A 72,089-nucleotide genomic window follows, 5' to 3' on the forward strand; every position below is an offset into this window, starting at 1 on the left:
TGTGCATTTTCTTTGAGCTGGATTTTATAGGTGAATGGCAGTTCACCAAAGCCCTTGAACACATCTGAATAGCTCTGCACTATGGATTCAACAGAGTCACTAGATGTGCTCACAGTTGTGTTGATGCAGTACACTCTTTTCACCAGCTCTAAATCTTCGCATGCTTTATCACCTATCAGTGAGTCTAGTCCTTCAGCTACCACAGAGAAGAGTAAGTGGTGCACTTTCCTTTTCACTGTTACTTTCAGCTTGCATGTGCCTAAACAGTCAATTCTCTGTCCATTATAGTCCTTAAGCTCAAGCATTTTTCTTTGAATTTTTGGCTTTTCTTTCATTGCTTTGATGTCAGACATGCTGATTAGATTTGCTTTTGCACCAGTGTCTAGTTTCAGAGTGACTATAGTCCCATTTATTTGCAGTGGTGCTATCCATTTATCTTGCTTGACAGCATTTATCTGCTTCTGTGGCTCTACTTCACAGCCCACCATGCCAACACAATATGGGTCACTGTCTTCCCCCAATATATTTACAGATTTTCCCATCCTTTTCTCTTTCCCTTTAGAGAAGCACTGTTTGGCAAAGTGGTTATTTCCTTTACAATGAGAGCATTGCTTACCAAAAGCTGGACACTCCCTTGGCTTGTGCTGCGAGCCACAGCATTTGCAGTTGAACGTCTCACCGTCTGTCCGTTGCGTTTGTGCGCGTTGTTTTCCTTTGTAGAAGACCGCGCCAACTGTCACATCATCACTCACTTTCATGGAGCCCGCTGTCATCTCGCCGAACGTCCTCACGTGAATCCGGGACAGCTCACTCGCATGACAGATCTTGATTGCCCCCTCTAATGTCAACTCAGCTTCCCTCAGCAGCCTTTCCCTGACCTTTTTATCCTCCACACCAACTACGATCTGGTCCCTGATCATGGAGTCCAAAGTTACATGACTGTGCTTTTAGCTTTAGGTCAGTCAGAAAACTATCGAAAGGCTCGCCCTGCTGCTGGATTCTAGAACGGAACACATATCTCTCGTACGTCTCGTTCTTTTTGGGAGAGCAATGGGCATCAAATTTCTCGAGCATTTTATCCAGCATCTCGTTATCATCTCTTTCCTCAAACACGAACGTGTTATACACTTCTATGGCTTGTGGGCCTGCTATTGTTAGTAAGAGTGCTACTTTCCTGGTGTCCGGCTTCGTTTCCAATCCCAACGCTGTAATGTAGAGTAGAAACTGTTGTTTAAAAGTGCGCCAATTGCTGTTGACATTCCCCGTCAGCTGCAGACTCGTCGGTGGCTTTACTGAATCCATGTCGCATTTCACAGTTGTATCTTGCACTGTTTTACTCCTGGTACCATGTGTTGTTCGTGTAGTTCAATGAGAAACAGGATCTTTTTATAACTTTTATTAACGTGCTCCGTGTACATCCAACTCCATATACCTGGTATCTATCAGTTCCTGTGCCCTCGCTACCACTACATCATCTCCGGTCCTGTCCTATCACAAGGACCTCTACTGACACCTAGTGGTAGGAGTATCCAATCGTCACAACCCCTGCATTCCCAAAAAATGTGATAGAAATGAGCCATTTAATTGTTGCACTCTCTCCAGCAATTCCCAGTTCCCGGTGTACCATTCTGTAAGTATTTTCTTCTTGGGGTAATAATCAATAAACCTAATAATGTTCTTCCATGAAAATTCTCTCTATTGTCCAGAGCTAGAGGTGGTGGATTGTATTTTACATATGTTCAACCATTCTTCCTCAGTTAGGACTATGTTTGCTTCCTTCTCCCACTTATCCCTAACATATAAGGTGGAGTGATTCTTGGTGGACTGTATACTCTTCTGTATAATTCTTGACACCAGTTTATTGTGGGTGTTGCCCTTATACGCATCAATAAAAATGTTGACGAGACTCATTTCAGAAACCTCATTATTCTTTATATTCTTATAGAAGTAATGCCTCAGTTGTAAATACCTGTAGAAATCTTGTTTCTCTAGGTTGTGATTATCAATAAGATATTGAAAGGCCTGTATTGGATGAAAATTAGGTAGGGATGTCCCGATCCCATTTTTTCACTACCGATACCTGGGCTTCAGGTATCTGCGATACCGATATCAATCCGATATTTGTATTTATTGTTTTACTCCTGAATAATAACAAATACTTCCCCAGTATAGTCCACAACATTTGGCTATTAAAGACTGCCAGCCTTTATTCAAGCAACAAAAACAGTACTCACTGTTACTCACTACTCAGTGACCAACTGGTTTCAAGTTAAAACAATTTAAACAGCAGCACTCAGCATTGTAGAAAAAAATGAGTTACTGTCTGATTTCTAGTTGTAGTGCATTCAGTTCTCTTTCATATTCGTTTCGTATCTCACTATGGGAACGCCCCCTGCGTGACCTCATCAGAAACTGAATTACACTGCGCCAGCCCATTGGCTGGCCCAGGCGACGCTTGTGTCACGAGGGACGGGACCGTCCGCCTATATAAAACGTACACACGGCATCTGTCGTCATTCAAAATCCCGAGAGGGGAAGCCTGTACTGGAGCTGGCATTAACTGTGCGGGTGGCTAAACAGAGAGCTAAACAGTCCACAGATACGAGCGACCACAACACACACACACTGTATGAAAAGTTTGAGCGGCAGTGACGGCCGCGCGCTGCACTTAGTATTTATTCTTGATTATTTTGAACGTCTCGCTCAGCCCGTCAGTGACGGTGCAGTGTGTGTGTGTTAGCCCGTCAGTGACGGTGTAGTGTGTGTGTGTGTGTGTTAGCCCGTCAGTGACGGTGCTGAGCCGTGCTGTACGTTAACAAACACGTTTGTACAGCTGTTCCTTTGTGTCGACCTCCCTCTGTGCCTAGAGACTCTTACACTTACGTTACCACCAGGTGCTAGCCAGCTACGGTAGCTAATGTTACCACCAGGTGCTAGCCAGCTACGGTAGCTAACGTTACCACCAGGTGCTAGCTAACTAAGGTAGCTAACGTTACCACCAGGTGCTAGCTAACTAAGGTAGCTAACGTTACCACCAGGTGCTAGCTAGCTACGGTAGCTAACGTTACCACCAGGTGCTAGCTAGCTAAGGTAGCTAACGTTACCACCACGTGCTAGCTAGCTACGGTAGCTAACGTTACCACCAGGTGCTAGCTAACTAAGGTAGCTAACGTTACCACCAGGTGCTAGCTAACTAAGGTAGCTAACGTTACCACCAGGTGCTAGCTAACTAAGGTAGCTAACGTTACCACCAGGTGCTAGCTAGCTACGGTAGCTAATGTTACCACCAGGTGCTAGCTAACTAAGGTAGCTAACGTTACCACCAGGTGCTAGCTAGCTATGGTAGCTAACGTTACCACCAGGTGCTAGCTAACTAAGGTAGCTAACATTACCACCAGGTGCTAGCTAGCTACGGAAGCTAACGTTACCACCAGGTGCTAGCTAGCTAAGGTAGCTAACATTACCACCACGTGCTAGCTAGCTACGGTAGCTAACGTTACCACCAGGTGCTAGCTAACTAAGGTAGCTAACGTTACCACCAGGTGCTAGCTAGCTACGGTAGCTAATGTTACCACCAGGTGCTAGCTAACTAAGGTAGCTAACGTTACCACCAGGTGCTAGCTAACTAAGGTAGCTAATGGTACCACCAGGTGCTAGCTAACTAAGGTAGCTAACGTTACCACCAGGTGCTAGCTAACTAAGGTAGCTAACATTACCACCAGGTGCTAGCTAGCTACGGAAGCTAACGTTACCACCAGGTGCTAGCTAGCTAAGGTAGCTAACATTACCACCACGTGCTAGCTAGCTACGGTAGCTAACGTTACCACCAGGTGCTAGCTAACTAAGGTAGCTAACGTTACCACCAGGTGCTAGCTAGCTACGGTAGCTAATGTTACCACCAGGTGCTAGCTAACTAAGGTAGCTAACGTTACCACCAGGTGCTAGCTAACTAAGGTAGCTAACGTTACCACCACGTGCTAGCTAGCTACGGTAGCTAACGTTACCACCAGGTGCTAGCTAAGGTAGCTAACGTTACCACCAGGTGCTAGCTAAGGTAGCTAACGTTACCAATGCATCATCAGACAGAAATGAGCAACTGCGACTCCGCTGGCAGAAGGGTGAAAGAGGAGAAACGCTTTGAAATGGATACCATTTCCACAGACATAAGAAATATTGCCTCTCACGTAGGCTATTATGAAGGAGTGCACACAAAGGATATGTGCACACTGCACATATCGTATTCGTCCATGTCCTGTACGCATCACACTATATACATATATATTTACTGTTCATATCATATTGATATTCATGCAAATATATTTACTTTTTACATTCATATTCATTGCACGTATAGCGCGAGGTTGACCACCGTCCGCATTGACTTCACAGTAATGTACGTCTTCATAAGGGTAACATTCCCGATAAGTCCAATGATTGCAATATCCATACAGTGAAGAACATGAACAGGCCCACTGTAGACAATTGACTATCATCCCCAAGTAGGCCTGCATGTTATTTAATTATCTTGTATCCACCTAAGGTGACTAAGAGTAGCCTGAGAACATTGGAATGCTTAGAAGTTAGTGACATTACATTAAATCCATGATAGGAGCCGATCAAAATCCTAAACTGCTTTCCAAAATGTGCATTCATAGGGGCATTGATAATGTATATTTGAAATCTTAATCTCAAAGACCAACGTTTAAAATATTAACCTTTTTTCCATGATGCATTGCTGTATTTTACCACGACAAGCAACTAATCCTGCTGAGTCTGTTGGGTCAAGCTGCCATAGGAGCTCTCCCCCTCCTACACCCCAGAGCCTCAACCTTGATATGAGCTCATCAAAACAAAAAACGCTGCAATACCTTGCCATCACAAGGACAGAACGTCCCCGCTCTACAGTCATGTGTGAGGAATAGGGTTGGGTATCGTTTGGGTTTTATCCGGTACCGGTACCTAACCGATACTTTGAAAACGGTACCGGTACCGAAACGGTACTTAATTCGGTATATATATTTTTTTTTTTTTGAATACCTGTTTTAATGTTGCCAAAATAAAACCTCTTCACTAAACATGTGTATAAAGTGATTTTAAACAGTATACATTAATAAAGAAACAGAGTCTTCAACAGTCCTCAACATATTCAACAGAGTCAATTCAATTCAATTCAACAGGCTTTATTGGCATGACGTTTTACAAGTGTTGCCAAAGCACAATCACAGATATGACGAACAACAACATAACAACATAATATCAATGACGTGAAAAAATAAATAAAAATAATATAAATAAAATAAAGCAGGTGGTGCAGAGAATAAAACATGTTCTTCAGCTCAGAGTTCTCCTGTTCCAGCTCACTGATTCTCTTCTTCAGCTCAGAGTTCTCCTGTTCCAGCTCACTGATTCCTCCTCTTTAACTTCTTCTATCTTCCTCTTTTTACCGACGCTCTCCCTCTCCTCCTCAGTCTCACTCTCCATACTCTTCTCCTAGGCAGAAAACATGTCACACATACAGTCAGTTCAGTTATTCTTAATATTCTTAATGTAGTCAATCACTACTGTACAACTGAGTTTCATTCAAAATAGAGCATTGTTAATCACATCACCTCTTTGACACTCTCAGTCTTCACAGTGTTGCCATGGTAACCTTTGTGTCCCCCGTCTCCAGTGACCTGGGCCAGGGTGTGTCTCTGCAGCGCTGGGGCGGTGTAGTGCTGCCTGACGTGGCTCTCACAGTAGGAGGCAGCGCAGGTCAGACAGGACATAACCCCAAATTCAAAAGTAGTTTTACTTCATTGTATAAACACAATGTCTCTGTCAACAAAATTGCCCTTATTACAAAGTGATTGGACAAAATGGGACAAAAACCCAGTTGAGATCCTGCATGCAGAGTTCTGCAAAACTATTATCAGGGTACAAAGAAAATGCCCAAACTCTGCATGCAGGGCTGAATTAGGCCAATATCCTTTACTGCTAAATATACAGAAAAGATCTATTAAATTCTGGAGCCATATTAAAAAGAGTGTCAAAGGCGGGAGAATTACTTCATTGTTTAACAACAGCTAGCTGAGTTACACAACAAGAATAATAATACGGTAATAACCTTTATTTCATCTGCTCAAATTAGACAACTGTTATCTTTTAAAGCAAGTATTATATCGAGTTAATATATATAACAGATCGTATAAGAGTTAACCTAACTGTGGTAGGCCTAAGTAGCCTGTTACCATTATAAAGCCCTTGCCTGCCAAGAGTTGAACATCCAAAGGAGCCCCCTCAGTCAGCTGGTTCTGAAACTAGCTGACTTCTCACCTTCTGACATCACAAACCCCAGACAGCCTCAGTGCAGCTACACTATCACTCAGAAGATTAGACCTAACCAAATTATAACTAAAGAAAAAGATAAATACATCACATATTGGAACGAACTCACACAATCACAACACAAACTAGAAACATATTTGGCTCTAAACAGACAGTATACTGTGGCAGACTACCTAACCACAGTAACTGATAAAAACCTGAGAAAGACTTTGACAATGTACAGACTGAGCGATCATAGTCTGGCAATAGAGAAGGGCAGACACAGACAAACCTGGCTGCCCAGAGAGGAGAGGCTGTGCTGTCACTGTGATGACGGAGCTATAGAGACAGAGTTACACTTCTTAACACAATGTAAAAACTACACAAATATTAGAGAGGAGTTCTTCCCAAAATTTGAAACAAATTTCCCAGAATTCCGAAGTATGATAGAAAGGGAAAGATTACCAGCCCTTCTGGGGGAACAGAAAGAATGTGCAGTTTTGGCTGCAAAATATGTCAATTCCTGTCACAAGAAAAGGGACAACCAGTAGGACATACATACAGTATGCCATGTTTTATTCTGGTGGGTAGTGTATGTTAATTATATCACTCATGTTCTGCTCTGGACAGTGGTAGTCGCAGAGTGAATATAATTTAGATGAAAATCATGTGAAACAAAGAGCCTGCTTTCCAACTGCTACTGTTAGCACCCACTGTTAGCTGTCACTCTTATCTTAAAATTATTTCAGCTGCAACTATTAGCTTCCAAAGTCCACAGTTAGTTTCATATAGTTTCAACTGTTATTGTTAGCACTCCTTGTTAGCTTCCAATTGTCACACTTAGCTGCTTCTGGGTCCACTGTTAGCTGTTAGCATCCACTGTTATCTTCCAAAGTCCACTGTTAGCTGTTAGCATCCACTGTTATCTTCCAAAGTCCACAGTTAGCTGGTAGCATCCACTGTTATCTTCCAAAGTCCACAGTTAGCTGTTAGCATCCACTGTTAGCCCTCAAAGTCCACAGTTAGTTGTTAGCATACACTCTTAGCCTTCAATGTCCACAGTTAGCTGCTAGCATCCAATGTTAGCTTCAAGGTCCGTTTTTTGTTCAACTGCAGCTGCTAGCATCCACTTTTTTTCTTCTTTTTTCTCTCTCTCTCTCTCTTTCTGTTGAGCTTGTCTTTACATTGTTCTAACTTTTACTTAATTCTTCTCAATTCAAAATGACAAAATAAGTACAAATCTAGGAGCTCATGTAGAACATGTCTCCCCTCTCTGTCTCTGTCTCTCTCTCTCTGTCTCTGTCTCTCTCTGTCTGTCTCTGTCTCTGTCTCTCTCTCTGTCTCTCTCTCTCTCTCTCTCTCTCTCTCAAAATTCAATTTCAATTTCAAAGGGCTTTATTGGCATGGGAAACATACATTTACATTGCCAAAGCATGTGAAGTGTGAAGATAAAAAACAAAAACAAAAATAATGTAATGTACTAGAATAAATAAATAGATTACAAATAGATTACATACTAGAATAAATAAATGAAATAAAACTTATTTCAATTCTTATGGTGGTTTTAGCCCATTTGATTGCCTTTTTCTATCACAGCAGCTAACAAATCTTGCTGCTGTGTTACTTTGCACATTGCTGTACCTCACCAGCAGATATGTAGGATACATATATGATAATCATTTTCTGATCATTCATACATGTTAGGAACTAGCTTGGTGGTACAAACCAAGAAGAGCACTCTTGTCTAGTACATCCATGTGAAGTCTGGTTGTTTGAAGGCACATCTCTTTCAGGGTTGAGGTACATGTTTCTCTCAGCCACTTGCTGCTCAAGGCTGCTTTAATATACTCTTCATGCATGGTCTCAGTGTCTGGCATGTCAGGGACCCAGGTAGACATAGAAACATACACAGGCATGTCACGTCATGTTAGTGTCGTTAGCTAGTTAATAACCACGGCAGGTCAGGGTGTTGTAGTACAGTGTCGTTAGCTAGTTAATAACGGTAGGTCAGGTTGTTGTACAGTAACGTTAGCTAGTTAATAACGGTAGGTCAGGTTGTTGTACAGTAACGTTAGCTAGTTAATAACCACAGCAGGTCATACTTCTATATTACTCAGAAGTCGCTGCTTCTCCTGCAGGACAGGTTTGGACAGGGTGGACCGCTTCAGCCACACCACAACTGTGCGCAGTCTGGCACACCACCGTGTAACTGCACTGATGGAGTAAACCTTCTGGGCTGCAAGGTTTAGGGTATGGGCGAAGCACCCCACTTTTAATAAGGGCAGATTTTTCAATGCAACATCCATGTTGCTGGCATTGTCTACTGTGGCGGCTACAGCTTTTTTGTTTAACTTCAATTCATCCAGAATGCCATGTATTTCTTCTGCCACCACCAGGCCTGTCTGTGACTCATACACAGCTTTGGTGTTAAGCACCTTCTGCTTAATGTGGCCATGAATCGAGTAGTGCACAGTAACCGTTAAATAGTGGTCCTGTGCCACACTCGTCCACCCATCACAGGTAATAGCAACCACATGTATGTGTGCTAATTCCTTAATGAGGTTTTCTTTTTCTACAGAGTACCATGCAGGAATAAGGGTATTGGACAGAGCATCCCTGGATGGCGGTTTGTAGCGAGGATTGAGGGCGGTGGTCATCTCTCTGTAAACATATTTGAGGATATTTATTATTAGTCATTTTGACTTTGACTTTCTGTCAAGTCCAGAGACGCACCACCGGATTCACCGGTTTCCTTTGAATCGAATGAAGACGGCGACGTTATCGTGTTGCAACCAGGGTTTCCGTTAACCGGTAATTCCCGGTCTTTGTCCGGTAAAATTAGTGGAAGTCCGACAAGTTGAAAACTCGTCGGACATAAATGTCCGGTGAAAATAATTCCCTCTAACCATTTTCAGCTGAGCACCAAACACACACACAGAACACTGCCCGAGAGAGAAGGACCCGCCCCCTTTAGTTAGCCTATAGGCTATAGGCTAACTAAAGGGGGCGGGTCCTTCTCTCTCGGGCAGTGTTACACGAGTGTGTGTGTGTTTGGTGCTCAGCTGAAAATGGTGTCCCGAAGCGGAGCGCTTTAACTTTATCGCACAATAACAAGGATAACAAACAAAACGGACAACATTTACACTAAGATGGAGACAAACTTCAGCGATATGATCTAACAGCCGGTCTTCAGGACGACATACAGACCCGTATGAGCTTACAGGGCTATCCCCTATCTATCTGAGAAAAGGCATAGCCTAGCCCTAGGCTGTAACATCGAACGGAAATTAGCCTATACGCATTGCAAGTTAATTTAAAGCCTATTTATTTTCAAAGAGTTTTATTCTATTTTATTTTATCTGATAAAAGGCATATGAACGGAAATTAGGCTAGCCGTGTCACGCCAGAAGCCTACATGCTTGCACTGTTACTGTTCAATAAAATGTTATACATCTAGACATTGTGGTATTTCTTTATATACGTATCCCAGACTGCCTATCAATTGTTTCTCAATAAACAGTTATGTTCTCCCCATTGTCATACTCCCGAGCTAAACGAAATGCCTTCCCAACCAGCGAGACCTGGTTATAGAAATGACGTTGTTTTATTGATTTAAAAAAAAGGGTAAAACTGGAAAGAGAAAATAGAAAACTCACATTAATCCCAAACAATTTAACAAACTTCAGTTAACGTAATGTGGAGTCCGTTCATTGATCGATGCTGTCTGTTCAGTTCCCAGTGAGGCGCCCGTTCAGCGCTGGATTTGACGCATGGCATAGCGCGCATGCGTCAAATCATGTTATATTATTATATATTATATAGCTCGCATCTAATCGTATCGGATGAGAAATAGACATTAAATGGCATATATAGGCCGCTACACAACAGTAATCACCGCGACAAACAGCTATATTAGATTTGAAAAAAAGAAATATGATTTTGAAAAAAAATTTTTTTATTATATTTTAATATGATGACCGGAATATATCACGTTTGTCCGGTAAATCGAATTCGTCCCGGACACGATGTCCGACGGCAAATTTTTCTAACGGAAACCCTGGTTGCAACCGAAGGTGAATTCCATAACAATCCAGTCCCAAGTGAGTAAAGAGGGGCAGGGTGTCGGCCCACTCTGCAGCTCTGCACATGGACAATAAATGGACAATAAAGTCCATTCCATTCCATTCCACATGGTCCCAAGCGAGTGAGCACAGTGACAGGACTGGCTAGCCCGTTAAAAGTGAACTTGCCCAGCCCAGTGTCCCGGAGCATGTACGACATCCTGTTAGGAGAGGACCCCACAGAGCGAATGCCCGAGATCCACCAACAACTAGAGAACTACATTGCAGAGCCACTCTGTAGACGCAGTCTGTCTCCTCTCCACTGGTGGCGCTCCAAGGAGCGTTGCTTCCCTGCTGTGGCTAGGCTGGCCAGTAAGTACCTGGCCATCCCTGCTACTGCGGTGCCTGCAGACAGAGCCTTGGCTCCTAGAGAGAGTCCAGTTGCTCAACGCAGAGCCACGCTGGGGCCCCAGCACTTGGACCACATTATTTTCCTTCACCAGAACTGTGACTATGTGGAGCGACTGATGGGAAGGTCCCTGGGGGAGGGAGAGAGAGGCGATGACAGGAATGGAGGCAATCAAACAAGAGAGACTCTAGATCAGTCTTTAGTGTCATATGAGAGCCAGGCTTGGTTGGGAGGGGAGGAGCAGTGAACTGCATTATGACTATTGTTTTCAACAAAAAGTGCTGCATAGGCTGGTGGTGGCTTTTTGGTATCTAGTGAAAAAAATAAAGTCCACTACATGGTTAACTACTGGTATTTGTGCAGCTTTTTGGTATTATCAAAGCCATTTTGTGATGTGTATTTTCATGTACAATATTGATCTACATCCCAGGAATACAACGTGTTATAAAATGTACTTTGTTATTGTCCTTGTAGTGCTAAGAAATCAACATACAAAGTTGTACCCTACCAAAAGCTTGTTATTTCATTTCAAGTTATTTGTTCTATGGTCAATCCAGCTGAAGAATAACAACATGCATGTTGTCTTGTCTGGTTTACATACAGTTAAGACACTGGTTTAAAAGCCTTTATTTGTAGCATGTACATATGAAAATGTCTCAAAAACTAACTGTGTAGAAATGTTGTGAGAAATGTTTGATTAAAGAAACAGTGTTAATTAAATACATTAAGGAACCTTATCTTGTACTTGTATTCTTAAGCACTGTCAGTATGCTCATCAACACTCTCAAAAGAGAACACATGACTCAGGTCAAGGCTAACAGTCTTTTTGTAAAAAAAAATAACCCAAAAAAACAAATATAAAATCCAAATAATAAACTCAGGCCAAATCAGTTTTTGAGGGGTAACAGCTCAGTCAATAAATGATCTTTTCTCAGCTCCCCATGATCTGATTCGGAATTAAATTAATCTTTTTTATAAAGCAATATTCCCACTTAGGTTCTCAAATTAAATAGACATGCCAAATATATGTCTCTATTGTGGAGTTGGATCCCAAGTAAAGGTAACAGTGACACAATCACATATTCCACTCTTAAAATTAATTATAGAACTGAAACAATTTCAGGTCAGGTTGCTCTAAAAGAAACTGTCATGTTAAAACATCACAGACAACGTGAACTAAGATGAACTGAACAGCGCTCCAACAGAAGAGAATTGCAAATGGCTATTCAACTGAACATCACACCATGTTGTACGCATTATTGCAGCCTTCGGTCTTTTATCATTGTAACTTCTCTTTAGTTTCACACATCATTCTTACATTATTCACCTATATAATTACTGGACAATCCCATAAACCTCATTAGAAGTTAACCGTGGTGATGTGTAAATTGCTGGTTTTCACTTTCAAACATAGCTAAACTGAGACAGTCCTGATCTCAGTCCTGAACTATGTACTATAGCAGGTTCCTCTGGTGTGTAGATGAACTATGCACAGGGGACAGGGACCTGGTGTGTAGAGGACAGGGATAGCAGGTTCCTCTGGTGTGTAGAGGACAGGTATAGCAGGTTCCTCTGGTGTGTAGAGGACAGGTATAGCAGGTTCCTCTGGTGTGTAGAGGACAGGTATAGCAGGTTCCTCTGGTGTGTAGAGGACAGGTATAGCAGGTTCCTCTGGTGTGTAGAGGACAGGTATAGCAGGTTTCTCTGGTGTGTAGAGGACAGGGACCAGGTCAGACCCGGGCTGGGTCCTCTGCAGGACACGTCCTGGACCAGCCTCGCCTCGTCAACCACTCTCTCTCCTGCTGCCGGTGGGTCTTCATATGAGCACTACGACTCTTCACCCTGTCAAAGACTCTGGACAAAATGTGCCTTCAGTTCTCTTTCATAGTATTCGTTTCGTATCTCACTATGGGAACGCCCCCTGCGTGACCTCATCAGAAACTGAATTACACTGCGCCAGCCCATTGGCTGGCCCAGGCGACGCTTGTGTCACGAGGGACGGGACCCTCCGCCTATATAACGCGTACACACGGCGTCTGTCGTCATTCAAAATCCCGAGAGGGGAAGCCGGTGGGCGGAGCGGCAGTGACGTTAGCTAGCCATTATCAAATCCCTGCACACTCTTATAGAGATGATTGGACCAGAAGGGCTGAATTTCTCATGCAGCATTCCCTCAGTGGAGATCTCCTACATACAAGGAGGCCATCGATTGAATAGACGCACTAGGATTCATGTCTGCTGATTTCTGTGCAGCCTCCTCAGCCCACTGAGCCTCCAGCACAGTGACATGTAGCATGTTGTGGATGGATGAGATGGGACGTTCACCTGGAGGGAGGGAGAGTAAATATCAGTAACAGTAACTGTAACAGCTAATGGGGATCCATAGAAATAAACACACAGACTCACTTATTATCTGCTTCTGGTCCTCATGGGCAGCGACAGCCAGAATGGAGGCAGGGAGAGGCTCCTGGTCCTGGACATGGACAGCAGGCTGCTGGGCCTGTGGAATGGCAGCCATGAAGAATCCAGGTGGGGGAGCAACCTGGTAGAGGTTGATGTCTGGGTTGGGAACGGTGCAGACGCTGGCCATCCTCTGCATGTGCTGGTTGGTTCTGTGAGTCTGGACCTCCTTGTTGCGCTGGGCCAGGGCCACGTTCTGTACAGCCTCCTCAGCCCACTGGGCCTCCAGCACAGCGACATCTAGCATGTTGTGGATGGATGAGATGGGACTCTCACCTGGAGGGAGGGAGAGTAAATATCAGTAACAGTAACTAACAGCTAATGGGGATCCATAGAAACGAACAAATAGACTCACATATCATCTGCTTCTGGTCCTCATGGGCAGCGACAGCCAGAATGGAGGCAGGGAGAGGCTCTTGGTCCTGGACATGGACAGCAGGCTGCTGGGCCTGTGGAATGGCAGCCATGAAGAATCCAGGTGGGGGAGCAACCTGGTAGAGGTTGATGTCTGGGTTGGGAACGGTGCAGACGCTGGCCATCCTCTGCATGTGCTGGTTGGTTGTGTGAGCCTTGCGCTCCTCCTTGCTCTGGGCCAGGGCCACATACAGGGGCATGGTGGCCACGATGCAGCCGTTCATCTCAGTCACAGCCTTGGTGGCCGCCTCAGGGGAGGAGAAGCACACAAAGCCAAATCCCTTGCTGCGTCCACCCTCCATCATCACCTTTGCACTGGTGATCGTTCCAAAGTGGGAGAACTCTTTGTGAAGCTGCTCATCATCCAAGCGGTCATGCAAGTTCTTCACATACAGGTTGACACCCTGGTCGAGAGAAACCCTGTTTAGTGAGATGTTTTTCATCCCTCAAATACATCAACAATGTTTACCATGACTATCACCTTATTTTACTTATACAATATATGTATATTTCTTTCATAAACACACACCTTGTGTCTGGTCCTGCAGCCCAGCTTTATCTGCTCAAACTGGCGCTTCAGCACAGTCTGGCGCTCTCCTCTCTTCAGGGCACGGCCCACGTAGATCCATCTCCCATTTATCTCCTGGCCATTCATCTCATCAATGGCTCTCTTGGCATCCTCATGCCTTTCGAAGTTGACAAATCCAAAACCCATGGATTTACCAGCGCCATCAGTCATGACACGGACGCTCAGGGCTGGTCCAAATCTTTCAAACCTCTCCTTAAGGCGTTGGTCATCCATATCCTCTCAAGTTTTTGATGTAAATATTAGTGAACTCTCGAGCCCTGGATCCAAGTTCAGCCTCTCGTTCATCGCAAGATTTGAAGTGTCCAATAAACACTTTTCTGCCACTCAATAACATGCCATTGAGTCTCTTAATAGCTCTCTCAGCGGCCTCCTGAGTATTATACTGCACAAAGCCAAAGCCTTTAGAGCCATTCTCATCAGATGCTACCTTGCAGGAAAGGATGTCCCCAAACTCAGAGAACATGTCGTAGAGGTGCACTTTATTCTTTATTATTTTGAATGTCTCGCTCAGCCCGTCAGTGACGGTGCTGAGCCGTGCTGTACGTTAACAAACACGTTTGTACAGCTGTTCCTTTGTGTCGACCTCCCTCTGTGCCTAGAGACTCTTACACTAATGTTACCACCAGGTGCTAGCTAGCTACAGTAGCTAACGTTACCACCAGGTGCTAGCTAGCTTTGGTAGCTAACGTTACCACCAGGTGCTAGCTACGGTAGCTAACGTTACCCCCAGGTGCTGGCTAGCTAACGGCCAAGCTCCACCTGCTGCGTTGCGTCAACTCACCATCGGCGTTGCGTCAACTTCCTGTTGTCCAAGCTCCACCTACTGCGTTGCGTCAACGTCAACGTTCTACTCTAGCTCCACTGTAATTGGACCCGATCTCACCCCATGCTCGGTCCTTCACCTGGGTGATTTAACAGCTGATATTTTTAAAAATAATATATATCATAATATCAAGTGCACTACAAACAGAGCAAAACATAATAATAATAATATAATAAAACATAATAATAAAACATAATAATAATAATAATAATAAAATAATAATAATAATAATAATAATAAAACATAATAATAATAATAATTAATAACTTTGCTTTCCCGGTAGCTGCGGTGAAAATTCCAACGTGTCTGGAGAGTAGAGAAGATGGGAAATCCGACACATTTTGAACGACACTCCTATCGAGATCAGCACAACTAGGAGCGAATTCCGTGTCTCTCCCCGCTTTCATTGGGTGTCAACCACTGTCAGCGCCTGCAGGCTGCAGCGAGGGGGGGGGGGGGCTTTTAAAGACGAATATCTCAGCCTCCTTGTGGTTTAGAGTAGACATCTAAACTAAATTTCCCCGTGACCAGAATCGCATGCCGAACACACTGAACTTTGAATGGAGTCTTAGTCCGTTACCGTTAACGAGATATAATTTAAAAAGCAGATTGGTTACAATGATTACAATGTAAATTGTCACTTCCTGTCCTCCATCTGAGAAGCGCGTGGATTTGTGACGTCATTGAACCACGTGATTGCAAACAAGCTATACATGAGAAAAGGGAACCTAACAAAAAAGAGAAACAGGACTTCAGAACTTCAATACTGCAGCTTCCACCTAAACTTAATTTCTTTGATCTGCTGTTATCCGGTTGCGAACATAACACTTTACTGCTTTCCAGTCTCTGTTCATGAGAGCTCTTGGAGAAGCAGCGATGCAGTCGTGCTTTCCGGGTGTTTTCCCTATGCGGATGAAGGTCTTCAGGGAATTCTCCACTGCACACACCTCTTCTTTTGACCATTTCTTTCGTGTTCCTTGGGCACAGTGAAAAAGGTTGCATTAGACGCCATCAACCCACAAAAACAACCAGACATAGGCAGCAGGCCTTGCTTACCTTGTGACGCTTTCATGCGACCTGCTGACACCTCTTCTGGAAAATAGCAGTATAAAAACAATGATATCTCCCATTCCAACATCATGTTATATTACCAGATTTCCCAGGAATCAATAAAGCTCTATCGGTCCCCCTCCTTCCCTCCCTCCCACCCATCCATCCATCCATCCATCCACCCACACACCCACCCATCTGTCCATCAAGGCTGAGGTCAAGACATTAAATACATCTATCCATCCATCCATCCACCCATCAAGGCTGAGGTCAAGACATTAAAATACAAATGGGAGGTATATTTGAGGTATAGGCATACCTGTCTGATTTACTTCATGTGACTCCAGTCCTCCCTCTGAGTGACTTCCAGTTGTCCCAGACTCAGCAGTCTCCATTTCGTCAGGCATGACAGTTTCTAACAGACAGCAAAAACCTCCTAATACCACACCAACACCACGGCTTGGTGCACCGTGCAGCTATGTTAAAGGTTTAAGTCACACACCTGATAGTTCTGTGCATTTTATTTAATTACCATATGTAACATATAAATAAATATTAGTTGCAGTTAAATGTTACATAAACCGCAAGTGTGAAACAAACATGTTAAAGTGAAAATCAAACCAATTTCTAGATCATATCTTACATGGAATTTCCATCCAACAGTTGAATACCAGTGTGTGAAATGCGTTCTCCTCATTTGACCCATCCCCTGGGGAAGCGGTGCCACGCTCAGGAATCATTAAGTGATCTAGCCCCACAATTCCAACCCTTGATGCTGAGTGCCAAGCAGGGGGGAAATGGGTCCCATTTTTATAGTCTTTGGTATGACCTGGCCTTGAACCCACAATCTCACAGTCTCAGGGCAGACACTCTACCACTAGGCCACTGAGCTGGTATAAGTATGTGCTGTAAGAGATGAGTACACAGTACAATAATAGGGTAAAGGCTGAGTGTATGGGGCCTTTTCCACAGCCTGGTTAGTAACCCACTGCTGAGTGAATATACCTGACAGAAGGCAGCAGGCCTTTTTGCTTACCATGTGAGCCTCTCTTGTGATAATAAGATCCTTGTATTGCATTGCTGATATCTCTTCTGGAAAATAGCAGTACAAAAACAATATTATCTTTCATTCCAACATCATGTTATATTACAAGATTTCCCAGGAATCAATAAAGCTCTATCGGTCTGTCTCCCTCCCACCCACCCATCCATCCATCCATCCATCCATTAAGGCTTTTAATCATTTGTATTTTAATCAGACATTAAAATACAAATGTGAGGTATATTTGAGGTATAAGTATACCTGTCTGATTCACTTCATACCTTCAGAAAGTAGTTCTCTCTCTGACTGAGTTCCAGATGATCTATACTCCATTTCGCCAGCAGCCTCCATTTCGTCAGACCTGTCTGTACTGAGGTTATAGACCTGGCTGTACTGAGGTTATAGACCTGTCTGTACTGCGGTTATAGACCTGGCTGTACTGAGGTTATAGACCTGGCTGTACTGAGGTTATAGACCTGTCTGTACTGCGGTTATAAACCTGGCTGTACTGAGGTTATAGACCTGGCTGTACTGAGGTTATAGACCTGTCTGTACTGAGGTTATAGACCTGTCTGTACTGAGGTTATAGACCTGTCTGTACTGAGGTTATAGACCTGGCTGTACTGAGGTTATAGACCTGTCTGTACTGAGATTATAGACCTGGCTGTACTGAGGTTATAGACCTGGCTGTACTGAGCCAGGCGGTCCACCTCACTCCTATAGGCCGTCTCTTCGCCGTCGGTGATCAGGCCCAATCACTGTTGTGTCGTTGGCAAACGTGATCACTGTGTTTGGAGCTGTGAGTGGCCACGCAGTCGTTGTGGTGTTCATGACACTAAGTAATGTCCAGAGGATAGCACTTGAAAGCATTATTTAAAACACTTATTTCCAAAGTGGTATTTGATGGAAACATAAAATGAAATAAAACAAAACATCATACACTATAAAACAGCATATAAACAGCATAAGAACACAGCATAAAAAACACATTAAAACACACATCCCTAAACTACCAATCAAGTGTACTCCAACTCTACTCCATCTACCATTAACAAAAAGGGAAATCACAAAAAGAAACTTAAGTGTGTTAGTTATTCAACATCGACTGAAACATTTGCTGTTTAAAACATAGCGTGGGAGGATATCACGTATGTATTAGCATCTTCAGTTCAGTAATGGGCTTCTTCTGAGACATGACCGTTTCTAAAAGACAAAACAAAAATCAGTTAGTTAGATAACATTTTAAATCACCAACCATCAATTTCAATATTTTGGAATTATTCTTAACAAAGTCTTACCACTGGGGCTGATAGAGATTTGGTCTAGACTTTTCCCCTTGAATTGTGACAATTTGCCCTGTTCACAGGCCATCAGTATCTTGCTGATTTTCGCCAACTGTAGGGTTCCTTCAGGGGGACGGTAGAACTTGCGATGTACTCGAATGTCATGTCCCAAGAAGTCTGCAAACTGGTCCTGTTCTGTATCATTGAGATTCAACACTCTGGAGAGGGTGGCAACCTGTTTTCGTAGTTTAGTAGAAGACAATGCTTCTGGACACTTGGCTCCACATTGTTTGGCATAATGTGACGGGGTGTATCTTTGCATGAATCACTCTCAGCTGGATGGCTCACGTTCATTTATTCTGTAGAAAACAGTGCATCAAATTCTGGACACGGGACTTGCAGGGTCATCGAGCTACATTCTTGGATCACGGAACGGCAGCAGTCTGTGGTGGATGTTGGATGATGAACGATGCCACGGCCACACAGGACTTCTGTCTTCTGTCTGTTACTGGTAGAAGAATGATAACAGTAGTGAGGGTTCATGTAACTCAACTCGACAGCTCGTTGGCCGCGTTAACTAAAGGGGAGTAGAATCAAACGTCTTGGGTCTTCTTACACTAATATACTGTCGAATTAAAACATTAAAACATTATTACACGGTTATATAGAAACGTGAAGCTTGGTAACTCGGCGCTGCTGCTGCTGCGTCTCGTGGCTGATCAAGACGTCTCGTGAGTGAAGAAATGTCAATCAGGTATTTAAGAAGAATGTCAATCAGGTATTTAATGTGGCATATTATTCTCGGATGCAGTCGGACCCCCGAAGAGGCGTATCATATTCTGGCCTTGCAAATAAGTAGGGGTTGTTTTCGCCCACCTCACATGAGCTCCGGTCCTTGACGAGCAACTTTAAGGATGCCACCATGGCTGGAGTGAGGATTACAGGCACCTTCCTGCCACATTTCCCACGGATTTCAAGGCGCTCAAAGTGTGTGCAGAGCTTTTTCTCCACCTCTGTCAGGGCCTCTGCAACGTCTTCATTAAGAGGAGCATTGTCCCTGGAGACAAATGTTGCCACAGACATCTTTGAGACCTCGCCTTCTCTTCTCCGGTTAAAAAGAATGATCTGTGCAAGTGTAACTTTTGCCAGATTGCTCCAATCTTTTGACGTTTTCTTGGCAGACAGTCGGTTGTAGCACTGCTGCTGCTCTTCATCCATAAACATGTGGATTTTCTTGACATCATCTGCAAATGGAATGAGCTGAGGCACATTCCATTTCTTCTGCTCTCGTGTTCGGTATGCAGCAGCAGCAATCATTTTATTCCAGCGTAGGCGATAGATGCTTCTGAAGTCTCGGACAAGCTTCCATTTTTGTTCATTCTGGGCAATAAGAGCTTCACCCTCAAGGATGTCTGCAACTTTCTGGATGTCTTGTCCAAGCTTTGTGGCTAGATTGGGTTTTTCATACTTGTTTGTCTCGTCATCATAGCCAGCCACTTCTTTGACAGCGGTTATGACGTGGTGGAAGCTTTGTGGGTGGATATAATCCTCCATCTTTTTGAGAGGGGTCATCTCTCTACCTTTAATCAAAAGTCTCCCCAGCTCTCGCATAGTTTGACGAATGTTCTCGTGTTGTGAGCGGTTCTCTCCTTTCTTGTTATACATTTTTTCACCAACAGCCATGATATATTTGTCTTCTTTTACTGCATGGGCTACATCCTCTTGAGTCATCTTGTTCACAAGTTTCCATACCTTATCACTCACTCCTTTCGGCACTGGTTGAGCATTTGCACATAGTGCCTGTATTCTGTTTTTCCCAGGCATCAGTTTGCGAACTTTTTGTGCCAGTGTGCACCGTGCTGCATGCTTCCAAAGGGATTTGCGCTTGAAGAGCCCGTGGCATGCAAAGCAATGCTGATAGTCCTGGGGTTTGTCCTTGTCATTGCTTGCCTGTTTACAGGGTATCAGAACTCCCTTCCCTTCTTTAAGTGCTTGAATGTTGTGTGCGCCTTTCTTACGCAGGAGATCAAGCTGGAGTCTACGAGCTTTGGAATTCTTTGCAGATTTAAGTGCATTGGCCACTTCCGCTTCATCACTATGCTTTCGTTCTAAATGGCGTGCAATGTTGGCCTGAGGTGACTCACAGAACAGGCAGAAGTGCTTTTTTAGGTGATACCTTTTGGGACCATCATGTTCTGACAGATTCTTTATAACCAAGGAATCACTGCTTGTGTTCGACTCTGAATATTTTGGGGTACTTGTGCACCGCTTATTAGTTTTCATGTATTGTTTCTTTCTCTTAATATCAGGTGATTTATCAAAACTGTCTTCCATGCTTGTACTTTTGGATCTACTGTACGTCTTCATGCTTCGCTTCTTTTTGGATCCTGATAGTCCATCTGAACTGTCTTACGAGTAATTTGTGCAAGTAACCTTCAAGTGCCTCTTTTTCTTCAATCCTGATCCACCTGAACTGTTATCTTTCGAGGAACCTAGGCAAGTGTTCTTCAAGAGCTTCTTATTCTTGGGGCTTGACGGTATATCTGAACAGTCATCCTCTGATTCCTCTGATGATCCAGGGACATATTCATCCTCAGTGATTTCAATGCTGGTCATTGAGTCATCAGTCTTGTATCCCATCATTTCTTCAACTAGGGAGAGGGAACAGTTTGGTTAACTTGAGGGCACGATGGGCACGATGGTGTTCTGAGCCCACTCTGCCCCAAACTTCTCCACCAGCTTCATCAGGTTACAGTTTTAGAGTTAGAGTTTACACCAGGGCCAGAACTGTAGAGAAGGAAACACAGAAGGTTCACAATGACTCACATCAGCCCAGCATGTGTATTGTATTATATATATCGACTTAATGTTTACATTTAAGTTAATAATTGTATATCAGATCGATAGCCGTTGTGTCTCTCTTCACAGCGACATCACCTATCTCATATTATGCGTTTGTGATCTATCCCAACTCGTTCTCGCGGACAGTGGAGAACATTTTCCATACGTCTTTTCTGATCAGGGTGAGTGGCTTATGTTTGATAGGTATAGTTATCAATCGATGGGGGGGGCAACCACCACTGCAGCACTGCTACTCATTTTATGAGATGCAGATAGTACTGTATATACATAGGGAGATACAACTATTACATAGCCAATGGAAGAATTATTGTATTCCTATATGTTCACGTTCACCCAAACTTCTCATGACCCAGTTACCTCAGCTGGTCTGCTTAGACCCCTGCTGCCCCTACTACAGTAGGTTGTGTAGAAACATCCTCAGATGACCCCTCGTTGACCCCGTCTGTCTCAGTAACGATTCTGTTAGCCACTTCGAGATGTGGATGATCAATTCAAATAATCTGTCCTCTTCTGTGTAGCGAGCATCTGAATCAATAGCTCCAGTCAGCCCGTGTCGTTGGAATCAGAACGTTGTTTGTTGTAGCGGGAATATCACAATGTTACCCAGATACAGCAATGCTATTATTTTCTGATTGGCTGTTCGGTAGCTATATATTTTTTTTTTATTAGCTGGTGCGTGGCCTTCTGAACTCTAGGGGAACCAGAGGGAACTCACTTGATTCTCTACCTGTTCTATTTTTAAAAATTAGCGGCGCAACTTGGTGGGCGCCCCTGGTAATTTCTCTGCATGAGAAATACAAGGTGTGGCGTGTGTAACGATTCTCCTCGGGGAGGCTGTGATGTCACATGGTCACATGGTCAGCACCATCTTCCCAGAAGCCCCGGGGCTGTTGATGATGTCATGGTGGGCCTGGGCCGCCTGGTCCAATGGGTACTGCCGACCCACGACCGACTTCAGCCAATCAGCTTCCATCCCTGCAGACAACGCTGCCACACACTCCGCCTGATGACAGAGGGGGGGGGGAGATGACAGAGTTAGCTTGTGAACCCAGTTACGGGGACTGTTGTAGCTGTAGATCCATTCAGTAACTCTTACTTACTCCAAGATTCCTCATGAACATTTCATGTGAGGTGTCTTATAAATTATGAGGGCTTTTCCAGCTGACATTATGAGGATAACATGGCAAAGCCCTCCATGTTCCTTCCTCTCTCTCTCTCTCGTACATGTACAACACCCATCCTACACATCAGTCTCTGAGCTGGGCTTGTATCTAGCCCTTGAGATGGAGTGTTGCGGTGATCCAACATTGCCAGGTATGGGTCCTCCCCTGCCACCTTGGCTTTCATCATGAGTCTCTTTGCCGTTTTGACCGCCGACTCGGCTTTCCCGTTGCTTTGAGGGTAGCCAGGGGATGACGTCCGGTGTTGAAATCCCCACAGCTGACTGAACCTATCGAACTCATGGGAAGAGTACTGTGGCCCATTATCTGAAACCACGACATCCGGGATCCCTTGACGAGCAAAGTGAGCCTTCAGCTTTCTTATCACTGTACTCGATTTTGTGTCTTTGCTGCCATGTAGTTGTGTGGTCACTGGTCTTGTTCTTGGTCTTGAGGTCGTCGTACTCAAACAGCTCCAGAACAGCGCCCTCTGCTGCCGACTGGGCGTCACCACAGCCGTCCACTTCCACATGGCTCACCTCATGGGCCTGTTGCAGCCTGCAGCCCGCTGCTACGCCAAACACAGAAGCATACCGCTGCCGACACAGTTCAGTGAAACGCTGAAACACGGCTTCAACCAAGCACAAACATTTCCGACACGAGCCTGTGAACAGGTGTGCACCTGCCTATTCCTCTCGGTCGAAACTGCTTTCGGAATGTCTCATCTACTTCTTCTTATTATTTTCAATTTGATTGGCGGTTGGTGTCACACCTTTGGCTCTAAAGGTGGAGCACAATGAGGGAGACCGAGACCGGAGTGGGAAAAAAGATTTAACAAAAATATGTATTACTTAACTCAAGATTCAAAGTAACTTCTTAACATATATTAAATGGAGTGTGTCAATCAGTACATCAGTGGTGTATGTATGGATGAGTGGAATATGTAGTGAAAGCCGTGTTGTCAGTGTAAACCTAAAATGCCACATAAAGCCACAACAAAACAGAATAGCGAGCGTGGAGAGCAAGAAGGGACATCTTCAGTAATGTGCCTGGAATCATCATCACCTATCAGTTAAAGTTAAATTTATTTTATTAGGATAAAACCCCTTGAGATGTGCCATCTCGTTTTCGAGGGGGTCCTAACAACACTACATAATACATAATTATGTATATGAACAATGAATGAATGAAAGCGTTATTTCGAACATGTAAATAGTGTTTTTTGTTGTTATAACTATTTCTTTTTTCACATGTCCGAAAAGGAGTAGGAAGAAGCATAAGCTTATTTAATCCTACCCCTTCTCCAATACTCAGAGATTAATAATTAATAATATACAGTTAACTTCAATATTAATATAATATTTTTTAAATTAAATCAAATGTATTTACGTATTTACATATTTACCAACAATAGAAAACAGATAATGTAAATAAACAACTGGTGACTATCAAAGCCCTTCTTCCTCCTCGTACCTGGTGAAAACCATGTTTGTTTTGTGTGTTCAACAATACATATGACATAATAACAGGAGAAACAATAAAGGACACAACCATGACAGAACACAGACAAACAGGAGACAAACAACAATACACATTGAGAACATCACAACCATAACAAGGCCAAAATGGATAACAGAACAAAGGAAGGCGGATCTACATACCACAATATACATTTTACAATAAACTTAATACAGCTGAAAATAATGTTAGGTGTAAATGTAAGTGGTGACAACTTCAAAGGAAACACGAACAATCAGTCAAAGGTAAGAAGACAGTGCATGCCAGCGCCCTCTATCGGCCAGCCGCCACTGGTGCATGCTTAAAACTAACAAGAGAAGTGATGCAGTATCAGCATGTATCTGTTGTGGGAGAAACGGCTGGTCCATCCTCTGGTAATGGCATCATTCATATAGTTGATGGTATCATTTGAGTCTTTCATGTTGGTTCAGACCACCATAACCCATTTCTCCTCTCCTCGGGCCCATGTGTTGCTCTATGCCACAGGCCAGGTGAATCCCTGCCAGCTCTGCTGTCACCACCAACACCAGATGGCTCTTCCATCTCTGCTTTATGGTCCATTCTAGGATGTCTTACTGGCCAATGTTGCTCACATGTTAGTTAACTACTCAAAAACCTATTGACAACTTCTGTGTTGCTGTATTTAACCCTCCCTATAATCAAGCCATGGCTACTACTACTACTACTCATGTTTAGATCGTAAAACTAGTTCAGTAGGGACAGAGTAAAACACAGATGAAAAGTGCATTTGGAAAAGTTGATTCTTCAAACGAACAGTTGAGTTTATTCAATAAACATACAACAACAACTTTGTAAACAACTAAATGTGGAAAAGGTCCAGAGGTGGGAATACTTGCCAAAGGCACTGTATATTTATTTAGAGATGTAGATTGACAGTAAAAAACTGAGGAAAGTGGAGAATGTGTTCTGGTCTACCAAGGTTAATGACGCAGAAGTTCTTATAATGCTTTTCAGCGACATGCTCATTCTTCTATTTGTTTCTTTAAAAAAAAGAGCAGAAAAATCACCTTAAGGTTCAGGTAATGTTCCTCACTGCTACAGTGGATGTTGCACGGGTGGTCCTGTATCAGGGATAAACTAAACAACATTCAACACAATGAAACGGGTGGTCCTGTATCAGGGATAAACTAAACAACATTCAACACAATGAAACGGGTGGTCCTGTATCAGGGATAAACTAAACAACATTCAACACAATGAAACGGCTGGTCCTGTATCAGGGATAAACTAAACAACATTCAACACAATGAAACAGGTGGTCCTGTATCAGGGATAAACTTAACAACATTCAACACAATGAAACGGCTGGTCCTGTATCAGGGATAAACTAAACAACATTCAACACAATGAAACAGGTGGTCCTGTATCAGGGATAAACTAAACAACAGGTGATACATGCAGTAGTAGAATGTTGTGATGCATGCAGTAGTAGAATGTTGTGATACATGCAGTAGTAGAATGTTGTGATATATGCAGTAGTAGAATGTGTCCTCTCGCTATATGAATTTGCCTCTACAGGGAGAACCTTTGTACCCAGGGTGCGAAATAAGGGGGAGCTCGGGGAGCTATAGCTCCCCTAGTGGTGACATGAGCTCCCCTGGAAACATGGTTTGTGACATTTTGGGGGAGCTCTAAAATATTCCAAATTGCGATGGATTTATTCCAAGTTGTGACGGATTTTACCTGGTGTAATATGATTTGTAGAGGCATACAATCTATTTTGATGTTGGTATTAGGTATATAAATGATATATAATAGCCTATATAGCCTACATATAGGCCTTTATTGGCTACAACTATGCGACAGTAACTTGCAGCGGGGTGCACTGATGCTGAACCCCTCATAGTGATAAGTAGGTGGACAACGCGTGGTGCTGAAATAGCCGACATGCGGTGTGTGGTTTGAAAAAAGTAACGCCAGCTCAGTAAATAATTCAAACTTAATGTTTACTTATAGGCTATGTGAATGTGACTGCACCACACATGTGAACAGTAACAAAGCAAATGCAGTTTAATTTTATGAAAAACATTGACAACTAAATCGGCGCAAAAAAAAAAAAAAAGCTGAATCTGCTTAGCCTATATGCTCCTGAAAAACATTTAATGACAGAGGAAACACGCTACATTACTAGGGATAATAATTACAATGAGCCATTCATTAAAAATAGAAAAAATAATATTAGGCTATTAAATCTCACTTAATGAGAAAACATCTCCCATCGGTCACTATTTGTTGGCTATCTGGTGATATGGACGTCTTTGAGTGTCTAGAAAAGCGCTATAAGTCCAATGTATTATTATTATTTATTATTATTATGGACGTCACTTTAATCCGGCAGTTCTCAAGGTTTTTATGCACCAATCGATTCCTCTAGTCTGTCTTTATCGCATTCATTGATGAAAAGGACAACTCACATGTATAGGTGAAAGGGAACATTCATTGTGAGCACGGAAAATGTGAGTCTCACAACGGCTTTGCATTGATGAAACCAGGTAGGATGAACGCATAGTTCGCTGTCCATTCCTGTTTAAATGCCCTGTTTCCACCGTCAACTTTCCTCTTTAGACCTTTGGAGAGTGACATTATGTTTCTCTTGCTAGCTAGCAGGTTAAATGTTTAGCTAACTTCACCCGGCACCAAACAACCAATCCAATAATAATGTGACCTTGTAAGTCTGGGAGGAGGGGGGAATCATTATCAGAATAAAACTATGTTAAATAATTATTAGAATAAGTTAGGCTGCGCTACATCGTCAGTCCACACATTTATTATTCAAAACTATGGAAAAGGGTGAAACTACGTTGTTGAGAATCACAACACAAACTCGCTAGTCAAGCCAAAATACAGCAGCGAAATGGATTGGACTGCTACCTAGTTAACTAGAACACTACTTTACATTGTTACCTAGTTAACTAGAACACTACTTTACATTGTTACCTAGTTAACAAGAACACTACTTTACATTGTTACCTAGTTAACTAGAACACTACTGTACATTGTTTAGCAGGCTCACAAAACAAGCCGTGTTAGTTGACTAGCGATGTGTCATTGATTTTCGACAACGCGGAAATGTATTCACATTTTTCGAAAGAAAAGTCAAAGCATTAGAACGTAGAACGGAAAATTGCACGCGCGCTTTGCGCACGGAAAGCCACCGGCCCTGATTTGGCCAGATTTTTTTTTTCCGTTAGGAGATAAAAAAAAAAAAAATCTTTAATCCCTGGGCTCCCCCGCACACCGTGATTTAATTCGCACACTGTTTGTACCGAAAGCTTGCATTTGACAACTTCAAAGGAAACACGAACAATCAGTCAAAGGTAAGAAGACAGTGCATGCCAGCGCCCTCTATCGGCCAGCCGCCACTGGTGCATGCTTAAAACTAACAAGAGAAGGGATGCAGTATCAGCGCGCATGTCGCGACCAGAGGCCATAACATCTATAATATATTAGTATCTGGCCCAGATCGCTTAAGATCCCATCCAGAAAAGCGTATCCACAGGAGTGTTGTATAATGTATTCTACTGTACTGTATGTATTCACCAATCACCGCCGTGACAGGGTTAAAGAACAGCTTGTGTTAGTTGTGGGCTAAACCGCCTAAACTGGGGTAATGTGTTCAACTTAAATCATTTGGTTTTTATTCAAAACATTCCACTCAACGCAGAGCAGACACTTATCACACACCCCGATGACCACTCAAACCCTACAGAGGCCTCACACACAGAGAGAGATGAAACACACACACACACACACACACACACACACACACACATGAAGTGGGAACAATTCTTCAACCAATGAGCAATCCATAATGAACGTTAACAAACTACAAACATACATACACATGTGATTGTTAATAATTAAATATCTTGAAATTGTACAGAAAGATGAATAGGCTACTGTTTGTTGCACTTTGTAAGAAAGGCGCTAGACAAATTAAGGTATTATTATTTTTAATTAATTGTTTTAGCATTAATGTCTAAATCAGCGTCTGTTTTCTGACAAGAAGGTGAAAGGTGACAGTAGAATGTCACAACTCTTTAACTCGGGGATCTTCATACTGGTCCGAGTTTCCCAGTTGGAACTCTGACTTGGAGGGTCGTTCTAGTGGTTATTTCCCACTAGGGAGCTATAATACATCTATAGCTATAAGACCTACCTCATATAACAACTATATATGATATAGCAACTGTAACTGCTGTTCACTGCTCGGCAAGGCGGCTAGCTCGCCTGGCTAACTTCTTCTGGAGCAACCTAAGCTAGACTGGTTTCCATTACCAACATTAGCTATCTAGCATGTCCGCTAGTCTCATAGTAAGTAGCCCATCTGTCAGAAGCCCTTTTCTCACAGACATGACGGTAAAGTGCCTGAAAACAGTTCCCGGTATAATTTTGTTATTGTTTGCCTGACCCCCGGTATACGCAGGCCTTGATTTAACGTGGTTTACACGCTACACTCAGGGTACACAGCAGTGTCTCCCAGTACACATAAACATAGCCGACCAACTTCTCCTTCCCTACCTGGCTAGTGCTGCATTGGTCAATATCAACTTCACTAAGCCCGACCTGTTGTAGTCGATGTTTGAGGTCTGCGGACTCGTTCTGTCCCTTCTCTGGCTCTGCTTTTTCAGGTTGGCTAGTACCTTGAAAATCTTCAACCGCCAGACAAGGGAACACATCCGCCAGCTTGCTTTTCAAGGTGATAGGTTTGTCTGACACATTTGAAACTTTCATGGGCACCCAGCTGTCACCCCACAAGGGTGTGATGACACGTCCGACCATGATATTACGAGGCATAGATTTGGACGAGGTGGGCTCGACAACCACTGTACTACCCGGTGACATGGGGACATTCTTTGGCAATTTACCCCAGACTAGATGTTCTTGCCTCGCCAACAGGGTGACTGACTGCTGGAGTTTTACACTTCCAACCCTTTCCGGAATATCCTTGCCTCTCCACCGGGATGAGTTCGCCATGAGATTTAAGAACTGCTCACACTCTGGAAGAAGATTGCCACTGGATACAAGACGCCAATAATCATTGGTTGTTTTGAGCTGATGCATGAGAAATCTGATCACATTTGTGCCTAAGATCAAGTCGTCATGTTGGCCGGGCAACACAAGGATAGGCGTAATACAGCTCTTGGCGCTTTGCAAACTGAACTTTAATGTATAAAAACAAACAATGAATACAGATACTGAGGTACAGATACTGAGGTACAGTAAATAAGGCAACAATCATACAAAGTGCTGTTTCTTCATGAACAATGGAAGCTACCAGAACAACTTAAGGTACAGAACATGAAAAGAAAACAAAGGACCAGGGTAGAAACGAACAATAGTAACACGCCTGATATTGAGTTCAACTCAGATGGCTGTTGGTTGCCAGAGAAGTGTAGATGACAGAAATGATGAATGTGTTTGTTGATACAAATCAAAACGTGAGTGAATCTATATGATCTATATGATCTTCCTGCTTATACAACAATCAATAAATCATGTATTCAGAGGTAGAGATGGACAACACACTTCTAAAGGAGAGGGACAGACTGATAGAGGATAAGAATAAGACTCTGGAGGAGATGAACAGTTAAGATGGTCTGTCTGCTTATTTAATAACTCTGATGTTCTAATCCCAACCAAGGGTGTTAGGAACATTCCAAAATGGAGGCTCTGCTGGACACATAAACACACAACAACAACAACAACAACAACAACAAATACCCTCACAGTGACACACAAACACACAACAACAACAACAAGTACCCTCACAGAGACACACAGGGTTAGTTACCACAGGTGAGTTACCGTGGTAACAGAGGTGGACGGGTCAGTCGAGGTAAATCACTGGATGAAAGGCTAGGAGGTGAAAAGCAGGATGGGAGGATGGAGCAGGTAGAAAGGAGGCGAAGAGAGGTGGAGGGAGACAGATAGGGTGTCAGAGGGGGGTAATGACGTGTGGATGGATGGCTTTGAGTGCTGTCAGGGGTACCACATACACGCCTTTGACCTTGTGTGTAGAGTAGACACACACACACACACACACCTTATCCCTCATCATAGTGTTTGAGGTTGGGGGGGGGGGGGGGGGGGTCAGGTGTAGAGAACAGTGCTGTTGTAACACCCATCCACTGACTTTCCTTCCATTCCCCCTCTTTCCTCGACTCTTCCCCGTCTCCCCCTCCTCTGTCTCCCCATAATATCAATTGTTTTGGCTTGGCAATAATGTTGGGGGGGGTCATTTGTAAAGATCAAGGTATCCATCTTCTATCTTTTGTATCCAATCATTGAACAATATTTAAAAGAAGTAATCAAAATGATCATCCCCAATGTGTGTGAATGATTGAGTCTTTGTGAACGGAAAAATAGTTGATTGTGGTAGTTGTATGAAAGTCTCTGCCCAAGCAGAGATCTGGAGTCGGAATAAGAAGGGTAAATATTTTTTCTTTCTTTCTTTTTCTTTTTTTAATATGAAGGTTTGTACCGCCAACACTGTGAAGAATCCATGAGGGGTTAGGGTCTCTCTCCTTCTCTGTATAGCTCATGAAGTAGCATTTGCTAAAAAAAAAAAAACAAAGAATACATGAAGGGTTTAACTTTGTTTCCAATGTTTTCTATTCTACTTCCAGTATTTAGTTTAACAACAATGTATGTACAAAATAAAAACATTTATTAATTCAAACCAAAAGTTTAAAACTAAATCCTCAGCAAGACCTCATGTTTACAACATTAACATTTACATCCATAATATCAACTTTTTCCCTCAGCTTGGTGCCCGGCCAACATGACGACTTGATCTTGAGCTCACGGATGATAAGCCATTCCGCCTCCCCTACCGGCGCGTACCTCCAGCATATATGTAGGTGGTCATAGACACACACACACACACACACACACACACACACACACACACACACACACACACACACTCAGTACTCAGAGGGTCAGGATCAGGCCTAAGTGGAGTAACAACTCCCCCCTCTCCTTCACAACAACAGCTGATACACAGATTCATCAGCAGGGAGTTTTCCAGCTGGCAGGCAGGGAGTCAGGAATAGGGACTTTTTGTTTTGTTTTTATCTTCGTAGCGTCTCTGGATCGTTTGTGTCGGACAGGACACAAGGTCTAACAAGGTGTGAGGTTCTATTTGTAGGCTGACACATGTTGTACCAATAGTTGAATGGTTTCATAATCTGCACCTTTTTTAGTGGCCTTTTATTGTGACCATCTTAAGGCCTTTTATTGTGACCATCTTAAGGCACACAGTGCAATAACCACGCTGTCTAATCAGCATCTGGATATGCCACACCTGTCAGGTGGATGGATTATAAAGGAGAAGTGCTCACTAACACAGATTTAAACACATTTGTGAACTAATTTTGAGAGAAATAGGCCTTTTGTGTACATAGAAAAAGTCTTAGGTCTTTGATTTCAACTCAAAAGAGACGTTCATATTGTTTCGTATGAAGTGTCCTAAATGGGCTGTGCTAATACTTCCTTTGTTAAACCAATGACCTATCTGATCAATGCATTTCACACAAAGACTCAGTAAAAACAATCACATTATAAAGAATTTATTGCAGGCAAAAAATACTGGAAATAATATTTACAAACTATAAAACAAACATTCCTTTTGTGGGATCCATACATGACTGAGGGTAAAAACAAACGTTGAATTTATAGTTGAATTCTTCCATTGTGACATTCCTGGAGCAGTGGTGTGTTTCTCATTGACTGCCAGACTGCAAAAGCTATGTTCAACAGACAAACTGCATTCAAAACTATACCGTTGCCTGAAACAGTATTGTACTCTTCAACAATTATGTAAAATAACTTAAATATCTAAAATGGTCCATTAGAACCTGTAAAGGAAGAACAAAAATACCCTTACATTTAAACAATTTAAAATGTTTGTTGCCATTTTCCAGATTCAGTAGTATTTCAAGCTTTTTTTGTTAGTTCGCAAACCCATCCAACCATTTAATAATTTAATTAATAAATAATAATAATTAATTTAAATTTAAATTTTCTTAAATGTATAGCCTTTAACAGGTTACTTGACCAAAATTAAAATTAACAAAAAATGGCCAAGCACAGACAGATGGCTCTGGGGCTGAACCCTGGGGACGTATTCAGTAGGACATGCAGAATAGAAAGCATTTCTATCTGCAACATTGTTTATCTTGTGTCCATTGAATGAGCACTTGATGTACAGGAACCCCCTCCTATGTTGTCTTTGATCATTCAGTTAGTACGCAATCAAACTATGCACACATTGAATAATATGCTGATCTATTTCTTGTGCCAATAGCCTGTAACCATATAGCTATAACAAATGGTTGTTTTATTTTTAAGATAATAGATCTTTGTTCCATAGAACACAGTCTTGTCCCCTTTTTTTGTTAGGGTTAGGGTTAAGTACTTTGAGTCATCGTATTTGCTCCAGAAATCAATACCCCTAAGCCAATTTCACTAGCCACGTCAGATTCAATCAGGGCTTTATTCCTGCGGAGCTTGTAGATGGTATTTCAGTATGTTGTGTGTCACAGTAGTTTCTCTTAGCAGTTACTGCCCGATACCTCTCCGGTTTGTCCTTGGAGTAGTTATCCCTCCTCCCTCCCATCCCTTTGCAGTCCCCTGCATCCTCCACTTGAGTCTCTATGTCCCACATTCTCTTCATCCTCATCTCACTAAGAGCCGCACGCTCCACATCCTTTACCGCTGGCACAGTAGTCAGCAGAATTTTTAAAGTTAATAGCTCTCTCTATGATTGAGGGTAATTTTATCTGGATGATCTGGTTAAAGGATGATTTGCTTTTATCTCAACCACAGTGGCTGTCCCCTGGCTGGTGTTTTGGTTGGTTTTGTTGTTGCGCAAAAAAAGACCCGGAAGAATCTGGGCTGGCCCCAACGTGTTGTCCCTGGGTTCTGAGACGGTTCGGCTGCCGAACGGGAAATTGGGAATTGGACACTTTGGAGAAGAAGAGTGATTTGGCCAAGGGAAACGGGGGGGGGGGGGGGGGGGGAGGGAATGCTTGCGGTTTCACCTTGAAGCAAAACTCTCTAGTGTTAAACCAGGGTTGAGCTCTAATCAGACGATCTTCATGGACGTTAGCTGTCTCTCTCTTATAGCACATAGTGTGAAGAATGATTAACTCATAACACCCTGCATTTCCTGTCTAGCTTTCTATTATATAGAAAGATGAGCTTATCTATAGAGAGATGAGCTTATGTGCATTATGTGGAAGCTATGGGTCTCATGAAAGGTACCGTCTAATCAGATGCAATGCTAATGCTATCTACCTCTAATCAGATGCAATGCTAATGCTATCTACCTCTAATCAGATGCTAATGCTAATGCTATCTACCTCCACAACTGCTGGTCCCTTAAATGAATGATGTGTGTCCTGGTGTTGTCATTGGCTAATGATGAGTGCCTGTCTTCTGTTCTAGGAGCAGGTAGTACAACAATAATAATGATTTATTGTAGGGTTGGGGTGTCAGGAGGAGCAGGCTGGAGGTAGATAGGTAGTCAGACAGGCAGGGGATCAGGCAGGTAGGCAGACAGGCAGGCGGAGTGGTCGGTAGACAGGCAAATTAAGATAAAACAAAAAGGCCTATCATGTCCCTGAGGACATCGTTGACTAAGGCCTGAAACACAGCAGGGGCATTAGTAGGGTTGGGTACCGTTTGGGTTTTATCCGGTACCGGTACCTAACCAGTACTTTAAAAACGGTACCGGTACCAAAGCGGTACTTAATTCGGTACTTTTGATTTTTTTAAATGACATATATATATATATATATATATAATAATAACACGGTCGACAACATTAAACAGCTTTTCACTTTTTTATTGCTGAGGCACAATATATATTAGTTAAATATACACTCATTAAAATAAATGAAAATAAAACTCCTGAGCTTTGGGGACTCCATTAAGCTGGGGGTGCCTATCGTTGGTACTGATGTCGAATACGAGTACACACTTGTTCGGCAGCCCCTCAAGGACATCAGAATATTCTTAGAAAAGGGATCTAGTGAAGAGGCCTGCATAGCCCCCAGAACCAAGAAGACCAAGAGGAAATATAACTCTGATGAACTGGAGCCCTCCACCTCGTCAAAATCCAAACTCTGTTGCCGCTCAGCTACTACTCCTCTGGTCCATGATGACATGAAGATTGATTTTTCAGACACAGTAGTAGGATAAGGATATATCTACATGATATATACATGATCTGACACAGTACCCGAATATCAGGAGATCCCCGATCATGTTGTCCACCTCGCAGAGAAGCAGCCACACATCCGCACTACATCATCAACAGACGCGTCGAATCCTGGAGTGCACTGTCCAATCAAAGGCTTGCGTTCGTAAACTCGCTCTGAGAGCGTCGCAGCGCACACTGGGCCCGACGTCATAAGAGGAGCAAGTAATTTGATTGGACAGAAGGCATTCCACGAGTGGTGATCAGAATTCCAGAACGAGTTTACGGAACGCACCCATAAGTCGAGCGTCGCGTTATGCCAACCCGCTAGCGGAAGTTGCTATTAGCAACCTTCTCGTTATCCTTCCGTACTCGCTGCTTTCACTGAGTGGAAATTTAACAGGCGATGTGACGTCACGAGTCACCAGTTGACACCGGACACCAAGGGGCGAGATAGAAAAGTACCGAAATGAGGCACCGAAATCTCCTTTGCGATTCGGTACGGGTACATACCGAATGTAAAGTAACCGGTACCTACCGGTACCGATTTTCGGTACCCAACCCTAGGCATTAGTGAGGCCAAAAGGCATGACCAGGTATTCAAAATAGCCTAAAGGGGTGTTGAACCCTGTCTTCCACTCATCCCCCTCTCGTATACGAACCAGGTGGTAGGCGTTGCGGAGGTCGAGCTTCGTGAACACTGTGGCTCCCTGGAGAGAATCGAGGGGTAAAGGGTAAGAATTTTTGATGGTGATGTTATTAAGCCCCCTGTAATCTATGCAGGGCCGCAGAGTCTTGTCCTTTTTAACCACAAAAAAGAAACCAGCGCCCACGGGTGAGGAGGAGGGGCGGATGAGGCCAGCAGCCAGGGAGTCATTGATGTAACACTCCATGGCCTCCCGTTCGGGTTTAGAGATGCTGTACAGGCGGCTGCTAGGAAGGGGTGCTCCGGGCAGCAAGTCAATGGCGCAATCATAGGGCATTAATTATCAGTCAACGGCTATAGGCTTTCATTTAAAAGTAAACAAAAATGGATGTACTAATCCCAATTGGTCCTTTAAATAAGATCTGACCAAGCCAGTGTGTGTGAACTGTCACTATCGATGGACCAGGGTCTGAGCCGGGGGTCGTGTGAGGTCACACCTCCAGGATGCTGACGTGTTCGTCGTGTTCGTCGGGGACCAGGACGGGGCTGCTGGGGTTCAGAGTCACCGGCTCCTCATCTGAGTCATCTGATATGGTGATGATGAGCTGCCGCTCCCGCCGAGCCCTGCGGCCGACACACTAACCAGTTGCCTTTCAGGAAGTAGTGGAGATCGTGCACCTAGCCTATAGGATACTTACCAAAAATGCTCATGAATGACGCTTTGCAGACCGGGAGTTTTCCAGTCTCATTCTGAATGTAGTACTTGACCGTCAGATCCCTTGTTTTGTGTTTTGCTGGATTATCCACTTTAGGTCTTCGCCGTTTCACTGGCACTATATCCATGTAAGACAACAGAGTGGCATCCTGTTTTACTTTATCTGTTGTGGAATAAAGCACTAGGTTTATCTTGGCTAACTCCTTGTTTGACAGTGCAGATGCCTGACAGGCTTTTTCTGAGTTATGATTACATGCAATGCAGGGAGCTTTTCCCAGAATATGAATACATTCATTCACACACACACACTAACCTATCTACCAGGATTGTTCCAGCCTTTACTGCTGTGTGTGTCCCGTGTGTGTGCGTGTGTGTGTGTGTGCGTGTGCGTGTGTGTGCGTGTATTCTTACACATGGGACACACAGCTACGCAGCAGACCCAGAGAACCCAGAGACAATGAGGCACTCGCCACATTGTGCATCCTTCCAGTGGAGGGCATGAAGAGGAGGAAATAGACAGACATTATGATGGGATGGGTGAGGGACATGGGTGTTGTTAGGAGGTAACAGGGGAGTTTGGAATTGTATGGAGAGGAAATACACGCGTGGATAGTCAGAGAGTATCAGGTCTCCATTGAAGACCTGGATGAGCTTGATAAGTAAGGTTAAATAAAAATTGTTACATTGTCGGGATGGCATGTGGAAAGGAAGTAAATGAGACTGTCCATTAACTTTTGATCGGTTCATTTGACTAACATGGGTGATTACCACGTGTTCTCAGTTGGTCAATAGTGAAAGTGTACTTACCTATGCAAGACCCGACAGCGAACTATTTGACAGGGATTTCCCTAACCTTTCACCTAGTAACCCTGTCTACAAAAAAAATCCACGGATGAACAGCAGGCTTCGATATCAATTAGAATCACCACCGGCAGCTGAATGCGTTGAGGGGCTGATAACGTAGCCTCTCAAAACGGTAACAGTATCCCAATGTTACAATAGTTTCAAACAGTTTTGAGTTTGGTGTCTCCGCGGCAGATGATTGACTGAACAACGCCTCTGCATCAATTTATAAAAACAACAACATTGAAATAGATTAACGATGGAGTTCCGTTAGTACACATTCAAGGCCGAGCGGAAAGTATAATACAGATGTGTGGTAAATATCGATAAATATTTGAGAATACAACAATGCGTGCCAGACAATTTTCTGTAGGCTACTCCATATTGAATGTTATTGCAGTGCGACCTCCAAGCACCGCCTGGTTTTTCCTCAGTCAGCTCAGCCATTTGGTGCTTTGAACGCTCATTAAACGCATGACTCAATTCAATCGGACGATCTCATGGTGTTGAAGGGAACCCATCCTTTGCCCCGCCCTATGGATTTGCTGATTCAGTTAACGTCTGACACACACATGCCTGGAGACAGTTTAGTCAGTTTCAGACAGTCTTTCACTTCAGTAGGCGATGTAAGAAGTAGCTAACAAGAGACAAGAGACGATTAATTAAAAGATGAGTTTTGTTCTAAACCAGCTGAGAAGACGCGCATTTGTCGTCGCGGCTGGCCTGGTAGCAGCCGCTGCTGGTTCCTACTACATCTGTAAGACCTGGGGCTCTCAAGAGGCCCCTGTTATCACTGAGGAGGAAGGTGGGTTAGTGCATGTTGGTGGGTAAGTACTTCTACTCTTTTGAAAAAGTGTTTCCGAGTCTGAACGGATTCAGTTAACGTCATTTGTTTGGTCAAGGATTGTGAAGTGCTGCTTAAAACTGGTAAGGTGAATATCACTAGATAATCACTTAAACAACTATCAAAATAGAATAGTAGTATGTATGAATAGTATTACTCATTTACACTGTGTGACTTAAATTCAAATAGTCTCATCTGGGAATATCCCTCTGGAAATGTTCAGAAAAGTTGATAAATAAACATGCCTACAGTTGTTTTTATTGTCAGTAGACCCAACACCTGTGTAATTTACAGCAAACAGTACAGTGAGGTGGTATATAGACTTTTACAATACAGAAAGTATTTGATTTCAAAACATAGACTATGATCAGCACACAGGTCTTAGTAGTATATACCTGGTCACCACACCTGTTTACAAACTATATTTGTTAATGAGTTGACTGTCCCATGTAATCTGCATTACAAAGTTTCTATTTCTGTTGGAGTTTGACATGTCCACATCCACATGCATGTTTATTATTATATGTGCATAGATAGCATTTGTCCCAGTGTCTCAAATTACAGTTGTTTATTGGTGAATAAAGTGTATGTCTTCTCCTTGCCTCAGTACTTTTCAGTGTGTCTCCATTCTCCAGAAGTTGGGGTCTTGTGTTCACAAGTCAATGTAGACTGATGTCCTGTCTGCGTGCGTCTGTACAGGAGCTTTGTGTTATGGTAGATCTGTCTTTCTGGATGACATGACAAACTCTGCGCAGCACTGCTCGCCTCAGTAAGATGTAGACCCAAGGATCCAGGATCTGATTCCAGGAGGCCATGTGAAGGCCCAGCAGAATCAGGCTCCCTGACTGATGCACTGAGTAGGTGGAGCCATGGTAAAACTGCCCCACCGACAAAGAGATGTAGATCTAAAGATGTAGAGAGACAAAGACAACAATGGAGATAATGAATGGTCAGATCCTGGTATGAGAAGTGTGCAAAACTCTAAAGAATTCGAAAGTAAGGTTTCTGTGGCATGAGAAGGCTGTCAGTCAGGGGACTGCTTTGTTAGATCTGGTGTTAATCCCCCAGGGGAGGCTCTCCACCTCAGACGTTGACATTTCCTCATCTATGCTATTTGCACTAAATGTAATACCAAAGGCTATTAAGAGGTCCCTGAGAAGCTAGATATTACATGCTGTTCAACATGAATAATTAATACATTGTGTACAAAATCATTTCAATGTTCATCTCTGTTTAAACATTAAGTGATGAGAAAGCCAAATAATTAAGGAAAATTTATTAAAATAATAAAATAATCAACAGTATGACGATGGTCAAATACGAGAGGAGGTTTGACTCACTAGGAATGGGCTCCAACACACACATGACACCACAGTAATCACTGCCAGCTGAGCCATCATCTCCACATCCAGTGAGCACATGAGGGAGGAGGAGGAAGCTGAGGAGCCATATCGCCCTGTCTTATTTCTCCTGAAACCTTGGGAGCTCATCCTGGCCTGTAGCAGTGCCAGCCCACTCAGGGTGTTACAGAGCAGGGAGAGGATGAGCGCCGCCAGCCCCAGGCCTGAGAAGGCTAGGGCTAGACTGGCATCAGCTGTGGACCGTGGGCCATGCACAGGCAGGAAGCACCAGGTGCCAGGAAACTGGGGTGTGTAACTGCCAACGTCCAGCAGGGGCAGCACTGCTAGCAGGAGGGCGAGGGAGTACAGTAGGAGCACAGTGAGCCGAGCATGAGCTACTGTGATCATAGCAGCGTGTAGGAGGGGCTGCGTGATGCCCACCCAACGCTCCACTGCCATGGCACCCCCCAGTAATAAAGGGCACAACCCGAAGAACACCATACTGGCCCCGAAGAGCTGGCAGAACTTCTCAGCAGGCTCAGTGGCTCGGGATGCTGACCTGTGCCTCAGACTTTGACCCAAGTGCAGATGTAGGGCAAAGGCACCAGTGATCACATGACCTCCCAGATCAGTCAACAGCAGGGCTCCTACCAGCAGCAGGAATGGAGCCTTCACCCGGCGACGGTACCCAAAATGGGATTTGGCCAGAATGGCCAACGCAGAGAGGACACTGAATATGTATTTCTTTTTCTGAAAAATATGTAACCCTGGCAACCCTGCCGCCTTTTCTCGCTCTCCCCTGCGCGAGGCCCTCCTCCGGTCATCCACTTCGCACTGTCCTCTGTGTCCCCCTGTTGTGTTCGCTAACATTCAACGCTAACATTCAACGCTATGTTACAGAACAATTGACAAATCAACTCACTATCATACCAGTATTTCACAAAGGTAAGTTGTTGTCATCTCTGGTTATTCATGATATATGTTATAAAAAAAAAACATTGTCAAATACAGAGAAATTAAAGTGAAGCAACACATGCTGTACTACATAATCCTTTTTTCGTAGCAAAGCCAAGTGATCTTCATGCTGCAATGAGACATTCAAATGGCTTATTTTACAATGTTAGATATAATTTATATTTTTGTTCAGTGTATATTTGATACATTTTTAAACCTATTGAATAGTGCCTAAGTGCCTTGTAGTGCCTACAAAATTCAAACTTCCCACAGGTTCTTGACATTTGCCTTAGGATAGACCTTGATTACACTGCACAGGCAGTAATGAGAAGCTCAGATTAATTCCTACCATATTCTTTCTCCTTACTCATCTAAGCCTTATTGGGGAATACTGCACACACATGCACGGACACAAGCATGCAGACACGCCTGAGGCACCCTGAGGACAGATGCACACTGGAAACTACTGCACTTCCTTATGTGGGATATTTTGTGAGCAGTGTTTTTTGCTGATTGTTCTCCAACCTGCCAACATCTGCTGATTTACCTTTTCTCCTTATAATAATAATAATAATAATAATAATAATAATAATAATAATAATAATAATATAATATATGCCATTTAGCTGACACTTTTATCCAAAGCAACTTACCCATTTTTCAGTATGTATGGTCCCAGCTCTTTTTCTCCTCCTGCCTGTTTTACCTCTTACCTCAATATTTCATGCTCTAGCTTTTCTTGGTTCCCTTAACATGTTAAAATAATTTTCACAAATTGTGTGTGTGTGTGTATGAAAGAGAAGGAGAGGGAAAGAAAGAGAGAGTGGTTGAGAGAGAGAGAGAGGAATGGACAGAGAAAGTGTAGAGGAAGAGTTTTCATCTAATTTGCTTGTCTGATGACATGACAATCACACCTCTAACCAGAATATAAATGCAGGGTTATTTCTCGGAGGAAATCTGTCTGTCTGACGACTCAAACTCTGAAGCGGCTCTTGACTTATCCCTCACTCTTGAACGCTTGACTTGAGTTAATTACTGATTTCCTAATTGAGTATGGCTAGCAGCACTCAGACCTCCAGCCCCCCTAGCCTGCCAGAGCATAATGGTGTCTCACACATGATTTACTTCAATGATAGCCCTTCTTACCTGTCCTTTGGCTTTGTTCAGATCACACATGTGCACAATACATGAAGATGGAATCGTCAGAGGGCGCTGACATAATCAGCAAAGCTTTGTCAACTTGCTGGGTTCATTTTTTCTTTCTTTCTCTCTTACTTCGGCTACTAGTTTTTGGTCATTTTTGCACCTTCTTTGTCACCTCTCTTTTCTTCATTTCGGAGACCCTTTACAATCCAGGTATACTGGAAAGAGCAGGATAAGCTGTAATTTCACTCAAGAGTGTGAGTGAATGACAAAGAGGCCCCGTGATTATAGGACTACAGGGGAGCTGTGAGATGAGCGTATAGACAAGGACAAAAGACACCTGTCATGTCAAACCCATCATGTCATTTACCTGCATGAAGAAGCATCCGTGATTGATTGTGAAAAGTATGTTTCCCAAAACATAATTATGCAAGTATGCCTTTACTTTGCAAACCATTTTGCAAACCATTCAGTTAGTCAGTCTCTCTCTGATGTGGACGCGAGCTATAAGAACGACACTCAAAGCAGCAGAACTATTATCACACTCTTTTCTTCGGCTTGTTGTCTATGAACTCTATCCTATAAATTTGTTTTTTCAGATTTTATCCCTTTTTCACCCAATTTGGTAGCCAATTTAACCCAACTTAGCATCCAATTATCCCCTGCCTATTGCATAGGATCCGCCGCACGACCCCGTGGCCGGCAGTCCCAGAAGAGGCCGCCAGGCAGACTAGGCTGACTGGCTCCTCGAGCCCAGTACCGTTATTCCGGCACCCAGGGGGCGGTGTTGCGCGACGGATCCTAGTCCAGAAATACTCCTATACCGCCCTCGGAAGCGGCCGGCCAATATGCCGCTTCCCGTGTGCCTCGGCCATATCTGGATCTGGCGAGCCGGGATACGAACCCCGGCCCCGGTGGGCAGCATGCACTAGTGGCCAGTGCGTAGACCGCTACACCACCGCGGGGCTATGAACTCTATCCTGATCTTGACCCGTCCGCGGGTCTTCTTCCCGGGCTTGGCCCCGCTGGGGGGCCATCATCCACGCTCCCGACCCGCCGGCCTCTCCTCGGAATGTGGGACCACTACCCAGGTGAATGAGAACCTGACTGATCCTGAGATCCTGGAGTTGGAGTGTGATATCCCAGGGGTATCTGACGTCTGGAGTTGGCCAGTAACGCCGCCCGCGACAACAAGAAGTCTCGTTTCATCATCATTTCTCTGTCCGCGCTCAAGAAGGCGGTGGCGACGACCCACTTCTAACCTCTACATAACTCCCCCTCTGAAGTTGAGCCAGGTGTGGCCATGTCAACCAGGAGCAGCAGAGCTGTGGTCAAACCACCCATAGCATCTGTAACCAGCAAGCCCAACATTTCTAAACCCATATAACTAACAACATTCACAGCTATCAAAACAAAGGCTTTTTTGTCTAATTAACTGGCTATAATAGAGATTGTACTCTTTCCCTCTAGTTCAACCAATGGTACATTCCACAAGATCAGCTACCAGATCTCAAGCTGCAGTTCCAGTGGCCAAGGAAAAACCAGCAGCAGGTAAACAACAGCTAGGACATGTGAAAATAAGTATGTTTGTTCAGATGGACAATATGTGTATTTTTCCTCTTGTGTGTTTGGGCAACTTCCCATTTCCAAATCAGAATTCAGTCTGTCATTTTTAACAGATAAAAAAGCTCCCAAAGCAAGCTCAAGAGTCGAGCAGCCTGCAGCAGCCCCTGTTGGTCAAGCAAGGAGCACCAAGGGTGACATCATTTCTATTCTATTCTATTCGTATTCACAGAAGATCAACCACTTCCCTGGGATGAGTGAGATCTGCAGGAAGGATCTCCTGGCCAGGAACAGGAACAGATGAACAAGCTATTCTGGTACCACGACAACGACCCAAGTGACACCACGAAGCTTTCTTGACCACAGCATTTTTGTCTATGGACAAACTATTGCGTGGTACCACGACAACGACCTTCCCAAGTGACAGTAAGTGCCGTTCCAAACGACAGAATCTCCGGGTGATTGGCATCCCAGAACCACTGAAGGCCATGTATAACCTGCACATGAATGGATCGATGCTCGGTTAAAAAGGACGAGTTACCTCAGTTATGGAGAATGGACCAATTAAGACCCAACAGCTTCCCCGCTAAGTTGTCTTGTGGTTTTCAAAGTAGGTAAGCTAGCTAGCCGGCTAGTAAGCAAGTACAGTTTAGCCTAGAAGGTATATGCTTCCATAGTCAGAAGGTCAGTCAACCTTTGTATGATTGTACCACAGCAAATTACTTCTGATCCAGATCCATGCAGAGATGTTATGTGCCCTTATAATATTATTATTATTATTATTAGTAGTAGTAGTAATAGTATTAGTAGTATTAGTAGTAGTAGTAGTAGTAGTAGTAGTAGTAGTATTAGTAGTACTGTAGTAATATAATTACAAGTGGTCCTTGTTAGTATAGTGGTCAGTATCCCCGCCTGTCACGCGGGAGACCGGGATTCAATTCCCCGACGGGGAGCCAGGAGGATGTATGTAATGAATTCCTTGGCTAATCAGGCCATTTTAATTGGATTTAATTAAATTTATAGGAAATGGACTTTGAAGCATTACATTGAACTCAAAGAGATGTCGAATGAAAAGGAAAATGTCAAATAAAATTGTGTTTTTTTGTTTTTTTAAATGAAAATGTAATGGATGAATGTATGTAGAGCTGGTGCAGTTTAAACAATCTGGAGCTAAATGCTCTGAAAACAGTGGATATGGTGGTGGACTTCCGAAGGAAAGCAGCCCTGCCCCCTCCCATCACGCTGGGAGGTACCCCGGTGGCCTCCGTGGAGTCATGCCGCTTTCTAGGCATGACCATCTCCCGGGACCTAAAGTGGGAGCAGAACACCGAGGCCCTCACAAAGAAGGCCCAGAAGAGGATGTTCTTCCTCCGGCAGCTGAGGAAACTCAGGCTGCCGAGGTCCATGATGGTCCAGTTCTACACGGCCATCATAGTCCATCCTCACCCACTCCATCATCACCTGGTTCCCTGCTGCAACGACCAAGGACAAGGCCAAGTTGCAGCGGGTGCTACGTTCAGCAGAGAGGGTGATCGGCTGTCCCTTGCCCTCCCTCAACTCCCTGCATGACACCAGGGCTCTGAGGAGGGCAAGGAAGATCATGGCAGACCCCTTCCACCCCGGCCTCCTCACCCTGCTTCCCTCTGGAAGAAGGTTGCGGCTGCCTAAGGCACTGAAGGCCCGCCACAGGCTCAGCTTCTACCCCTCAGCCGCCAGGCTGATAAATGACTCTGGCTTCCCCCTCCCCCCCGCCCCCAAGTCTGCCCAGGACTGAACTGGACTCACTGTAAAAACTCTGCACTGCACTTTATACTTTATACCGCACTATCCAATGCACTGTTGTCTGTCCTGTGTTGTTGTTGTTGTGTTGTCCTGTTTTTTGACAAGTGAAAAAAGTATTAACGCACTTGCTGTGGTGACGAAGCAAATTCCTATATGTGTAATGCATAGTGGCAATAAACGTTATCTGAATCTGAATCTGAAATGAATTCCTTGGCTAATCAGGCCATTTTAATTGGATTTAATTAAATTTATAGGAAATGGACTTTGAAGCATTACATTGAACTCAAAGAGATGTCGAATGAAAAGGAACGAGCCAGAAGAAGAAGGGGGAGGAGGAGGATGGGTGTCGCCCAATCTAAGGACAATTGATATAAGGAAGTGATCTCTCCTTGCTTGGGCTTGATGAGTCCTGACACGTGAGGGTGCGACAGTTTTTCAACCACATCACGATAAACCACCACATTAGAAAAGATTGATTGTTTTGTTTGTTACAAGTTTTTGTTTGATGCAAGTTATTTTGTTTGACAACTTTGTTTTAATAACTTTGCTTTTGAATTCCGATCGGGGATAGGCCCGACCCAGAAGTGACACACATACAAACAAACATTTACATACGCGTACATACCACACCACACCAACATATTACTTTCGTTTGTTACTTTTATTTGGACTTTGGATTACAAGACCACTTCAATTCATGGAAAGGTCCAGAGTCTTTGTTGCAAACGGAGGAACTACAAACAAACAGGTGCGTTGAAACCAACACCCACTCATGCCAGGACGATGGCTAATTTGATTAATTTGATAGACATGATAGCCATCACAAATAGTATTATTATTATGAAGCACTTTGAGCTGCAACGTTTGCAGGAAAAGTGCAATACAAATAAAATATATTATGATTATGATTATTGTTATTGTTGTTGTTGTTGTTATGATGATGATTATTATTATACCAGGAGAGGCCGGTGGAGGTACAAATCACACCTGTTTGATTCACAGTCCTTATGATTTTGTTTTAATTTCAACAGTTTTCTACTACCTAGAACTGCAAAACTAAATAAGTTAGTTTAGGCATGCTTGAATAAAGCCCTGTGCCACTTGAAGGACATCGGGGAAGAGATCGGCATCCCAGAAGACCAGAGACTGGAGAGAACCAAATCAAAGTGAGCTAAAACCAATAACATTGAACATTCTCAAAATGCATAACACGAATGTTTACTTGTGGCTCAGACCCCAACGCCTTTTGGAAAACAGTGAGAGAACTGGAGAACAAACCTTCGACCCTGCCTGTGTCACTTAATGTAGACAACCTTGTAGTCACGGACAAATTGAAAATAATAAGAAGTAGATGAGACATTCCAAAAGCAGTTTCGACCGAGAGGAATAGGCAGGTGCACACCTGTTCACAGGCTCGTGTCGGAAATGTTTGTTTGGGCAGCAGAGGGCGCTGTTCTGTAGCTGTTTGAGTACGACGACCTCAAGACCAAGAACAAGACCAGTGACCACACAACTACATGGCAGCAAAGACACAAAATCGAGTACAGTGATAAGAAAGCTGAAGGCTCACTTTGCTCGTCAAGGGATCCCGGATGTCGTGGTTTCAGATAATGGGCCACAGTACTCTTCCCATGAGTTCGATAGGTTCATTCAGCTGTGGGGATTTCAACACCGGACGTCATCCCCTGGCTACCCTCAAAGCAACAGGAAAGCCGAGTCGGCGGTCAAAACGGCAAAGAGACTCATGATGAAAGCCAAGGTGGCAGGGGAGGACCCATACCTGGCAATGTTGGATCACCGCAACACTCCATCTCAAGGGCTAGATACAAGCCCAGCTCAGAGACTGATGTGTAGGATGGGTGTTGTACATGTACGAGAGAGAGAGAGGAAGGAACATGGAGGGCTTTGCCATGTTATCCTCATAATGTCAGCTGGAAAAGCCCTCATAATTTATAAGACACCTCACATGAAATGTTCATGAGGAATCTTGGAGTAAGTAAGAGTTACTGAATGGATCTACAGCTACAACAGTCCCCGTAACTGGGTTCACAAGCTAACTCTGTCATCTCCCCCCCCCCTCTGTCATCAGGCGGAGTGTGTGGCAGCGTTGTCTGCAGGGATGGAAGCTGATTGGCTGAAGTCGGTCGTGGGTCGGCAGTACCCATTGGACCAGGCGGCCCAGGCCCACCATGACATCATCAACAGCCCCGGGGCTTCTGGGAAGATGGTGCTGACCATGTGACCATGTGACAACACAGCCTCCCCGAGGAGAATCGTTACACACGCCACACCTTGTATTTCTCACGCAGAGAAATTACCAGGGGCGCCCACCAAGTTGCGCCGCTAATTTTTAAAAATAGAACAGGTAGAGAATCAAGTGAGTTCCCTCTGGTTCCCCTAGAGTGCAGAAGGCCACGCACCAGCTAATCAAATAAAAAAATATAGCTACCGAACAGCCAATCAGAAAATAATAGCATTGCTGTATCTGGGTAACATTGTGATATTCCCGCTACAACAAACAACGTTCTGATTCCAACGACACGGGCTGACTGGAGCTATTGATTCAGATGCTCGCTACACAGAAGAGGACAGATTATTTGAATTGATCATCCACATCTCGAAGTGGCTAACAGAATCGTTACTGAGACAGACGGGGTCAACGAGGGGTCATCTGAGGATGTTTCTACACAACCTACTGTAGTAGGGGCAGCAGGGGTCTAAGCAGACCAGCTGAGGTAACTGGGTCATGAGAAGTTTGGGTGAACGTGAACATATAGGAATACAATAATTCTTCCATTGGCTATGTAATAGTAAATGTAGGAATCTTAAAGTTGTATCTCCCTATGTATATACAGTACTATCTGCATCTCATAAAATGAGTAGCAGTGCTGCAGTGGTGGTTGCCCCCCCCCATCGATTGATAACTATACCTATCAAACATAAGCCACTCACCCTGATCAGAAAAGACGTATGGAAAATGTTCTCCACTGTCCGCGAGAACGAGTTGGGATCGATCACAAACGCATAATATGAGATAGGTGAAGAGAGACACAACGGCTATCGATCTGATATACAATTATTAACTTAAATGTAAACATCAAGTCGATATATATAATACAATACACATGCTGGGCTGATGTGAGTCATTGTGAACCTTCTGTGTTTCCTTCTCTACAGTTCTGGCCCTGGTGTAAACTCTAACTCTAAAACTGTAACCTGATGAAGCTGGTGGAGAAGTTTGGGGCAGAGTGGGCTCTGAACACCATCGTGCCCATCGTGCCCACGATGAGGGTTGCCAAGGAAAACTTCTGAGGGACTTTGGTTTTTGTACCGTAGTAACACCTGGGTCTAGTCTTCTCCGAAGAGATAATACCCACGGATGTTAACACAGTCAACCTAGCACAACAACTAGCCTAGCTAAAGGCTATCATGTATCCTGGGCTTATAAGAGATGATGTTACCCACGTAGGAGCTCATATTCTAGCTAGTCTCCAGACTGGGTACTGAATAACCAGAAATGATAATGCAAAATAATACACATACATACACCGTGGCTTCTTGCACATTAATGCAAGCAGCTTAATACCAAAAATCGACTAACTTAAGGTCTGGGTAGAGACCTCTAGTCCCGAATTCTTGGTAGTTTCCGAGACCTGGCTGCGCAGGTCCATCCCTTACCCAGAGCTAGATCTAGCTGGCTACAACCTGTTTCGTCAGGACCGGTCGTCAAGGGGTGGAGGAGTGGCTATCTTTGCCAAGCAACATCTCCAATGCACAATTGCCCTGGCTAAATCCATCCCCAAACAGTTTGATTTACTATTCCTCAACATCAAACTGTCCAACAACTTCTCACTATCAGTGGCAGGCTGCTATCGCCTACCATCAGCACCAGCATGCACGCTAGAGGCCTTAAGCAGCGCTCTGGCGCCCTTCACCAGGTCTGAGCTCGTCCTACTAGGCGACCTCAACTGGGACATGCTGAAACCCCCTGCCAAAGTTGTGCAGCAGTTTGACTCACTTAACCTCAAATGTGTCCCACTATAATAATCACCTTTCATCCTAATGAGTCTTTTTCAGAGGGGATATCTGTAGTGAAATAATATATGGCTTGATTTTCTCTTATTGAGTGGTGTGGACCTAGAGTATGAGGAGTGTGCTAGTTCGTGTATAAGAGTGGTTTACATATTCCTCCCTAAAAGGAAAAAAAATGGAAAGCACTTTATTCTATTCCTTCAGACACATGTGCTTCTATATATGTTTTATACTTTTTGGGGAGATGATAATCGTGAGTGCTATGTATAATATCTTTATTTTCTGGAATGTATATGATAAGGCATCTCTCCCCATCAACTACACCACAATTTAGACAGCATCTGCCCTTAATCCCTAATCTGTAGGGATGTGGGACTGTGTACCTTACTGCGGTGAACAGCCCCTGGCCTCTCTAGCCAGTGCTCTAATTCCCCCCCTCGTCCTCTACTTCACAGGGACAAAGCGGCAGCCAATAAGATCGTCCGAAGCACAGTGCAGCAGTTGAAGAATATGAAGAAGTTCAAGAGGGAGCTGGAGGAGGAGTCCACCGGGGCCAACGCCTCCCGCAGGAAGCAACAGCGGGAGCTGGACGACGCCACGGAGGCCAGAGAGAGGTTGAACCGCGAGGTCAACACCCTCAAGAACCGCCTCAGGTACCCACCCCACCAGATGTTCATTTTTTTTCACTTTTTGATGATTTTTTCTGGCTTGGCGCCACATCTCAAATGACCGTAGTTCTGGTCAGTCCACAGTTTCTGAAAACACATCATATCAGAGGTTGTCCGTCAACACCTCGGTTAGGGACCTAACCCTAACCGTAATTATTAATTATCTTGTAGACTTCATGTTGTTAAGATCTGGTCTGATGAAACCCCGACCGTCTGGCTCGCTGCCAGCCTCAGGCCTCCCTCAGGAAGAGCCGCTGCAACCTCCGCATCTGCCCGATATATATTATCAGACAAGATGTAGTAGTCATGAGACCATTCTGGCAGAGGAGAATATAATAATCGAAGCACAATTCACCAAGGTTTTTATGAATATACAGTAGAATTACTCGGCAACCACCGAATTCAACCAACGGTAAGAATCCAAAGAGTTTCTATACGTTATATAGCTACTATGCTATCTATTTTTCTCGAGGAGAGGCTTGAGTCATTGTTTACTGTATATGTCAGTATCTCATGTCCAGGATACATTGAAGAGCGTATAGAGCTCGCTTCGCATTGTAAAACCATGGGTTTGTGTGTGACTTTCAGGTCCGACTTGGGTTCGGGAGTCTGGTCCCAGGCGGCACACCCTCGGTCCATCACGTCTCAACCAGCCTATGTTCACAACTTCAGTGAGTACCTTTCTATCCACCGAACTCTCCCCCACGACTTCAGATGTGTTTTGAGACGAAAAAGAAGAAAAAAACACATTGCAGCATGAATTATTCAAACTGATCATAACTTCTTCTGATCATTTTTTCTCCAGCCTCCCTCTCAACAGCCTCACACGCCAGCGCAGGCGGCCGCCCCCCTGCCTCTTAAGACGGCTACAGAGGAGGCAACTACATCAACCTTTTGGAGGCACCGGCACACCATGTCCCTCATTCGGGACAGATCCGTATCAGAGGATGCGAGGGTGGCAAGGGGCGTGCCACTACAGGGATCTTCTGATCGGCAGGGCAGAGTGTGTCCACAGCAGGGCACACAGAGAGACCTTGAGAACCAGAGAACAGAAGAGACCCTGACGTCACAGGAGAGGAAGAGGAAGGTAGAGGAAGAGTTGGGGCCAGCACGGAGGAGACGACGTGAGAGCTGGACTGACCAGCGGTGGCTCGGTACCGAGGAGAGGAGGGAGGAGGATCTGATCGTGGATATGGGCTTCCTGTCTGTCACAGACTAGTAACTCTCCACCTCTGACTGACAGCTCGATCCCTCCTCTACTTTGAATGAACTCAACCCCAGTGTTGAATTGATCTAGATTTATGAAGTAGTAGTAATAATATTAAGATAAGATTTCTGTCAGCATGCATACATTTTAAAACAATGATAAATAAAAGTGTTTTTTGAATGAACTCAACCCCAATGTGTTGAATTGATATAGATTTTTTTATAGTAGTAGTAATAATATTAAGATGTGATGTGGTGTTGTCGTCCACAACCTGTACGGGTTCAGGAAGGTAGTGGTCGCCCAACCGGCGGGGTCTCCAACCGGCGGGATCCTACGTCACTACCAGAATCCAAACTTCAGACAAGATCGTCTTGAACTTCTCGTCAATATTAAATCTAATCGCGTTCGCAGACTGCGTCGCCTTAAGGCCCTTGCACACCAATGCGTTTTTTACGTGCGTTTTTTACGTGCGTTTTTTACGTCCGTTAAAAAAATAAATTAGAACTCATGTTGTGTCAACCACGCTTGCACACCAATCCGTAATAATCCGTCCGTCAAAAAAAAAACGCAACAGGTTCGATTTTCTGCGTTTTTCGCGTCCGTCAAAAGCCTTTTGAGAGTTGTTATTGACCACTCCGCCATGGTATAGACTGGGACACATCGTCAAATTAGAACTTTAGGACAGTTGGATTAATGTTACGTTTTGATTGATTGATTGAATACTTTATTAGAAGATTTGCAGAAGTAGGTACATGAAAGTACATATTACATACAAGGTCAACTAACAGGATAAAAACCCAAGAAAGCCACTGGCTTATTTCAATTGGGGTCCTTGATAGGACGTCCGTCTTAGGACGTCATCCAGCACAGAGGCAGCCTGAGGAGACACATTTGAGGTCTTTTGATAATGAAGAACTGAATAATCGGACCAACTGGAAATCCCATGGGTTTATATTAAGGGCTTGAGTGTGAGTGGGTTATTTGCAACCTATAGTGGTAACGATTGGGACAGTGACTGGGCATGCAATCACTTGATGTTATTTATGTCTTTAAAATCTATACTGTATGAAATGTATCTTAATTGTGTCTTAATTTAAATGTATCCCTCCTCAGATCTGTGAGTATGTCGCTTTTCAAGTTCAATATTGAACTTATAAACAGGATCAAGGGGGCGTGTCTGAACACCGCATGGAGTAGCTGCGTTTTAGAGAAGCTCTTCAACCCTCATCCAAAATATACAACTAAGTAAACTCGCACCGCCAACAAAATGTCAAGGAGAGGACGTATATCACACTGCAGGAGATGCACACCACGCTTTATTAAAATAAATAAAGATTTATTGTACTTTTCTACTGATAATACATTCTACTGATGTGGTCTACCATTTGGTTTTAGTTATATTGCTCTCAGTTGTTTGTACCTTTTGCTAAATCAAGCATTTAGAATGTAGAGTGCATATTGCGAAAGTTCGCAACGTAAAAAAACGCCAACGGACTCCGCAACAGACCGGTGTGCAAGGTCTCGGTGCGTAACGTTTTTTTCGGATGACGGATTAAAAAATACGCATGCGAAAACGCACGCATTGGTGTGCAAAGACCTTTACTCAGCAACCACCGAATTCAACCAACAACGGTAAGAATCCAAAGAGTTTCTATACATTATATAGCTACTATGCTATCTATTTTTCTTGAGGAGAGGCTTGAGAGTCATTGTTTACTGTATATGTCAATATCTCATGTCCAGGATACATTGAAGAGCGTATAGAGCTCGCTTCGCATTGTAAAACCATGGGTGTGTGTGTGACTTTCAGGTCCGACTTGGGTTCGGGAGTCTGGTCCCAGGCGGCACACCCTCGGTCCATCACGTCTCAACCAGCCTATGTTCACAACTTCAGTGAGTACCTTTCTATCCACCGAACTCTCCCCCACGACTTCATATGTGTTTTGAGACGAAGAAGAAGAAAAAAACACATTGCAGGATGAATTATTCAAACTGATCATAACTTCTGATCATTTTTTCTCCAGCCTCCCTCTCAACAGCCTCACACGCCAGCGCAGGCGGCCGCCCCCCTGCCTCTTAAGACGGCTACAGAGGAGGCAACTACAAGTGAGGAGGCAACTACAGTGCAAAGTGATAAAGATGCACAGACCGCATTAATAATACGTAAGCGTTAGCATTAGCCGTGTTGGCTAGTTAAGGCCTTGAAGGCCTTGGGACGCACGTTGGAGTCGCTCTGGATCTGGGTCGTCGGAAAAAATACACACACTTGTATTTGCATAGAGCTATGCTCTAGTTAGCGATTAGCTGTTTTCAGCTTGACACTTGTACAAGGCTAACATAAGCAGTGTTAGCTAGTTAGCTTAGTGCACGTTGGAGTCGCTCTGGATCTGGGTCGTCCTGGAGACGTCCGACACGCCGTCCACGAACTTGGTCTTGAACAAGACGTTGGCTACTACTATGTATTACACCCCGGTGCCCTTGAGCTGGAGCAGAGTGCCCTTGGTCTTGGTACAGCTGACCTGTATTACACAATTTGTCCTTCGTGGTGTCGTTGTTATTACCAGATGTTTACTTGTCCCAGACATGCACCCTCACACGCACGCACACACTTTCCTCTGCTCTCTTTCACACACACACACACATTTCAGTAAAGACGTATGCGGGAGAAAGGGGTCCGTTGACGGCGAAGAGGTGGTAAGGTCCCAGCACCAAGATATTCCTAGCGCTTCTGTGCCCCATAGGCTTCGAACTGTATGGATGTGTTGCATGTTACGAGACGCTGGGCTCTGTTGATTGGCGCTTTCGGACCAATTGTACGGCTCCGTAGGCGTGGTTCTAACAGGTCGGGTGGATGACCCCTGAGGACACGCAGCTGAGATCTAGAACTCTGAGGACACGCAGCTGAGATCTAGAACTCTGAGGACACGCAGCTGAGATCTAGAACCCTGAGGACACGCAGCTGAGATCTAGAACCCTGAGGACACGCAGCTGAGATCTAGAACTCTGAGGACACGCAGCTGAGATCTAGAACCCTGAGGACACGCAGCTGAGATCTAGAACCCTGAGGACACGCAGCTGAGATCTAGAACTCTGAGGACACGCAGCTGAGATCTAGAACTCTGAGGACACGCAGCTGAGATCTAGAACTCTGAGGACACGCAGCTGAGATCTAGAACTCTGAGGACACGCAGCTGAGATCTAGAACCCTGAGGACACGCAGCTGAGATCTAGAACCCTGAGGACACGCAGCTGAGATCTAGAACCCTGAGGACACGCAGCTGAGATCTAGAACCCTGAGGACACGCAGCTGAGATCTAGAACCCTGAGGACACGCAGCTGAGATCTAGAACCCTGAGGACACGCAGCTGAGATCTAGAACCCTGAGGACATTCCAGAACCCTGAGGACACGGGAGGAGAGGAGGTACAGGAAGTCCAGGATAACACAGAGAAGAAGAAGAAGAAGAGAAGAGATGTAAAGTGTGTTATACTATAATAGTATAATTATAATCCACTTTTAGTCTGTTATAATCCATGTGTGAATTGAATCTTATCAACAAAATAAATCTGTATAAAATAATAAGTCTGTAGCACTTTTACATTTGAGTTGGGGTTCTGAAGTGAACGTCTCGTGTGAATGTTTTGAGAACATTTCAAGGACTCCTTCATTCTCCACACAATCTACAGTCTACATTTAATCTTAATACACATTACAGCTGCAGTCCAGTGTCAGGGTCTATGGAGTCATCTCTAAGTAAAGAATGGTCTATTATTTGATATTATTAGAGATATGTATTAATCTATTAATCAAATTAACTCGGGGTGGTGTGTAGCCTGTCGGTCTGTTCTTGTTGCCGTTTGTGTATGGATATGTCCGCACAGTCACACACACAGTGTCATTCTGAACAAACGGGCGGCGCGCTGTAGCTGATAGCTGTCCAGGCCAACCATACGGCCTATCCATGCTGTAGTAGGGTTAGGGTTAACTAACGGTCTATGCTGTAGGCTATATTATGCAGCCTTAAAATAAATGTACCGCAACATCGGTTTGAGTTAACCTCCGTTGCGAAAGGGCCCCCGCCGCCACCTTGCGGGTGGGCCTCGGGATTTTGGGGTACGCCACTGATCTCGCCATCACTACTCAATCCTCAATCAAGGGTGGAGGGAGGATAAAAGCCTGGGAGAGACACTCAGTTGGTGCCAGTGGGCCAGACAACAACTTTATAGTTGTTTTGTGTTGGTTTCTTTTGTTAGTTACAGCTGTACTTTGTGTTTATTAATCTTAGGTTCATAATCGTTTAGTCTTAGTTGTATTTGATTGGTTACTTAGATTAGATTGCCACAAGGCCTGTTAATTTACTTTATTCTTTATTATTAATAGTGTCGATTCATTCAATCTCCTTTTTTATAGAGTAGTTTTCAGTTAAGAGTTTCACAGAAAACCTGTTTGTGTTACCTTTGTACAATAAATCTTGTTTATTTTATTTCCCTTCTCCTCTGATTCTTGTCCCCCCGGTTTTATTTAATTGTTACACCCCGTATCCACTAGAACACATATGGGGTCGTAACACTGGTTAATAGTGTGGCACTAATACTAGCCACTCACTCACACTCACAGTTCACGCCAAGAGAACATCACCAACAGTCCATTCACATCAACACACGTAATCCTTTCCCCCGGTCTCTCCTCTCACTCTCTCACCTAAACCCAGGTTTTTTTTTAAAGGGTACAACAGCCAATCCCATGACTAGTTCGCTCATCAGCTAACCCACTTCAGCTGTGTCTAATCAACATGCCTGCGAACTTCCCATCTTATTATTAGGTCCCGTTTCATCTCGTGACATTTATATCAAAAGTTAGATCAGGTTTAAATATTTGTATTACAAACCGACCCAGATATTCTTGTTTTTCGAGTGAATCGTGGCTCAAAAGAATCAGGCTATCTTGTTTGTTCTCCATCTGCTGGAAAGGATTCTGTTGAAGCACTTGGGGATCTACTTGCCCAATATACAGGCGATGAGCTTATTATAACTGGTGATTTTAACTTAAATTAGTTTAATTCAATCTCAGATGTTCGTGGGAACCTAAACCGAACCTCAATTGTTAGTTGAGACCCACTAGGCCTGATTTCAAGGACAGCTCAAAGTGTTGATTGATTGATCTGATTTTCAGCAATGAAGTTGACAAAATTGTAGCCAGTGGAGTATTTGAATTAGGTAGGTATCAGAAGCATTCGCTTTAGAAAATAACAAATCTCATGTGGCCTTGAGAAGAAATCTCAAACATTTTAATGAGCCATCTTTCTTGGCAGGTTTTACTCAGAAGTAGAATTGATGTCATGTTACTATAAGTTCAATGATGCTCAACTGGCATGGGACTTCTTCACTGAATCAACTCAGTTGTTGTAGGAGTCTCTAGGCACAGAGGAACGGCTGTAAATATGTTTTTAATTGGCGTACAGCACGGCTCAGCAACGTCACTGACGTGCTGAGCGAGTCTTTTCTAAATAATAAAGAATAAAGAACAAGTACAGCTCTCTCTGTCTCTCTCCAACACCTCAGCAGGTTTTCCCGTCTCCTTCACTCTCCCGGGGGAACAAACACACACAGGTTAAATAGACCAGCAGGATAACGAGTCTGATCACTGACACCTGTCCGCAATCAGCCCGTCATCCATCCCCCACCGACAGTCTGGCTCCCTCTGCAATTTTCCCTTTTTCCTCTCTCTCTCTAGTCACAGAGTCTCTAGGTACAGAGGAGCGGCTGTAAATATGTTTTTAATTGGCGTACAGCAACGTCACTGACGTGCTGAGCGAGTATTTTCTAAATAATAAAGAATAAAGAACAAGTACAGCTCTCTCTGCCTCTCTCAGTCTCTCTCCAACACCTCAGCACCTGTCCGTAATCAGCCCGTCAGGCACGAGGCTGGAATGAAAAGACCGATGATGACGCAGACACGAGCCTTTATACTGGCACGGACTATTTTCAGTGAGTAAGTAACACAACTCGATCTATTCAGCAGTATATTCTCAACATAACAGCATAACTAATTGCTGATATATTAAATGTAAAGTATTATTGTGTTTAAAATTGTAACATGTAATCGCAATCTTTGATCAGGCAAATCATATCTTAACTACTATTGCCTGGCCGCGGAAGGATATTGCAGTATGTTTGGCATGTGCTTGGGTTTCTACGGAGACTCTAACAAGTCAAAATTGGTGAACAGGAAACGGTATCCTGTCGAACCACGTGGGTGTGCAGACTTTTACTTCAGCCCAGCAACAGTAACATTCTGAGAGAAGCTCTGTAAGTTCATTAAAGAAGCTAGTAGAGTATTGGGGTGGTCTGTATAAAATTATAAAAAAAAGAATTCGAGTGGAACATTTAAAAACAACTGAAAGATGTTCAAATGATAAAAATTCCCCAAAAGATTTCTGTTTGCAGTTAAAACTGTCTCTGAAGAAAGAGGCGATTCCACCACCTTTTTTGTGGGATCTAACGACATCTAAGGTTCTAAAATTGGGGGTTGCTGACTCAATAAGAATTGGTGTCTTGTTATCTTTATCTAACCAGGTCTCAGTGATAAATAATAAATCTAGTTCATAGGAGCTAATCAAGTCGTTGATTAAGAGAGACTTATTAGCTAAGGATCTGGCATTGAAAAGTGCTAGCTTGAGTGGTTTTGTGTTTGGTCTCTGTGTGGGCTGTGTGTGGCAGGGTATAGAAATTAAATTTGAGGGGTGTATAAAGCATTCAGACTTGCAATTAACTGTTCTGTTACTGATATGAACAGGGATAGCAAGAGTTGAGAGTCCCAGCTTTATATCAGGAATGTCAATGGTATCAACTCTATGGAAGCAGGGACTGTTAGAGCATCAACTGATTATGGATGTCACCTGGGGGAGGGGGATGGGTGTTGTAGATAGCATCCTGTGGCGTCGGGGTGGGGCGGTAGCTAAATTATAAGCAATTAATGCGTTTATTTGCAGGCTAGTCAGTTGTGAAAGTAATATATTAATTTAATAATAATTTATCTAAAACAATATAGCAATTGCACCTAGCCCCATATAGTTACTAGGGATGTTCCTGGAGCCGGTTGCACCACGTCTTACTAAGTACAAACTAACCCTATTTATTGCGTAAGTATTTACTAAATCAAGATTTAGTCACTACTAAACTTGAACGGGTTGCACCAAGCACACTAGTTATCACGTAGACCTTAGTAACTACTAAATATGTACGTACCCCTAAGGTGGTGTAAGTTATAACTAACTCGTAGCTAACCGTAGTTACCTCAGCGGAGATAAAGTAGCCTGCCGAAGCAGGGGAAAACCAGCCTATGGAAGCTAAACATTTATTTCGTTTGTACAATAAAAAGACACGAGCCATAGTTAACAAATTAAATTGTTTATTAATACAATTTATTCATCTTAATTTTGGCTTGTAGTTCCACGCTTAAAGGAGTGACACCCACAACACAATATTTGAAATAACGACTTTTAACTGCTAGGTCTGTCTCAAGCTTGGTTAGCTTATTTCAAAATCCAGCATACCTATGAACTAGTCAGGCTAGCTAACATTAGGTAACTTGTATTGTTTGAAACACGGTCATCAATACGATGACTGTTATCGATATATCGTTAGCTACCAACTTTAGACTACTTACCTGGCTGTGGCAGGTTAGCTAAGCTACCGTTGTTACCAGTGGCGGGCGGTGCATTTCACACCTAGGCCTTCAGTGATGTCCGACACATTCCTACCTGAATTATTCTACCTCTTAATACCATCGTTATGACGCCATGGCTCTAGAAACTAGACAGAAACACAGTATAACCGGGCGTTACATCACCTTAACATAGTCAGACAAGTACAACAGAGTTATATTAATATTTCCGAAGCATTTTTAATCAATAAATCCGCATTTACAATGAAGAGTGTTAAACTAACATCTTTAAGATCGCTACATTACCCACGTCTGTCGTCTCGTCCACCATAATAGCGACAAAGGGTGCCTTTTTAATCTCCATTTTGATCTCTTCTCCCATCACTTAAGCAATAGCAAAAATCAGGTCGTTTTGTATTTTGCCTGACGTCCCAGTAAACACTTTGTTTGTGGACAGGTGGTAATGTAAATCTGGGTTGTTTTCAGCCAGAAAAGAAATAAGCTCAACGTAGTTTCCTCTGTTTGTGGACTCGGTGCTTTCATCGTGTCCCCTAAATGATAGTTATTGTTTACCCAAAAACAGGACACAATCGATCAGTATTATCGATCAGTCAACGAAAGCTTTCGTTGTGATGCTCCGTTTCCCTGCGCACTTTCGAAAGTTTCACATCTACCGGCATATACGCATCTCAATAGTGAATATCAATAGTGCGTATCAATAGTGCGTATCAATAGTGCGTATCCAATCAAAAGACGTGCTGGGTGCTGACATCATTGAGCCTTCCAGCAGGCTCCGTTGTTGCTTTTGCTCGCATCTACGTAGGTTTACTAGGAACGCCACAGGTTTTCTCGTTCCAACGTTAAGTTACAGGTCGAATCGGCGGCACCGCTTAACGTGCAGGCAGGCAGATTTTGGAGCCCCCTAGCAACACATTTTGATTGGATAAAAGCTCTAACATAAAGGCCAGCCCTCCAAATCTCAATCGGAGACTGGAAGCAGCGCAACCAAGAGGAAAGCTATGAAATGAAGAGAATAGACTATGGGGAATCATTAATACATATTTGTGGAAAAAATATATTAAAATAAAATGTATATTCTGATGATGTTTAGGCCAGCAGAGAAGGCCTTGCTGGCCCTGACGGCACACCACTGGTTGTTACCTAGTGTAGATGGATTATTACTTGATTAATACCTATATTAGCCACTCGCTCAAGACGTGGCATGTAGCAAAGACTCCATAAGCAAGGTTCTTCTCAACACAATTAGACACTGATATTGTGGGCACTGACATAGTGTAAATGAACGGAAAGGTGGAACAAAGTGTTGGTTACAATCAATTCAATTTTCAATTCAATTATACTTTATTTATCCCCGTGGGGAAATTCATTTTGCCACGCCACTCTCTAAAAACAACACATGACAACACAACATAAAGGACAGACAACAATATTGGGCCAGCCATGTATAGTATATAAAAAACAGTGAGATCATGATAGAAAAGTGGATAAAAAGATGGCTATAGTTATCATATTAAAATACTAAAAAGTGATGATGATTAAAATAAATGAATAAATACAGATTCAGGAGCCTTGACCCCGACTACTACTTTAGTTGCCATTGAACAGTCTTAGTGCAGCCGGGATAAATGATTTTTTTATATCGCTCCGTCCTGGAGCGTACCGAAATGAACCGCCCTCTGCGGCGGCTGCTGGTTTGCCCAGCGAGGACATGATGGAGGGGGTGGTTGGGGTTGTCCCTGATGGACAGCAGCTTGCTCCTAGTCCTTCTCTCCACCACCGTCCCCAGAGAGTCCAGGCTCCTTCCCCCCACTGAACCGGCCTTTTTTTACCTAGTGTAGATGGATTATTACTTGATTAATAAGTAAGATTGATAAGTAAAGCTGGGTGTCGTCCGCATAGCAGTGGAATGAGATCTGGTAGCGTTGAGGGATTAGACAGAGGGGGAGCATGTAGAGGGAGAACAAGATGGGACCGAGGATGGAGCCCTGAGGGACCCCACAGGTGAGGTTGGCTTGTCTGGAGGAGCTGTCTGCTATGTGGACGGCGTGGGTTCTATTGCTGAGGTAAGACTTGAACCAGGACAAGGCGGTGTCGGTGATGCCAACCTCCTGCTGGAGGCGATTTAAGAGGATGGCATGGTCTATAGTGTCAAAAGCTGCGCTGAGGTCCAGGAGGACCAGGGCAGCACATTTCCTGGAGTCTGCGATGAGGAGGAGGTCGTTCCAAACCTTTAAAAGTGCCGACTCAGTGCTGTGGCCAGGTCTGTTGTTGTGTTGTCGTTGATCTCCTTGAGATCTAAATGTCATCAAACTTGTTTTTTACGTTTATATTTACCCTGTTATGTAAAAAATACATGTTCTGTTGTAAAGTTCATACTTCCCTACAACAGTCAGTTGTCATTCTATTGCCCTGGGGTCTTAAAGTTGAAAAGGAGACTCAGAGAAACAAACTGCCCAATTTCCTGTGGGGGAAGGCGCCCTTCCTGTCTGTTTATTTATCAAAATAAATCTTGGTTTGTTTATATTCTCCCATCGCCTCTGATTCTTGTCCCCCAGTTCTATTTCATTATTACTCCCCATATCCCCTGGATAATACTTGGGGATGTAACAAAGTTCCATAAAATGTAATCAGACAGTACAATTTTCATTTCTGGCAGTTTAATGTTACTGTGGTCCTTGCATTAGATGTGTAAAACATAATTTAAGCAATCCAAATAAATGTCCCTTCCAAAGCTGTAAGAATGTGCCGTGGGATCAATGGCAACATGTAAAGCCTCAATCTCCTCAGCAGATAAGGCACATTCTACACTTGGAACAGTAACTCCATAGTTATTGTCATCTACGGACAATCCAGAGTCCTTCCAATCGATGTCTTCCATCTGTGTTCCCTAAGATCAAATAATGAAAGTAAACGTATGGCATACATTTTAATAAAATGATAATAATTGGCAAACACCTATACGTTGTGTATCTTAATCACCTCTGTATCAGGCTCCATGACTGGGTTCTGCATCAGGCCTAGGGTCCACATCTGATTTGGGGTCCGGTTCCCTTCGGTCCTCAAGGGATGATCATTCCAGCCATCTGTGAACCTGGCTAGATCAGCCTTCAAACGAGGTAGGAAAGTGTAATGAACACAGAAGAGGTGAAGACTGTCAGAGATGTCCAGGGATCCATCCTCTTCCAGACTGTGTAGCACATAATAATAAATATGTGTACGGTAACTGCAGTCCACACATCCCTCCATAGGCGTTCGATTCTGTAAAGAAAACACTCAGACTCATTGATTGGAAAAACTTACTAGCAGGCAGAAACACATCCTGTAATGTTTGGCTACTGTAAATTAACCATACCTCAGGTATTCGAAGGTCATTCGGATGGGAGGGATGGGAGGGATGGGAGTTCGAATCGGTGCTCTATTATTCTACCTAGCCCAGAGTCCCCGGATGAGTGCCTCTAAAACTGAATTGTATTTTGAGAAAAACTGAATTGTATTTTGAGAACTGAATTGTATTTTGAGAAAAACTGAATTGTATTTTGAGAACTGAATTGTATTTTGAGAAAAACCGAATTGTATTTAGAGAAACTGAATTTGAAAACTGAATTAAAATAATGAAAACTGAATTGAATACAATTCAATCTGTCAAATACAATTCAGTTTGTGCTCAGATCCAATTCAATCTGTCAAAAATACAATTCAGATCTGTCAAATACAATTCAATTTGGGCTCATATTCAATTCAATCTGTCAAATACAATTCAATTTCTGGTGGCACTAAAATAGCTCCATAGGATACACCCAAATTCATGTCTGTGTGGACATGGCCTTAGCTGGGGTGCTGCAGCTGAAGAGTATCAAATATAGTGCAAAAAATCAGCATCTGCACACTCAAATCTGTGCAAAAAACGATGTTTATTGCGAGCTTTCGGTCTCCAGGCTCTTGGACCATGTAAACAACAGGTGTATGATGAGTTTGTATGACTGAACAGCAATAGATTGACTGTGATGAAGAAACATTCCTCTTCCACTCAGAGCAGCATAGCCCAGGACAGTGCAGCATAGCCCAGGATAGTGCAGCATAGCCCAGGAGAGTGCAGGCCTAGCAAGGAATGCTTCCTGAGCAACGACTCCAGGCGGGTGTGGCAGGGGGTTCAGCACATGACAAACTTCAGAGCCAACAGGCTCACAGCCGCGGAGGACGACCCCCTGCTGGCGGAAAAGCTGAACTCCTTCTACGCCCGGTTCGACGAGGGGCGAACGGAGGTAACCACAACACAAACACCACTCTCTCCAGCTCTCAGCAGCCTCACTCTCACAGAGCATGAAGTGAGACGCGTGCTGAAGGCGGTGGACCCCAGGAAAGCCTCAGGTCCGGATGGCGTCCTGGGACGGGTGCTGAGGGACTGCGCCGACCAGCTGGCCGGGGTTTTCACCAACATCTTCAACCAGTCCCTGTCCCAGGCCACCATCCCACCCTGCCTGAGAACCTCAACTATCATCCCAGTCCCGAAGAAAAGCACGGTGAGCTGCCTAAACGACTACCGCCCGGTGGCACTCACACCAATCATCATGAAGTGCTTCGAGAAACTAGTCCGGGCCCACATAGTCACACGCCTCCCGCCCAACCTGGATCCATACCAGTTCGCCTACAGAGCCCACAGGTCCACAGAGGACGCCATCGCGACGACTCTCCACTCCACTCTATCCCACCTGGAGAGGGGAAACAGCTACGCGAGACTGCTCTTTGTGGACTTCAGCTCTGCCTTCCAGACAGGCTAGTGACCAAACTACTAGACCTGGGACTATCACACTCTATGGGCCCTATTATGCACTTCTTAACTTGCCGTCTTAAGTCTTAATTAAGACGCACCGCCAGGTTAAGACCTACCGCCACCCTTATTATGCGCTTCATACGCGCTACTGCTATTATGCAGGTGTCGATAGGCGCCCACACATAAGACGTAATACTCCCGTGCATATATTACTCATTGTGGGAGTGTTCATATGTTAATGAAGTGCACTAGGCGCCCCTGCTATTATGCGATCTGACTTTGCTCCTAGCGCTAAGAAGTGGTTTGAAAAGTTCTTAAGTTTAGACTTCATGCACGTTTTGAAACACGAGCGCACCTCCGCGGTTTGCGCATGCATGTGGGCACACATGAACACGCACGTGGCTCCACGGCAAGACATCAATTACGGTCACAGTATAAATGCTTTATTTCAGAAGGGAGAGGCCAGCGCTGTACAGTATGTTGCCTCCGCATACTGTGCACATACAGTACGAGCATGCCGTGCGTAATATAATGACATCAACATCTGTCATTCCTGCAGTCTTCCAGCGACCCCTCTGTAATACTTCTCAACTCACAAGCGGAGGTATTGCCGTGTTTATTCAGAAAATAATCATGCACGAGCTTGTTACTTTCTTCTGCAGAGAAGCGCGCTGACCTCCTTCTTAGGACTTCCATAATAGCATAGCGCTAATGACTCAACGCAGCCGGTTCTTAAAGGGAATGGCACCTGGCACGCTGATTGGGTTGATTGAGAAGACGCCCAAAACACACCCATGACTAATTTCTTTGCTTAGCGCCGGGTTTTAGGCGCCCACTACCGCACGCATAATAGCAAAGTGGCCTTGACCACGCCTCCACGTCTTAAGTTTAGATCTACCGCCTCGTCTTATTGCTTAAGACTTATGAAGTGCATAATAGGGCCCTATATGTGCATGGATCAAGGACTTCCTGTCTGACCGCCCCCAGAGGGTGCAGGTGGGCTCCCACACCTCCACAGCCCTCAGACTCAGCACTGGGTCCCCGCAGGGCTGCGTGCTAAGCCCCATCCTCTACAACCTCTAGGACTTCACCCCCGTCCACCCCAGCAACTCCATCGTAAAGTTTGCAGACGACACCACCGTGGTGGGCTGCATCTCGGGGGGGGGGCGAGGCGGCGTACAGGGATGAGGTAGAGCAGCTGAGCAAGCTGTGCAAGGTTAACAACCTGCTGCTGAACCAGTCAAAGACCCAGGAAATCATCGTGGACTTCAGGAGAAAAAAATCTGAGGTCCAGCCCCTGCTCGTCGATGGAGGGAGCGTGGAGAGAGTCTCAACCCTCCGATTCCTGGGGGTGCACATACAGGATGACCTGTCCTGGAAGAACAACACAGCAGCCATCATCAAGAAGGCACAACAGCGGCTCTTCTTCCTGAGAGTCCTCAGGAAAGACCACATCGGACAGGAGATGCTGGTGGCCTTCTCCCTCTGCGCAGTGGAGAGCATCCTCACCTACTGCATCTGCATCTGGTTCTCCAGCTGCACAGCCGCAGAGAGGAATGCGCTACAGAGAGTCGTGAGATCGTCCCAGAAGATCACTGGCACCCCCCCTCCCCTCTCTGGAAGAGCTGTACAACACACGCTGCCTCAGGAAGGCCTCCAAGATCTCCAGAGACCCATCCCACCCTGGGTACGAACACTTTGCTCGGCTGCCCTCGAACAGGCGGTTCAGGACCATGTTCGCAAGGACAAACAGACTGAAGCTCAGCTTCTACCCCAGGGCCATTCAGGCCCTGAACACAGCAAAGACCTAGGTTCTAGGCCCTGGACAATCTAGACAAATTGATGGCAGCTACTAGATTGAAATCAAGTGTAATACTGAAACACAACTGTGTACATTTCAAACCTGCAAACTGCGACACTTTAAATGAATGTGCAATAACACTATAGTCTATGTGCAATATGACAACCCTAGGGTACATAAGGTTCAGAGAATAGGAAATGTTAGAATAGGTATAGCATAGCATAGAGTACAGCACAGTGTTTTATTTGTATAGTATAGTATAGTGGATAGTGTACATAGCCTTTATTTTATGTAAACCAGCTCTTTTCCCTTCTTGTTTTTAGTTTTTTTTTCCTAGCACCAGGGGAGCCCCCCCTCCCAAATTTCGTTGTTTGGTACCTGTACTATATCAATGACAATAAAGACCATTCATCATAGCAAGTAGTTCCAGCACCTGGAAAGTTGTACTTGTAGCAGTTTAATGTGCTGAAAAAAACAATTACCAGTAGATGATCATATACTGTATAAAGATGATTTCCACATTTCCCCCCTACTGTTTGCCTTGTTAAAACCTAATAATATGTTAAATCTAATCAAATTGTATTTGTATACCGCATTTCTCACAAAATGTGACCCAATGCGCTTCACAGAGAGCAAAGAAGATAAAGCAACAACTGAGATGGACATTTAAAACCACATGATGAAAGAACACGCAAGCAAGCAAGGGTGGAAAAACCTGTACACTGTGTATCCAGGAAAATTCCCTTGCAGCCCTCTACTCATAGACTAAACTACCTCCAGTTTGCTTATCAGCGTATACACTGTCCCCAAGTCAATGAAGTAATTTCCTTGGTTGACTCCCAGCGCTGCCCTTCTGCCTCCTATCCACTGCATTTCACAGACTGTGAGACCCAGCAGCGTCCCATCCAAGGACGGTTGGTGCGGGTTAGTGGATTGCTTGTGTTTACTGTGTCTTTGGTGAAGTAATGTTTAAAACTAAGAACACCCAGATGGAAATAATACTGCACTGACATATTTCAGAACACTAGAGGGCAGTAGGCCTATTGTCATGTGGATTTTCATTTACTGAATGAATTACCTTTGTTACCTTCTCATCTCGTCTCTCTCATCAGCTTTAGATATCCCTTTGTCAACCGTCAACACTGTCACAGTGGAATGAGGATGATCACAGCACTTCCACTAAGTACTTCCACTAAAGCAGTGTTCATTTAATAGAAGGGTCTTACAATTTTACTCACACCCATGATATTGTGCCTGTTTAAGTTGAAGTAGTACTGTTGATGCTGCAGTAAAGAGTTAATTTACAGTTGTCTCTATTGCTTTAAACACTAACATCGGAACCTCAAACACAATGACCAAAACCTGAAACTGGTGTATTTTATCTCACACCAATCACACCTTCACAATGACAAACACATTTCTTGCTTATCACTCATTGTGCAGCTCCAAACCACACACTACCATTCATTCAGAATGCTAAACTCAAACCACCAATCACACAATCACACTCCTCATATGGGCCAGCACCTATTGCTTTTCAATTAGAAATCATAGCTTTAGCAATAACATGTTGAAATATATCTGAAGTATATCAGGGCTGGGTTTGTCATGCTAGGCAATACTTTCCCCTCTGCTTGGCTAGGGAGAACATTGCCTGTGATGTCGACGAGGTCTTGTGGCCTTTGTGTAGATATGCAGAAGGCTTATTTTCTATTGTTTGTTCTGTATGAAGAACACTTTACAAATCCAACTGTCATTGCTGAGATGTGTACAGTATTTCAGAATAAAAACAATTTTCTATTCTTGTATTTGTGTGTTTCATATTTGAGTATCAGGCTATGTACATATTGTAAGACTGAAAATGCAAAAGGCCTACTGATAATCTTATCATAGTACAGTGTTCCGCTGATCATAGTGTTTTCCATTGTGCACATCAGTGTCCAATTGGTTCTTACAAGTGTCTATTCATTTGATGGTGTGTGTTTGTCATTTGACGACAAAATTATGTCATTTTGAGAAGACAACATTATTTTGAATGCAGTGTTTGCTTTTGCAAGAGATTACATTTGATAGAATTTAGGGTTTTGTGTATGAGTTTTTGGATTTGTGTTAAGAGTTGAGAGAAAATTAGCTATGCTTTGAGAAAACGTGTTAAAGCGACAGAGAAAAACTGCAATAGCGTCTCCATGTCGAGAGTAATGTCAGTTGCACGTGGATGCCAGTGCGTAGTAGCGTCATGTAACACAGGGGGGCGCCATTTTCCTTTATTTAACCTGGTCAAGGATATCATGTGAAGTGGTTTATATTCATTTGAATAGGAATATTCTTATTTGTAGCCTAGCCTGTTGATCTAAATGTGCATTGTAACCTACATGTGTTAAGCTTCATGAGCCTGATTTTAATTGATTTGTTATTTCAGACTGTGTGTGATTAATACTGAGTGTACCACTGCTAGAACTCAATATAGTTGAAGAGAAGAAAGTACGTCTCCACATCTTTATTCCTGTGTCCTGACCGATGCACCATCCCGTTTACTGTCTAAACCTAAGACAAGCTAGCCCTACCTTATTACCTCAGCAACAATAGGCCGATAGTAAAAACAGACATTCCTATTTTTGTGACCTCATGCCCCTTCATTCCCTCTCGCTCCGCTGTTGAACCGACCTGTGTACCCTTCTCTGCTCTGTTTACACATGACCTTTGACCTGTCAGAGGTTGCTGGAGGAGCATGGCACCCCATATGTGTGTCTGGGCCCTTGAGACACTCAACATAGCCAGTTAATAGATTCCAATCTCTTTAGATTGGCTTCATTCATTGGACCTACTGTTTATCTGAGGGTATGAGCCGGACTGGTATTTATGAATGCTTATGTAGTATATCCCCTTTTTATCCGGGTTTCCTCTATTTCCACACAGGCTTTTTTATTTGACATGCAGCCAGTATGTCATCATGATTTTCCTCCTCTGAACCGACGTCTGTTGAGATTCTCTAGAGAAACAGAGTCATGGACAACATGTAAAAGTCAGCAGAGGGCCTGAAGCATAGCGTTGAAGCCATTGAAGCCAAATGATGATATTGACCTCAAACAATGCCATGTGTTTTTTATTCATCCACATTCTCATGGAAAAACAGATTTTTCAGACAAAAAACCTGTAAGTATGCCTCTTATTTTGACAGAACACAGATCTGTCTCTTAACCCATAGTTCCTTCTCGTGTCTAAATGTTGTTAGTCACTCCCAGTGACGAACGCCAGGCCTGCATGCACAATAATGCCGTACGACACACAGTGCATGTACTTGAGTGTTTAATAAATAACAATATCAACAACAACAACAACAACAACAGATAAACACATGGTTGGTTTACAGTACAGTATATATACATCAGGACATGCCGTCCTCAGACCTTATCATGAACCAATAATTTACTCTGTGCAGAGGGCTAGGTGAGGGTTGTGGGGAGACAGAGAGGGTCTCTCTGTGCTGTCCTGTCAGTGGAGTGTGTGTGTCTGTGTGTGTGTGTGTCTGTGTGTATGGGAGGGTAGCAGCGGGCCACCCTAGTGTCGGTGTCACCGTAGTGACTGTGTCACTGCCTCCAGGTTTTGCGGCTGAGCACGCACACGCAGGCCACGTTGATGCGGATGAGCCTCCACCCCACCAGGTTCTCAAAGGAAGTCAGCGCTCTCACGAAGGTGTGTGAGTTGGTGCAGTAGGAGTTCCAGTGGCGCCTGTCGATGCCCCGGCAGCTGGAGCTGTCGGGCTGGGCGCTGTGGCACGTGGTCTCGAAGAAGAACTGCTTCTTGTTGACGTTGTTGATGTTGACGTCGGGCAGCACCGTCACCTCGTTGCCTTTGATGTCCGTGGCTTTGGTCTTGTTGCCCACCCAGAAGCTGACGCTCTCGCACACAGAGAAGATCCCTCGGGTTTGGGGCTGGCCGCCACCGCCGACCCTTCGCCGTGTCCTGGACCCCGACCCCGACGTCTCCTGACCCCCCCCCATGGGTTCCGTGTCTGGGGGCTGGGCGCTGAAGAGCACCCGTGGGGAGCGGTAGTGACGCTTGGCGAAAAGTTTGGGGTCCACGGTGGGGGCAGCGTTAGCGTTGGAGGTCCTATCTGAGTCGTGCTGCGGAGCTGAGACCTTGGGGCAGGAGTCCCCTCCCATGGTGGCCACAGCCTGGCCACTGATCAACAGGAGCAGGACCAGCATAGACGACCTCATGGACACACAACCTGACAGCGGCACAGCAAACACAGCAGTTATTACTGTGTAATAAGCATATATAGTGCATGACATTTAATATAGTTAGATGATGAGGTATTGATGATGACTGAACACAGAGGAAGGGCGTAAGCAGAAAAACATCCAACTGATTATCGTTATTATTAACTACAAACTGTGATTCCAGTGAATGCATATTTATTTCTTGTTTCATCGATGAAGACTGGCATTAGTCACAGAGTGTATCTTTAAAGAGATGCTACGGGATCTTCATGACTATGTTTGTCATTTTTAAACTGCTTGTTGTGGCTCTTGGTCCTGCATTGCCGTGGCTTGGGCTCAATGGAATCGATGCTAACACACCACACACAGACATGCTAACACACCACACACAGACATGCAGAGCATGCGACGCGACGGGGACATGTGTTCCCCTCATAAGAGCTACTTTTAGAACTATGGGCTGAAATGATACAAATTATCCCGTAGCATCTCTTTAACTTCCATCTGACAGAGGGGTTATTTGTGAGCCTGTCCACACATTTCTACCTCCACCAGTCTCCCCTGACATTACCTATGTATTACCCTGGCATTACTTATGTCAAAGTGTTTTGCAGGTATAAATACACGATGACTGACATCCACAAATATGCAGTCCAGGAACTGAGATTTCACACTTCTACACATGGATCATAACAGATAGATAGACAGATAGATAGATAGATGGGGGAAATGAAGGCGTTAGAGCAGCTCACAAACAGCAACAACAAAATAAAGTGATGATGGAATAATAGAATACAATTTAAAAAGATGGTTTCAAAACACTGTAGGTGAGATATTCCATTCAGTCTTTCAATATGGTGACAGTCTGTGATCACTGTGATGGCTTTGTGTTGCTTGATCATAGCATGACCCACGACACAACACCTGTGTTTCGGCTGGCTTACTGGTAATGACAGCTCATATGCCCTATTTAACACAAACAATACTATGCAGCTAGAATAACATGCTGTTTACTCCCTTTGGTGGCATTGGAAGCATGAAGTTATGAAACACGTTAGAAAGAACACACAGACATGAGGAAATAAGTCAAGTCCCCATGCCTGTGTAGTAAACTGTCATTACTGTTTTAACAGTGGACACTGCTCTGCTCTCTTATTGGGCCTTCTCTCCCTCTGCTGCTTACCTGTGCAGTGTTTCCACGTGAAGCGTGGCGCCCCCTGGCGGGCTCCTAGAGGGTGTGTTCACAGCAGGTGGTCTTCCTGATCCCTGCCATCAGGGCTGGATGAGGCCCCCAGCTCTGCTCTGCTCTCCTCTGTCTGCCTGGAGAGAGACAAGCACAGGGGGGGAGCCAGTTAGAGAACAAACCGTAAACATACTCTCCTGTGAGAGATGTGATAGCCAGAGAGTGTGACTGTGTTATACACACGTGATGGACACAGTGTCAGACTTTTTTGGGGTCCGTTCTATCATAATATCACATTGTACCTTGTGGAACCGACCGTGGACCTATCAAATCAACTACAACCACTTGCATTTTCTTCTCTCTTCTCTTGGGGCCTATCCCCTGTCACACAGGCACAGCAGTACTATTGGGATGTATGAGACAAAGCAATGTGGCCAGGTTGAGTGAGAGAGATAGAGAGTGTGTGTGTGTGTGTGTGTGAGAGAGGGGGAATGAGAGAGAGAGAGGGGGAATGAGAGAGAGAGAGAGAGAGAGAATGAGAGAGAGAGAGGGGGAATGAGAGAGAGAGAGAGAATGAGAGAGAGAGAGGGGGAATGAGAGAGAGAGAGAGAGAATGAGAGAGAGAGAGGGGGAATGAGAGAGAGAGAGAGAGAATGAGAGAGAGAGAGGGGGAATGAGAGAGAGAGAGAGAGAGAATGAGAGAGAGAGGGGGAATGAGAGAGAGAGAGAGAGAATGAGAGAGAGAGAGGGGGAATGAGAGAGAGAGAGAGTTCCACACCACACAGCTCATCTCAACAGCACCTCGTTACTGTCACCCAGTCTGGCTGCAGCCGTAAATCACCTCCAGAGAAGAACACACTGGACCAGCAGCTAGACTAGACACACTGACCGTGTTCCTCCCCGGCTCGGAAAACAATCTAAGGACATGTACAGAGAGAGGCTAAACACGTTACTGTAGCTAACAGTGCTGCTTTGCAATAGCAACCCAAAGAAGGCCGAATTCTGTCTTTAAAAAAAAGTTGTTTAAAGAAAGGCTCTTTAGTCATGTGTTATCTGATAAATCTGTATTGTCAGTTCAGTGACCTAGAATTTCAAATGACTTGGGGAGAACCAGCACATTTTTGTTTTTCAAAGGCTTTGTTGAAACTACATTTTTAGAAAGTGAGAAACTTAAAACGCAGTGTGCATGTATGCAAAAAGAGAACAAAACATCCCCCCCGCCCCCCCTCCATCACTGTAAGAGGAATTGCCCTGTAATCTATGTGGTCTGTTTGTTCTGGATAGTGCGGGGCCAGTGGGCCACCCACCAACCCTCTGACCTACAACTCATTAGCCGTAATGGAGTCACATCAATGACTCCTGTCTGTCCCTAACTGACAACCAAGGCCCTGAGGCGCACACACACACACACACACACACACACACACAGCCAGGGCCCCGGCGACACAGACCATCCACCACCGTCTGCAGCCCAGGAACAATCCCCTCCAGTAAACGTTGGGCTTCATTCATATGGTAAAAGTCCCACAGCTCTCCAGGTAACCTGACCCGGTCTACCCCGGCTCCCATTGAAAGCTGAGGGGAGCCGCGGGTGACTTTATCTGTGGGCCAACGCCGGGCCTTGAATGACATGCTGCTCATTTGCGTTCTCTATGGGCATTGGTGCGAAACTTGCTCACAGGAATGAATGAAGTGTAGCTTTGTTTCTGGCTCAAAGCCTATATATGGGCTCTGGGAGTGACAGTCATGAAAAGCCTAAGAGAGAGATGGGTATTGTGAAGGCTTTTTAAATGTTTTTTTTAAAATTATTATTCTTTTTTCTTTTCTTTTTTACATTTGATGCTATGTGAATGATGATGCATTATTAATGGCTTTTTAGATTTAGGCCTCTGTTTTTTGGGTCACATCCCCCACGTAAAACCTTTGCCTTCGGCTAAGCATTTGAATTTCGAAACATTCAATTTGAATAGCTTGTGAACATATTTACTTATAAGTTAAAATGTTTGAAATTGTCCATGAACGCTTTCAGTTATTTGATGTATAAATCCCAACCTTTGGGTCTAAGGTTTCAATAAAAAAGGGGAACAATAGGCTAGTTCATTTCTGATTACTCCCATTCCCCACCCCCCCCCATTATTTGTCCCGCTTGGAAACAATGAGCTTTCCTGGAAAAAAACAAACAGTTAAACCCTCTTTCATGCATTCAACACTGTGTTTGAAAGATGTGTGTGTTAGTGTCAACAAAGCCTATTTGACATAACCCACATGTACAGTATGCACACACACACACACACACACACACACACACACACACCAGGTGGTAATGGTGTAGGAGGTGTAGAAGAGTTTATGAATTGGTGTGGGAGATTATTCACTTCAACACTATTAACAGTCTCCACGACTGAATCAATGACTCAATATGAAGATCTGCCACTTACTGTAAACTGCATCTTTAAACAACATTGTCCATAAATAAGAGTAATA

The 72,089-nt window shown here is 44.0% G+C and overlaps 2 protein-coding genes and 1 pseudogene across 3 annotated transcripts; all 3 read right to left on the bottom strand.

Moving 5' to 3' along the window:
- Positions 1-8,402: 8,402 nt before the first annotated feature.
- Positions 8,403-21,182, bottom strand: LOC308173068 (polyadenylate-binding protein 1-like; annotated as a pseudogene). Its single transcript has 4 exons — positions 21,116-21,182; positions 14,180-14,776; positions 13,626-14,054; positions 8,403-8,468 (listed from the first exon to the last, which is right to left on the bottom strand). The product of its transcript is annotated as a polyadenylate-binding protein 1-like (transcript).
- A 13,586-nt stretch (positions 21,183-34,768) lies between these two features.
- Positions 34,769-39,463, bottom strand: LOC308173069 (prostaglandin E2 receptor EP1 subtype-like; the record flags this gene model as incomplete). Its single annotated transcript, XM_080548034.1, has 4 exons — positions 34,769-34,915; positions 35,349-35,489; positions 38,000-38,158; positions 38,594-39,463. 4 exons carry the CDS (start codon positions 39,461-39,463, stop codon positions 34,769-34,771), a joined length of 1,317 nt encoding a protein of 438 aa, XP_080404160.1.
- A 28,323-nt stretch (positions 39,464-67,786) lies between these two features.
- LOC308173647 (nerve growth factor-like) lies at positions 67,787-68,419 on the bottom strand (the record flags this gene model as incomplete). The annotated part of the gene is made up of 1 exon (XM_080548684.1): positions 67,787-68,419. One exon carries the CDS (start codon positions 68,417-68,419, stop codon positions 67,787-67,789), a length of 633 nt encoding a protein of 210 aa, XP_080404810.1.
- Positions 68,420-72,089: the final 3,670 nt, after the last annotated feature.

This window comes from Nansenia antarctica, assembly GCF_963989245.1.
Source record: "Nansenia antarctica genome assembly, chromosome: 18".
Taxonomy (NCBI): Eukaryota; Metazoa; Chordata; class Actinopteri; order Argentiniformes; family Microstomatidae; genus Nansenia; species Nansenia antarctica.